The sequence below is a fragment of the Tuber melanosporum genome (genome assembly GCF_000151645.1).
Source record: "Tuber melanosporum whole genome shotgun sequence assembly, scaffold_59, strain Mel28".
In the NCBI taxonomy this organism is placed as follows: domain Eukaryota; kingdom Fungi; phylum Ascomycota; class Pezizomycetes; order Pezizales; family Tuberaceae; genus Tuber; species Tuber melanosporum.
Genome location: NW_003299105.1, coordinates 17,168 through 81,993, shown reverse-complemented (window position 1 = coordinate 81,993; position 64,826 = coordinate 17,168). Strand labels below are relative to the sequence as shown.

At 44.8% G+C, this 64,826-nt stretch overlaps 12 protein-coding genes; 5 read left to right on the top strand and 7 right to left on the bottom strand.

The window, feature by feature from the left end:
- The first annotated feature begins 4,548 nt into the window (after positions 1-4,548).
- GSTUM_00009567001 (uncharacterized protein) lies at positions 4,549-5,730 on the top strand. XM_002840786.2 has 4 exons: positions 4,549-4,687; positions 4,745-5,052; positions 5,114-5,221; positions 5,274-5,730. Exons 1-4 carry the CDS (start codon positions 4,584-4,586, stop codon positions 5,606-5,608), a joined length of 855 nt encoding a protein of 284 aa, XP_002840832.1. The 5' UTR covers positions 4,549-4,583; the 3' UTR covers positions 5,609-5,730.
- Positions 5,731-9,373: 3,643 nt separating this feature from the next.
- GSTUM_00009566001 (uncharacterized protein) lies at positions 9,374-12,450 on the top strand (the record flags this gene model as incomplete). Its single annotated transcript, XM_002840785.1, has 8 exons — positions 9,374-9,683; positions 9,795-10,173; positions 10,224-10,379; positions 10,430-10,853; positions 10,908-11,353; positions 11,402-11,744; positions 11,805-12,094; positions 12,180-12,450. The coding sequence occupies 8 exons, from the start codon at positions 9,374-9,376 to the stop codon at positions 12,448-12,450; spliced, it is 2,619 nt and encodes an 872-aa protein (XP_002840831.1).
- A 520-nt stretch (positions 12,451-12,970) lies between these two features.
- GSTUM_00009565001 (uncharacterized protein) lies at positions 12,971-14,463 on the bottom strand (the record flags this gene model as incomplete). XM_002840784.2 has 2 exons in its annotated part: positions 14,021-14,463; positions 12,971-13,966 (listed from the first exon to the last, which is right to left on the bottom strand). The coding sequence occupies exons 1-2, from the start codon at positions 14,291-14,293 to the stop codon at positions 12,971-12,973; spliced, it is 1,269 nt and encodes a 422-aa protein (XP_002840830.1). The 5' UTR covers positions 14,294-14,463.
- Positions 14,464-15,402: 939 nt separating this feature from the next.
- GSTUM_00009564001 (uncharacterized protein) lies at positions 15,403-17,627 on the bottom strand (the record flags this gene model as incomplete). XM_002840783.2 has 7 exons in its annotated part: positions 15,403-15,683; positions 15,746-16,503; positions 16,560-16,674; positions 16,729-17,119; positions 17,205-17,295; positions 17,379-17,436; positions 17,499-17,627. 7 exons carry the CDS (start codon positions 17,625-17,627, stop codon positions 15,576-15,578), a joined length of 1,650 nt encoding a protein of 549 aa, XP_002840829.1. The 3' UTR covers positions 15,403-15,575.
- A 13,672-nt stretch (positions 17,628-31,299) lies between these two features.
- GSTUM_00009562001 (uncharacterized protein) lies at positions 31,300-35,356 on the bottom strand. XM_002840782.2 has 16 exons: positions 35,079-35,356; positions 34,941-35,023; positions 34,522-34,816; positions 34,155-34,435; positions 33,926-34,075; positions 33,750-33,869; positions 33,414-33,674; positions 33,251-33,284; positions 33,102-33,193; positions 32,997-33,036; positions 32,804-32,882; positions 32,519-32,626; positions 32,093-32,423; positions 31,943-32,012; positions 31,743-31,841; positions 31,300-31,685 (listed from the first exon to the last, which is right to left on the bottom strand). The coding sequence occupies exons 1-16, from the start codon at positions 35,266-35,268 to the stop codon at positions 31,432-31,434; spliced, it is 2,487 nt and encodes an 828-aa protein (XP_002840828.1). The 5' UTR covers positions 35,269-35,356; the 3' UTR covers positions 31,300-31,431.
- A 188-nt stretch (positions 35,357-35,544) lies between these two features.
- On the top strand, positions 35,545-36,626 carry GSTUM_00009561001 (uncharacterized protein). XM_002840781.2 has 3 exons: positions 35,545-35,661; positions 35,724-35,899; positions 35,978-36,626. Exons 1-3 carry the CDS (start codon positions 35,633-35,635, stop codon positions 36,565-36,567), a joined length of 795 nt encoding a protein of 264 aa, XP_002840827.1. The 5' UTR covers positions 35,545-35,632; the 3' UTR covers positions 36,568-36,626.
- A 141-nt stretch (positions 36,627-36,767) lies between these two features.
- On the bottom strand, positions 36,768-39,783 carry GSTUM_00009560001 (uncharacterized protein). XM_002840780.2 has 5 exons: positions 38,441-39,783; positions 38,285-38,364; positions 37,668-38,216; positions 37,431-37,600; positions 36,768-37,372 (listed from the first exon to the last, which is right to left on the bottom strand). The coding sequence occupies exons 1-5, from the start codon at positions 38,690-38,692 to the stop codon at positions 37,323-37,325; spliced, it is 1,101 nt and encodes a 366-aa protein (XP_002840826.1). The 5' UTR covers positions 38,693-39,783; the 3' UTR covers positions 36,768-37,322.
- A 3,670-nt stretch (positions 39,784-43,453) lies between these two features.
- GSTUM_00009559001 (uncharacterized protein) lies at positions 43,454-43,862 on the bottom strand (the record flags this gene model as incomplete). XM_002840779.2 has 1 exon in its annotated part: positions 43,454-43,862. One exon carries the CDS (start codon positions 43,860-43,862, stop codon positions 43,650-43,652), a length of 213 nt encoding a protein of 70 aa, XP_002840825.1. The 3' UTR covers positions 43,454-43,649.
- Positions 43,863-49,067: 5,205 nt separating this feature from the next.
- On the bottom strand, positions 49,068-51,268 carry GSTUM_00009558001 (uncharacterized protein). XM_002840778.2 has 2 exons: positions 50,834-51,268; positions 49,068-50,772 (listed from the first exon to the last, which is right to left on the bottom strand). Exons 1-2 carry the CDS (start codon positions 51,109-51,111, stop codon positions 50,052-50,054), a joined length of 999 nt encoding a protein of 332 aa, XP_002840824.1. The 5' UTR covers positions 51,112-51,268; the 3' UTR covers positions 49,068-50,051.
- A 2,016-nt stretch (positions 51,269-53,284) lies between these two features.
- On the top strand, positions 53,285-54,722 carry GSTUM_00009557001 (uncharacterized protein). XM_002840777.2 has 4 exons: positions 53,285-53,330; positions 53,445-53,683; positions 53,749-53,859; positions 53,941-54,722. The coding sequence occupies exons 3-4, from the start codon at positions 53,755-53,757 to the stop codon at positions 54,130-54,132; spliced, it is 297 nt and encodes a 98-aa protein (XP_002840823.1). The 5' UTR covers positions 53,285-53,330; positions 53,445-53,683; positions 53,749-53,754; the 3' UTR covers positions 54,133-54,722.
- A 3,151-nt stretch (positions 54,723-57,873) lies between these two features.
- GSTUM_00009555001 (uncharacterized protein) lies at positions 57,874-58,425 on the top strand (the record flags this gene model as incomplete). XM_002840776.2 has 1 exon in its annotated part: positions 57,874-58,425. One exon carries the CDS (start codon positions 57,874-57,876, stop codon positions 58,063-58,065), a length of 192 nt encoding a protein of 63 aa, XP_002840822.1. The 3' UTR covers positions 58,066-58,425.
- A 90-nt stretch (positions 58,426-58,515) lies between these two features.
- GSTUM_00009554001 (uncharacterized protein) lies at positions 58,516-60,133 on the bottom strand (the record flags this gene model as incomplete). XM_002840775.2 has 2 exons in its annotated part: positions 59,935-60,133; positions 58,516-59,739 (listed from the first exon to the last, which is right to left on the bottom strand). Exon 2 carries the CDS (start codon positions 59,470-59,472, stop codon positions 58,516-58,518), a length of 957 nt encoding a protein of 318 aa, XP_002840821.1. The 5' UTR covers positions 59,473-59,739; positions 59,935-60,133.
- Between the last annotated feature and the right edge of the window lie 4,693 nt (positions 60,134-64,826).

Below are 64,826 nucleotides of genomic sequence, written 5' to 3'. Positions count from 1 at the left end.
AAGAAGTTGCAAAGGCAGTATCAGCCAATAAGGTAGTATTTTTTAGGTCTTTTTATCCAGAAACTTATTGTAGAGATAACGAGACACAGCAGAATCATGCCAACTTCCTGGTGTATTGAGATTGGTATACATGATAGTTCTATCTGGAGCAAATACAAAGATATTGCTCATATAGTGACTACTGCACTACGCATTATAGAAGGGGTTTTCTACCTCAAGATCTGCAGAACCAGTGATTAGTAAATACAATCCATCAATAAAGCCAGAAGTACCGTGTAGTGATGAATGTCATCTATAGATCAGCCGAGTATACTGATAGACTTCTGAGTGATTAGGCCATGCTATCCTTACTTAGGGCAATGCTCCAAGAAATATGAGAAGAAGCTGAATTCCAAAGAATCAATATAAGTAGCAAATAGCTGGAGTAACTCCAAATATTTGCTCTAGAGAATAATCCGCTATCATTGAATTAAGATAGTATAGAATAAGTCCAAGATTGCCTGCTACATCAAGAAAGTTTTTGACTAACTTTGTCTTTCTCAATAAGGATACATCATGTCTTGCAATTGGTGTATTCTCTCAAAGAGACTTGAAAGCAGTTAAGAGGAACTTAAATAACTGGCAATTAAATCTCATAGCAGTTATGAAGACTCAATTATTGCTACTTCCATATAGGTACATCCAAGCAAAACCACTTGGATCTCATAGATTGGGTATCAAATTACAATGGGTAAGATAGAATCTTAATCGATAACTAGTATCTTGTTGATACTCGTTATAAAGTAATAGGATAAGATCATGAGCTAGCCAATTCCTGCACTCAAGACCCCAGAGGTAGAAAACAAGGAAATGGTAAGATTAATAATCCATGATAATGGTTTATGTCAGTTATCTTGTACAGATATATGAGCAGATATTGTATCTTATAACAAGTTCTTCAAACCGCTACTAGCATTATATTACATATCCGTATTTATAAGGGTGGTACTGAGCTAGTCTCCTTCCAACACTCTATAATCTATTCTATTTTACTGTAATAGAAAATCTAAATAGGAGGGGGGTCAGGCCTCCTCCTTCTATTCAGCGCTTCTATACACCCTCTACTATCTTGCAATATTTGGAAGTTTTAGCTCTATACCAGCACCATAAACTTACGGGAAGTCCTCCAATGTGACCTGCATAAAAGTATGGAGATATTATAGTTAAATTATACTTCTATCATATGAGCCTGTAAAATGAAAAACCTGATTCTCAGGCCTATTTCCTGTGGCTGGGATACTGAGTTGCAACTAAAGCAACCAAGTTTAAATGGTTTTGAGATACAATGAGTTTTATGTCAATAACCTTTTTAAATGATTCCACTCATTCAAACAAAAAATCAAAAAAACAATATTAATCTAAAGCAGGGAAAAATTCAGTTTAGTGTTACCTAGTCAAATTTATGAATTAATATTTTTCAACCAAGTTGCATTTATAATGTTTTACCCAATCTTTTATTATTAAATTTTGCACTAGGTGGAAGGTCATACTTCTTATAGTACAAAGTAGTAATAAAACAGGGAGAACAATTTTCCACAAACTGAAATAGCTCAGCAACTACTTAATGTTTAACTATTATTATTAGTTGAATATGAGTACAAGAGACTAAAGTGATTTTACATGGTAAAAAGTCAAATGTAAGTATTTTGAGTATTTTGCATATAAAAGCTGCTACAGAGGTCATTAGAGCTTCAAAAATATTTTCTGAACTATTAGATATATACTCTATATAACTAGCTAAGTGGTTAGGCAGAAATAAATGTTTTGTGGTCAAGGTTCGAGAGTCAGGTTTTTGCTTGTACAGTAGTGTCCGGAAAGTAATGATACTCCTATAAAGTAACAGCGCGACACAACCCCCCTGCATTCTATCAACTGCTATGGCTCCACTATAAGCCCGGAGAAAAAATAAATATGGGAATCAAGAGATTTATGCCCTGTATAAGCATACAGATATGGGGTATAATAAAATTTCAAAGGCTTTGGGTGTCTAAGGTAACTGTTCAAATATTTATAACTAAAGCTAAAGAAAAAGGTGGAAATACTCACTATACTTTCCAGCCTGACCACCCAACAAAGATTACCAATACCAAAAGAAGAGTAGTAGAGGCTAATATCGATGCCGAGCCTCCTTCAACATTACATGAAATCATCCAAAAAGTGAATATTGGTCTTAGCAAGACTTGTATACATAAAATCTTATCAGATGCTGGTTTTAAACTTGTGATACCAAGGAAAAAGCCGTTTTGGATGAAACAGCAAAAGAAGAAGAGAAAGGAGTTGTTAGGAGAAGGAGGAATTGGAGGAGGACATGGAATTGTATGGTATTTGTTGATGAAGCTACAATTATCTATAATCCAAATCCTACTGGAAGGAAGATCAGGATAAGAGCTGGTAAAGAGTTAGAGGAAAAAAACTTAAAGCCTAACTTTAAGTCAGGAAGGACTAGCATTGGGGTCTATACTGCAATAATGAATGATGGCAGGACTGAGGTAATTCTTTTGAGGAAGAGAACTGAGGAGGAAAGGACTAGTAAAAGGGATAGACTTGGCCTTAATTTCCACCAATATGCAACTGAGATCCACCAGCCTTACCTCATCCCTTTATTGAAGATCTTGATAGACCTTCTAAAGACATCTACCTAGCTGCAGATAATTACTCATGGCATGGTGGTGCAGAAAATCAGAAATTGCACTCAGACTCTGGTTATTAGAAATTGCCTTGGCCATCCAACTCCTCAGATCTCAATCTAATTGAGAATTCTTGTGTACTTCTCAAAAGAGCCCTCAGAGAGCAATTCTCCAGGTTGGAAAGAAGGCCCCACAGTGTTGTGGAATTATTTCTAGCAGCAAAGGAAGAGTGGGATTTAATTGCTCAGAAGACATTGGATGGATAAATAGTTAGGATGCCAGAGAGAATTCAGGCTGTATTGGATGCAGAAGGAGGTCATACAAAGTGGTAGTAGGATTTTTTTGAAAGCCTATTGTATCTACTTTCAGTTTTCTTTTAATTGAGTTTCTACTTTCATTTTTTCTATGGTTGATTTCATCAATGGTGGTGGTTGTGGTTGCGGTAGAGGGGTATCATTACTTTCTGTACCCTTGAGGTGCAACCCCGCAACACCTCATCACCACAACAACCCTCCTCACCATGGCCCCTCCACATAACCTAAGAGCAAGAGAAGACCTGAATAAGGAAATTCATACTCTGTATAAACATACAGATATGGGATATGACAAAATTTCTAAGTCTTTAAGTGTATCCAAGTCAACTGTTCAGTCTGTAGTCAAAAGAGCTAAATTTGGAGATGGAAACACTCACCATGCAAAAAGAGGTAGAAGACCAACCAAGATTACCGACATAAAAAGAAAGATAGTGGAGTCAGTTATCGATGCCGAGCCTCATTTAGCATTACACAATATTACCAAAAAAGTGAATATTGGTCTTGGTAAAACCACTATTGATAAGATCATATCAGAAGCTGGTTTTAAGCTTCTGATACCTAGGAAAAAGCCTTTTTGGAGAAAAGGACAAAAGGAGAAAAGAAGGGCGTTTGCTAGGAGAAGGAGGAACTGGAAAGGGGCATGGAATTGGGTTGTTTTTGTGGATGAAGCTACCATTATTTATGATCCAAATCCAACAGGCAGAACAGTCAGAGTTAGACCTAGTGAAGAGCTGGAAGAAAAAAACTTAAAGCCTAGCTTTAAGTCTGGAAGGACTAGCATTAGAGTATATGCTGCAATGATGAAGGGAGGAAAGACTGAGTTAATTCTTGTGAGAAAGAGAGGAGAGGAGGAAAGGACTAGTAAAAGAGACAGACTTGGTCTAAACTCTCACCAATATGCAACTGAGATCCACCAGCCTTACCTTATTCCTTTTATAGAGGTCTGGATAGACCTTCTGACAATATTTACCTTGCTGCAGACAATGCTTCCTGGCATGGTGGTGAGGAAAATCAAAAATTGGAAGCAGACTGTGGTTACAAAAAACTCCCTTGGCTACCCAACTCACCAGATCTCAATCCTATTGAGAACACATGGGCACTACTCAAAAGAGCCCTTACCAAGCGATTCTCCAGACTGGAAAGAAGGCCTCATAGTGCAACTGAATTGTTTGAGGCAGCAAAGGAAGAGTGGGATTTAATTCCCCAAGAGAAGTTGGATGGATGGATAGATAGGATGACTGAGAGAATGCAAGCTGTACTGGATGCAAATGGAGGCCATACAAAATGGTAATAATGTTTTTTTATTGTCTACTAGCAATACTATCATGTTTTCTTTAATTGAATTCTTTACATTTTTTTTGAAATTTTTATGGTTGGGGGTTGTGGTTGTGTGGTTGCCATGCGAGGGTACGAAAACTTTCCGGACACGACTGTACTTGTACTCGTACAGGCTCATAATATTATCATATTTCGAGCCCATCAAGCGGTGCCAAGAATAAAAAGCCTTGGCGCAGATCATAGCCACATCCAACTCTCTCATCATCGAGGGTGTCCTACTCCTAGCATCCGGAAGAGAAGAACAACAACCCACAACTTCGTCACGATGCGTGCCAACTACAAGATAATACAACTACTCGCGGCATTAGGCTTACCTATCGCCACTGCTTTTCAAGACGCTTCTCCATTTATCTTGTACTCTTCTTCAAAGTCTGCACTTCTGCCCCCCCCCCATATATTGCACGTTCGTCTAACACCCAATTTCAGGTTCGAGAAGCCGAGTGTTTCCCAAATAGCCACAACTGCAGCGGTGTCTTCCATCGCCCAGGATGTTATAAAACTATGCGCATCTGAGGCGTATATTCTTGTTCAGCAGCCCGGAGCCCACACAAGCGATTTCGCCTATTCCAAAGCTGCACCCACACTCTATGCGGCCTTACAAGCCGCAGAAGGAAGCTCGCTTACAGTGGATAACGTTTACGAACGGGATGCAGAGGCGGAGAGTCTTACGGAGATTATGGCGAGGTACGCTGAGGAGGCTTGTGATGCGGAGGTTGAGGAGGTTGATGCGAAGAGTATGCATTTCTTTCAGTGTGGGATGTGTGGAGGTTGTGTGGAGTTAACAGTATGTATTAGCGGGCTCGTTTGGCGGATTTGATGATATGAAGCCGAAGGTTATTCGCGTGGACTTTGCCGAGTTGCCAATGGGGAGAGAGGCTAGGATGAAGGCATTGAGGGAGAATGGTGAGCGCCTGACATATGAGATTTTCGTAGAAGCTGTTCTGACCGTTTACAGACTCTTTCCTACAATCCGTCATCTCGCTTATCCCTACGTCGAAATACACACTTATTTACACAACCACTCCCATTTCTACCCAACTGAAGGTCCAATCAACCCCTTTAGGCGAGCTCAGACGTCGTGACGATCACGAGGGTGCTACACGACCCGCGCTTGATAGCTTGTTCTCACGATATCAGTTCTTTACTCCGGGCATTTTCATGGGCTACCTTGTGGGACTCTTCCTCTTGACTATTCTCTATGTTGGGATCAGCTCAGTCTCCAGCTTGACAATTACCTATGGTGCGTTTGAGAAGGAGATGGGGCCGGCGGCCCAGAAGAAACAGCAGTAGTGGTGAAAATGTGGGATAATTATTTTAAATCCTGTCTTTTTTTTCTTTTTTTTTTGCTGCGTTGCTGCACCGCGCTATGTATCATATCCGTATCTATCGACACAGAATTCGTAACTATTAAATTTTTGCAGTGAGGACTAGAAGTGAGGAATATTAATAATGGCTTGAGGTTGCTGGCACTGGTATTGTACGATAGCACTGATATTCAGGATTAAACCCTATGAGGGTGGATGTGGACTACGAGTAGTCCGGACTATTTGTCCTACCGGGATTGAGGGAGTGGGTCCGATGTTGAAACGAGTATCCCAGGTATGGGTAGATGGCTACCCACAAGGCTGTTCTCGCATCATACTCGGGGGTGTAGGTAAATGATGGGATGGACAGGGGTTGGAGATGTCAAAGCTTTTTGCCCTCTCTGGTATTAGACCTACCAAATTAAATCATTTCTTGCCTCTTACAGTAGCGAGCACGGGGACCTCGAACCCCTGTCCATCCCATCACTAACGCACACCCCCGTGTATGGCTGGTCGGCAGCGTGTTTAGGCTATCATAACTCCCCCGAAAGCGTAGTAATAGCGGTAGTGCCCATGCCGGTACCGGTATTGCTTTGTATCCACATGTGTTTTAATATTATGGCACACGATATGTACGAGTATATTGGAGGGTTACTCGGGTTGTAATATCTATATAGTGCAATCCTATGGCGTCGTGCTCGAGTACTATCCCGTCTATGAAGGCACTTCAAACATTCAAAAGTGGCGGAGTAGACTATCCCTTCGTTCGTATTCACGGACGCGAGCCAGTGAGGGACTTGAGGGAACTAGAGATGCGCTAGACCTCGGAAGGATAGTTACGAGTAGTGCCAAGAGAAAGTGGCCTTTGGTACAGAAAATCTTCACAAAACTTGGTTGACCGGTGATCATCAACCGCTTAACATAACTACCAGCCAACGAATACTGCCTACCAGCCACCATTGCCCAGAATATCCTCCTTTACCTATACAGTAAGTATTATAGTATTGATGTGAGATATTAGAGAAGGTTAAAAGCTAATATAAGTTAGATTACAAATGACCAGTATCCAGAACACTCGAGTCTAGCGATTTTTTATTTCCATCAGTCCAATCTATTACCTGTTTCTCTAGTCAATAGGATGCCTGGTCTGGACGAATCTGAGGAGAACATAGAATTAGATAATGATGAATATGATTAAGAGTGGGCTGAGGATGAAAGCGAAGGTGAAGGTGAAAGTGGAGGAGGTAGTGGAAATACTACAAGGACAGGAGCAGGTTTATTGAATTGGGAATTACCACCTCCACCTGAATTCACTCTGTTCAACCATCATGCTTCCGAGTATGTTCGAAAGATTATGCTACCTTCAGACTTTCCCAAGAGCTTTTTGATGACTGTAAATGAGGATTGAGCTACCTCAGCCAATAGCCTTACTTCTTAGTCTACTGAAGTGGTGGAAGGCCCCATTTAACTAGATCAATATCTCATTCTTGGTTCATTTTTCTTGGTCTTTTTTCCGGTTACTAAGTTTGAAACCTTGGCCAATAATATGAATGCTTACGCAGCCTCAAAGGGTGCAGAGAAGAATTGCTGCCAGTGATATGATACTTCATCTGAAGAGCAGATAATATTTATGGCCTCTTAATATATATGGGAGTTCATAAGTCAATGAGAGTAGGACTGTATTAGGAGAAAAGTGATGAGTTTCCAAGACAAGAAATTACTGAGTATATGTCTAAATTTCGATTCGAGCAACTAAAAAGATCTTTTCAGATCTTTTCCCTACCTCAGCCCAATTCTGATCACCTGAATCTCAGCTAGCTACCCGTATGACAGCATTGGACTCAAAAGCTATAATCATATTTGCTTCTAGTAACTCTCATTGCAAGCAATGAAATAATGGTATGGTTCACAGGACGATCAGTACATACTGTGAGGATGCGAGCAAAGCCTATCCCACAGGGCTTTAAGATGTTAGCTTTGTGTAAGCATGGATACACATATGCTTTCATGTTTACATCTCAGGTAGATAAATTTTCTGATCTACAAAGATGTCTCTATCATGGATCCAGTCAACAGGCTCTCTCTCCCACCTCCTCTTCCACAGTTTTTCAGTTAATGATGTTACTTCCCTATTCAGACTATCAGTTGGTTCTCTATTGTGATAACTACTTTTCAAATATCTTTTTATTTAAAGCTTTACAAGAATATTCCATTGCTGCCTATAGGACTACTAGGCCAAACTCAGCAAAATATCCTCTTGTTCTTAAGTTTAATAAGCATACCTCCCAACTTCCTTGGACTACTCTATCAGGAGTTGTTTCTACCAATGTTCTTACAGTTATTTGGCAAGATAAGAATGTTGTTCACTTTTTCACCACCTACCATGAGTGTACACAGGAGGAAGGAAAGAAATTTCACTACCCAAATATGGAAAAGACCTCACATTACCCCAGCTAATTCAGAACTTATTAGGACTGGATGGGGTAAAGACCATGTCTGACAGCTGCGAATACCACTCTTACTAGTCAATTATAATGACTATATAGGAGGGGTTGAAATTTCAGACCAGTGGCGCAACTACTATTACACTCAACTTCCTACCTGTCGTAACTGGTTTTCTTTATTTTTTTTTTGGCTACTTGACACTTCTATTATAAATTCCTTTCTCCTATCGCAGATTTATTTTTCTACTCTTCTGAGCCATCTCATTTCTTCATCCTCATCCTCAAGTTCCCTTTCTCCTACGGGTACATACTCCTTCCTTAGTCCTAAGAGTAAATCCTGGTCTGCTCATGGGTTTTACCATACTCGACTTGCTTGGAACTTAGTTCTTAAAGGATTTCACTGTTCAAGGATCTTACCTGCCCCTACTGTCCCACTTCCTAATTTGCACTCTTCTTCATCCAGAATTCACCACTGAGGAAACCGAGGAACTGGCTCTTATATTACAAAACACTATGATCTGAATTCACACCGTCTTCTACCTGGTGACCACAGCTTAGAAAAAGTCCCTCGCAAAAGGAACTACTGTCTCTTCTGCTGGTATCTTTCAAAAATGCCTGAATTGACCACTCTATTCCACAATCCCAATGGCCCAAAAGGGCGGGTTTAATATACCAATTTTCAATGCTCATTTTGTAAAGTGCCATTATGTAAAAAAAAAAAAAAAAAACTTTTTGTATGCAAAAGTATCATGACTCTCAAATTTCTTACTAGACGTCTGCAGCGTTTATCTTTCTTCTCTTTATGGTTAGTTTTTCCTTTCACTTAATTTTTTCTTGGTATAGCCTCTCTGCTTAAAATCGTTACCTTGATCCTTGCGCTATCGCGCACTAAAAGTACGTGAAATTCGGCATACGAACGAAGGGATCGCCGCGGCTCTGCCACTGGTCCGGCTTCCTTCTCAAGTCTTGGCTACACCAACAAGCCCAAGCTCTCATGTGGTATTCAAAACTCCCCATCATTTAACTTTAACCTCCGTTCCCAACAATAACAATTCTTCATCACCTAAACAAACAAACAAATTTATACTTCTGGAGCTCATTCCCTCATACTCTCTCGTCATGGCGCCAACTCGACCCCCCAAAGTTGCAAGGTATTCGATGCCCGCAGCGAAAATGGAGCCCGTGAATCCTATGCGGATTGTGCCGTTGAAGGGTACCCCTCGGAAGCCGGCTCTTCCTCTCGGTTTGTCAACTCCTTGAACATTGCCCCCGGAAAAGGAGAAAAGGTGGGGGGGGGGCGGAGGGTAATGCTAATGTTGGATCCGAGGCTAGAAATAATCTCGACAATATTGGAATACCTCCCCGTTCAAGACCTATGCCGGTTTGCCCGAGTATCTAAACAGTTGCAGGAGATGGTGTACGATGATAGCCGGTGGGTGCATAAGCTAAAGCTGATGGGTGTCTGGAACGAAACGGAAGCACGTCGTCGGTTTGAAGACGCAATGCGTCGGAGGAGGACCATGCAAGCAGCAAAAGCAGAGGAGGAGAGAAAGGCTTTACAAAATGGGGCCAAAACTCCGAATCTTGGCCTGGCCACTGGGCCTCCTCCTGGGGTGAGTAGGTCTTTGACACTGTTTGATGCTGGGGAAGAGGAAGATAGGGTTCAGGCTCAACGGGAAGCTTGTTTGCGAAGGGCGGGGTTGGATGCAAAGGGGAGGACTGGTGCAGGCACGATCACAGAGGGTGTTGACCTCATGAACCTTGCCCCGCTGACACCGATTGGTGCACCGAGGCTTAGTATAGTGGACCCAGGCTCACTATTAAAAGTCTTGCCGTCAATAAAGTCCGTTAGAGGGTTCGCGAGGCATGAGTTTGGTAGGATCTATACCGCACTGGGGCCATTATATTTTGACCTAGCCAAGGCGAAGACACATACCGATCCAGTGGTTTTCAGGATATATCGGGATCCCGAACAACAGGCACAGGTACTTGCTCAGTTGAAGGTTTTCGCGCAGTGTGATACTGCACATGGGTGGATGGACAGGCTGGAGAGGCTGAATCTCATGATTGGGATCTTTGAGAATGCAGCCCTGAGAGAATTTGAGGGGTTAGTTTCCTAGACTAACATAGAGAGGGTCATGGGGCTAACTGTCATAGAGGATACGAGACTGGGGATATCGACGGACGCATGAGACGTTATGCTAATGTTCTCATCCTGCTTAACGGCGGCCAGGCGTGCGTCCAATTATTTGTTCAGAAACATCCTGTCATGTTCGAACGTGGTGAACTAGGGAGCCCAATGGATAGCTTCGAGTCAGAACACCTCTTTCTCCTGGAGTGGTATTTTTCTAACAGATTTGCAGTAAATCGATGCCTGGTTCCTTTTCGTTAGAGCCTTCATTACTTTTCTTCACCCGGCTCTCTGCGCTTCTCCATGAGCAAGCAGATGTTATTGACAGGGTATTTCCTGCGACTGTCAATGTCATGATTCCTTTCTTAGAGCGAGTCGCAGAAGACGTTATCAGCGAGTTTGTTACACCCATCCTTGATGAAGCTCATGATCGTGATATTGAGCAGTATCTGGAAGCTGTGGCTGGTATATATCATCGATTGCTTGAATTTGCCAAGACAATCAAGGTAACTAAAGGCTCCGGGGAGAGGTTCGCCGAGGATACGATGAAGATTATGGGTCGAGTTTTTGAGGCGCACGTGGATCTCTACCTACAAGATGAGCTTGACTACTTCCGAAAGAAGTGCGAAACAGAAGTTGACTCTTGGGAAAAGAAGGTCAGTGCATTTTCTGGTGTCTGCTGATTTATAGGCAGCTGACTGGCCCCTAAGATTCTAGAAGAAGACGCTGCCGCCGAATCATTTTTCATGAGCAACATCAACCGAGAAGCAGATAAGCGCGATTTTCTATCGACGTTCAAAAAGGTTATTCTCATGCCCGTTTCGGTTATTCCATCCCCTTTCTCAGCAAAGTCAACTCCTGCTGCCGAGACAAAGCCTGCCGAGACAAGCTCATATGCGAATTCAGACACACTCAGCGTACAGGAGACCCTCAATGCATCTCGTCCTGGCACACCTATGACGCTAGGGCAGGCTACTCCTGGGCCACCGCCAACCACCGAGCTGGCTGCAAAGGCAGCAATCATGAATTCTAGACTAGAAGGGATTCGGTCATTGTTCAGTCTGGAGGTCGCGTTGAACCTCGTGCATTCCGCCAAGTCTAGTCTCGAGAGGGCTGCGTTGTTTGCTACTGCAGGTGGGCAGACTGGAGAAGAAGCGTGGGTAACTCACTCCCCTTGGTCAAATGCAAGACTAACACATGGTAGCCGCGAGCAGTGCGAGCAGATATTCATTGCACTACTTCGAGTGCTAGGCCCACGGCATGTGAAGGCTGGCTTTGACAAAGCCGTTGAACATTTATCGAAATATAACCCCCGAGAAATTACGGAGCACTCTCAGCCTGGAGTAGCACCCCTAGTTACATTTTTAGAGTTAGTCAACGTCGGCGATCTTATCCAACAAATGATAGATGTATTTTATGAGCAAGAGCTCGTAGCAGCGAAGCTTACAGATCCCAACGATTTCTTAAACCCTGCCGCTAAGGAAAAGAAGCGGTTCGAGCAGATGCTCGACGAAAGAGTCGCTGCTGGGTTAAATATGGGGATAGACGTAATACACCTAAGACCACCCAATCCAATCTTATGCATATATTAATTTAATATCTCGTAGGTCCTGATAGATGAGGTAGACCATCTCTTCGCAATAACCCAGCAAACCACAGACTTCAACCCGGGTGCCATCGGTGACGCAAGCCTCCGGGACTTTGATATAGGTCCTACTAAGACTGCAATACGAGTGATAGAGGTCGTATCCTCCCACACAAGGCTCCTCACCGGGAGCACAGACAAGAACGTCCTAGACGTTTTCAATCAAGAAGTCGGGGTGCGACTTTTCGCCTCCCTATGCAAGCATATCAAGCGTCAACGCATCAGTGTCGATGGTGCCATAAAACTGATCAGGTTTTACTCCCCCCCCAAAAAAAGAAAGAAAAAAAGGGAGAAGCGGTTCCTCCATAACCAAAATTCTAACTATAATGGCGTCAAGCGACTTGAACCACTACCATTCCTACATAACAACGTTAAAAATCAAACCGCTTGTGCCATACTTCAATGCCCTCCGCGAACTCTCACAGATATACCTCATCGACCCATCGCACGCAAAGCAAATGGCGACGGTGATCGCAGATCCAAATCGGTTTGGCGGGATATTCAGGGTCGAGGAAGTGTATGAGTATGCTACCCGGCGGGAGGATTGGTACAGGGTTAAGAAGGAGGTTGAGAGGGCTATGTATGGGATTGGGTGCTGTATATCTTGACCCCTCTTTCTGTCCCTTTCTATTCCCTCTCTTTGAGCTTGATTGCCTTTTTTTCTTTCCTTTTTCTTTTTTTGACTATCCGCCGGAACCGAGAAATATGGCGTTAGGGTGGCTTTGGCTTTTAGGTTTGTTTTTGGAACTGCAGTCAGTGGTGGGCGTAATGTGCTATCATAACATTCGGGTGGTTGAGGAGGTATGTCTACAGTATTGGATTGTTACAAAGTCATAGCTCGTCACTCGGGATGAGGAATGGTGAGTATCAATTTTCCTCTACCACTTAGAATGCCCTCGTAGAACTTTAGACCTTGCTTATTTTTTGAGAAGCAGAAACTTGAAGAGCAAAGTGGAACTATGTAAATTTCCAAGTTTTTATTAGTCAAAAAGGCCCACAAACTACTCCTGACTATAGTACAATTCCCCTCCAGCGTTCTCATGTATTGTATCGTGCTATAATGCGTGGAACGGGAGAAAAGGAAAAAGAAAGGAAGAAAGCTCCAAATAATAGCCAAACTCCCATGATCTAAAAAGACCCCGCACCCGCAGTCTTGACATCCGGCAGGCGGGCGCCGAAGACATCCCCTTCACGCTCCGCCTTCTCCCTCTCTAGCCTGCGCTTCTTGGCACGGCGTTCCTCGTCCTCATCGTACCTCCCAATACCATTGCCACTCCCAGTACCACTCTGGCTACCACTCCCATTCCACTCCTCCGCCTTCTTCTTTCCAGCGCTGTCCTGGTCTCTCTTAGTGACACGGTAGAGCTTCTTGTCGATCCTCGTAACTTCCTTGACGAGCGTAGGGTCCACGGACATAGAGAGTGAAGTGGTGATTCCATTCTGAGGCAACTGGAGGAGTAAGCCCTGATAAGGATTTTTCAAGTCCTCAGATAGGCCAGCAGAGAGGTGGTTCTTGGCGATCTCGTCCAGCACGTCCAAGAGCTTCATCTTGGTCTTTCTCCCGGGCACATCGGTTTCGGGAAATTTAATGTCAAGGTAGAAGGTAGCGAGCTCCCTGTCTGCTTCTAGGAAGGCGCCGAAGCTGATCTGCGGGGGGGTGTAGAGGAAGTACACGTCCGTCAGGAGGGCAGTTGTTGTCAGCAGCCTTCTCGCCTCCCCGTGCGCTCGCCCGATCCGGTCCGTGTCCCCCGCCAGGAGCTCCAGCAGTGCAACTTTGGCCTCCGTGGCGGGCAGGACGAGGTGTTCCTTGGGTTTGGGCGGTTGGTAGCGGCCCGATGCTATCGCGTTGAGTTCCAGGAATATGCCCTCCAGGCCGCGGAAGGGGTGCCAGACTTGGAAGGCCCAGCGTAGGCCCATTGCTATTGTGAATTCGGGGTCCAGGAGGTCTTCCTTCGTCACTTTGGGGCCGGCCGTGGCGGCCGTCGCGATGAAGTTTTTTATGGGCGTGTAGTGATTCTCGGTCTTCGTTGCTAGGTATAAGATTGGTAGGAGAAGCTTCTTTGGGTGCAAGGTGAGGGTGGATGTTGTTAGGTAGAGGCGATGGAGGAATGTTAGCGCGGTCGCCTATAGCATCATGTCAATTAGCTCTGCTATAGAGGAAGAGGGGGGGAGGTATACCTTGACGTTGCTGGGAAACTGAAAATGATCCGACAACTGCATACATTTCACGCAATAATATGCAACTAGCTTTAACTCCTCTTCCGCCGTCGGACAATCGATCTCTTCGATCTCCGACTCGACAATCCCCGCTGCGACCGCCCGTCGCTTTATCGACTCTGTGATCTTCTCGATCGCGGCTTTGTTGGTGGCATAGCGTAGGTCCGAGAGCTGCTTTGGCGTGAAGGTGAACAGCCTATGTTGTGTACTTGTCGAGTATATGGTGTCGTCCATACCTCCCTTGCTCTGGCTTTTATTCACTCGTTCGTAGGGTAGATCGGTAGATGGGAAGGTAATCTTGGCTTGAGCAACTCGGTTTAAGAAGGGGGACCGGGGAAGAAAAAAGGCATGAAAAGGGTGGTGAAATCGAACCTTCGATAACCCGCCCCACCGTGTCCGCGAATCTTAACCCACCTTCGAGGTTTCAAGAGGTGCTCAAGTTTCGGGGCGAATTCCTCTTTTCTGCGGATTATTTGGCCGATAATAGAAAGCAGGGTAACCCTCCCTTGACAACTAAAATACTATATAAAGACGGCTCCACCCCCTATGTTGGAAAAAAATTTTCTCTCTCTTCTCTTTAGAAATCTACTGCGTCCGCGAAGACAGTGCAAGTTGCATAGGCCTTGTTTGTTCGGAATTCTTTCGACGGGCGGGGTTTGGTTGTTCTCTTGTGATTTCATGACGCACAGAGAAGTTACCTGATCTCCATTAAGAACTGGCTAGGTGTTTTTTTTTTTTACCGTTGCCTTGAACAGTGTCAGAGGGGACCGACATAGCTGTATTTTTTCGCGCCTGGGATTGGCGGTCCAAAGGGGCTTTGAATGTGCGTTGTGAAATAGATATTTGGGAGAGCGGCTGCTCGATTGTTAATGACGGTTGATCGGTGAAGGAAGGAAGGCGTAAATTTAGACAATTGGTGATATGACACCTTGACTTTGAAACGATGTTTCCCATGAAATATTATGATACCTTGGAAAAAATGTTGCGAGGGGAACCGCAGGAGCGGACAGAAAGCGGTTATGCGATGTTGCCCTGAGGGATTTTTCTCGGTAGTCACTTGCGGTATCAGTAGAGCGAGCTTGGTGGATCTGCCTGGAATTGATGCAGTGCCTAGCGTGCGAAATCTCGGTACGGTGGCATGCCCGAGGCTGGCAATTATTCAAATGGAGAACTGGGGGTAGGCTCGATACCTAAGGCGGACCATAGAGTTTGCCACAGGATCACCTCCTCATCCCCTCATGCTGGGAGTCCCTAGATATTCCGATTCTTTAAAGGAAACACCAACAAAACCTCAATCACTACATTTAAACTCCTACTGTTTGAACGATAGAAAAGCCAAAGCGACAGGCAACGGGAATTCTGATTTTTCGTATCAATTACATCAAAAGTCCTGTTTAAAGAGGAACCTATTGCTTTTCATATGGAACTGTTCTCAATTTCCTCCATTAATGTCGATCGCGCTGTAGGAACTTCCATTAGTCTCCAGAACAACAATGAAGTGAGACGATGTACGGGGTTATACAGCTCTTGGCTTAGCTCTGATAATACTGTCAACCCTCAGCAACATCTCGGTAGCTTCGGAGGCGGAAGAAACAACGGCTCTCTTTAGCTTGTAACTTTCAATCTGTGGGGAAATAGAATTAGTTTCGAATCGGATCTCCTTCCAGCGCAGGATAATTATATTACCACTCCAAGCTCCCTCATGTCGCTAATACGGCCCCCAGGGTGGTATAAATCCAGTCCAGAACTAGACATTCCACTGTGTATAGCAGCCCTAAGTTTGGAAACAAGTTCACTGCTATCAAATCCAGCGTTGTCTGCGAGAATGGTGGGGAGCTGTCGGAGCGCTCTAGCGAAAGCTTCAATAGCAAGGGCCTTTTTGCCGGGGGTGTTGTGTGCGGCATTCTCAACAGCCTTGGACATGAGCATCTCGGAACACCCACCGCCAAGGACGGTCCTGGTCTCAATGACAGTCTGGGATAAGACGGAAAGAGCATCGTGAAGAGATCTATCTGCCTCGTCCAGAAGTTGTTCAGTTGCCCCTCTCAGAACAACTGTGCATGCTTCGCCTGCCGCAACTCCTGAAAATTTGATAAGGGTGTCCTCGCCAATGATAACCTCTTCGATCAAACCGCATTGGCCAAGCTTAACAGCATCTGGGTGGTCGAAGGTAGAGGTGATCTCACCGCCGGTTACGAGAGCCAAACGTTCGATGCCGTCAAAGTCTGCATGTTCAATTGACATTATGCCAGCGTCGGCGAACAGCTGCTCGGGCCAGTTGTAAATGAGTTGACGATTTACGAAGCAGTTGATACCATGAGCCTTGATCCTCTCAACTTTTGACCTCATCTTGTCACGTTCTGCTTTCTCGAGTTCGGCAAGCTTTCCCGTAGAATCCACCTTAACCCTCGCACCAAAGATCTTGACCTTATCGGTATCCATAGCTATATTGACGTGTTAGACGTTTTTCAGGAGCATTACCGGGCAGATCCGAGCTCACCAGTATTCGCCACGAGGATCTTCGCATTCTCAAGTCTCTTCGGCTGGTTGATGCCAATATTCTTATCCAGGATAAACCCCTCGTCAAGGTAGGAGTCGCTGAGCTTTCCACCGGCCTTCTTGATAATCTGGATATTATTCAAGTTGGTACTTCCCTTCAGCCTCAACACCGCATCTACCGCCAACTCTGCGAAGTGCTCCTTATCCTGGCTCAGGACCTTGGAGCTCAAGGTCGTCCGAGCAATGCTTAGAAGGTCTTCCCGAAACTTCTCCGTGTTGGCCCTGTTGTCCACAGCACTTCTCTTCAATGCCTCGAGAGCGGAAGCTGACGCAATCCTATACCCATCAATGATAGTCTGCGGGTGGATCTTCTGGTCAACGAGCTTCTCCGCCTCGTGAAGTAGTTCTGCGGCCAAAACAGTAACAGAGGTGGTCCCGTCTCCAACTTCATCATCTTGAACCTTGGAAATGTTGACAAGCACCTTCGCTGCGGCATTATCTAACGCTATAGACTTCAAGATTGTAGCGCCATCATTCGTAACCATGATTTCTCCGGTGGAACTATACCTCTCTCATCAGCAAACCATCCGGAAAAGGGAGGGAATATTTTCAGGTTTTCTGACGGCTAGAAGGCCTGTATACCCACGCTGATTGTAATATTTTATCCATCCCTTTAGGACCCAGAGTAGTCTTCACCAAATCCCCCACAGCAATAGCGCCAACAAAGGCCGAAAGCCCTATCACTCTCGTCAAATACCCGCCCCCCTATAACGCCATTGCGCCGATCAAACTCTCGATGGTGGGGTAGAGTATGACTTACGAGCATTTTCTCCTCTCTCCTCCGTTACATCCTCACCGAAGATTTGTGTCGGATTGCTCTGTTTTTCACATTAGCAGACGTTCTAATTAGGACTCAATCTGAGGTGTAGTCTAGACTCACCATGGCGAAATTATAAAGAGAAAATAAAACAAGGGTGGTAGTTGCTGATGGTGGGGTATGATATGATATCAGCGTTTTCTGGATGATGGTGTGTGGGGAAAACCATGAATTTTGGTGCTGACTCAGCATGCGGTGTCAGAAGGCTCCGCGGCAGTGTTTGTGCCCAGTAGGGGTCATGGATCAGCACTCGGGGAACGATAAAGCTTGGTGTCGTCGGTCAAGGCCAATAACCTGAAATGAGGAACCAAAGAGATGTAAAGACTTGTAGGAACAGAGAGCTGTGGAAAGGTAGAAGAAATTGGTCAGGAAAGCAACGGTTTTTCGTGTCCATTCCTTTGTGCCTATGACCGTAGTACTTATATCATACCGAGGAGAGATATCTATATACAGTAATCTGAGTACCAGTCTGCTGTGTTCAACATACTCCGGTCGCGTTGGGGCAATGTCTTCAACACGTGGTCGGCAGTGCTGCCGAGAATATCACACTATAGGTCCCAGTTCATTATTGGAAATTTTCGTTATGCTGAAACTCCTATTCTATGTCTGCAGACGGGACTTCCACACTAGGTCAGACATTATGGCACAATTGATTACTAAGTCCAAACTCTCCTCTATCCAAATCCGGCAAAACCCTCTTGATATCTACAAGGGCCAGAGTGCCGGCCTCTCCTCACAATATGTAAAAGGATTCACCTAGCTAACCTAGCAATAGTTTAATACTTTGAAAGCTGTTCAAGAGATGCCACCTGTGCCTGTGATCTGAGAAAACCTAAGATGAATCACTAAAACCAGTAGCTATAGCTCAATTAAGAGATTTTAGCAGGCCCAGGGCAGGGTTTGCTAGGCCAAGATGGCCTCTATAAAGAGTTGACGGAGGATACTGGAAGATTGTCCCTCCCCACATATCCAGTTATATAATTACCTAGAAATTGTCTTGTCTCTGAATGCATCTTAGGTGATAATAAGAGCTTGTAGGATGAAATTTTAAAGTGGAGTTTGGAGCACAAATTCTTAGGTAATTATTAAAAAATAGGTGAGGTTCAGTGAAAAAAGTAAAAATTTATTTTCCGGTAAAGGTCTCATATGCCATTAATGTTTTCAAAAATCCCCTCAAATGCCACAGTACCCTCAGATGCCACAGTACTCTCAGATGCTATGGGAATATATTATGTAAGTTTTGCTTCTATGTAAATTAAATACAAATTAGGTTTCTTGATATAAATTATTTACTTAGTCTTGGCACTGGTAAAGGAGAATTCCTATTATACAGGAACAGGTATCTTCTACCTCACCATTCTTTTTTCTCTCTAACTCAACTTTGTTTTTTCCCTCATACTTTCTCCCCTTTCACTACTTCCTCTTCTCAGCCAATCTACTTCTCCCCTTCTTTCTCACTCTTCCTCCTACCATAAAATCTCTTGCAATCTACCATCTTTGGCAGCACCTACTCTTTGTATTCTAAGTTAAAAGTTTTTAAAAAGAATTAGTGTTTTCCTGACACAGTATAGCCTGAGTTACTAGTTTATGTTAGATCGTATTAACTTCGTAATTAAAATCTATCTTAAATGAAAGTTACCAGTTATGGGAATATTTGTGACAAACTGGAGATAGTAGATTTCTAGAGATTTTACAGTATTCTAGAAACTCTTGCTCTCTATCCTTGCTCTATTCTCTCTTCGCTTTACTCATTACTCCTTACTCTGTACTCTCCACTCATCTCTCTCAGATCTTTGCTTCTTGCTCTGCACTCTTCTACTTCTCTCTACTTGTCACTGCTTGCATGACTAGTAAATCCCCTATTCAAGCTTCAAGACTACTGTTACCAAGATAGAGTCTACCAAGTAGTAAGCATAGAGATCTTAAGTGTATATAACTCTGAATACCTATTGGAGTTACGTAGTCTCATCATGGTCAAGCTGTCTAGGAGGCCAGATAATAGAAAGTTTTCAATTGTAGACATTGGCACTATTATGGTAATAGCCTACCTAATCTCAGATGTTGACCAGTAGTGGCTCATTAACAGTCAAATCAATTTAAGAATATTCAAACAGATAAAGCAACTAGACAAAAGTATTGGTGATGCTAAGTAAGTAATGGCAAAGCAATGTTGTGATAATATTATTATGACAGCTCCATATATATTTTCAGAGTATACTATAGAATGTTATACACATCCATCTCGAAGAGAAGGCTGTTTTCCACTAGGATCCATATTCATATGTGATGTACAAAGTGTACCAGGTGTATCCACTATATGGGAGGTGGCATGGTCAAAGAGAAAAGGTACCTGAACATTAGGGAATGTAGCTTCAAAGATTGGAATCGCGATATTGAGGACCTGGTCTATTAGGTTATCCCCATTCTACCAAGATCCTTTACCAACTTTGATGTATTTAGTTACCTGTCAGTGATTGATTTGAAGTCTTAGAATTGGTTCAAGGTCGTGAGATTGTAGTGCTATTGGTAATGGATTAGAGAAGAGCATTTCCAGCTGATTGCAGAAAAGAATAAAGTCAGAAACCATTAGACCTTGTCCTTTGTACTTTTGCAAATTAGGTGCTTATCCTTGTGAATCTAACGATAGTATACACCATCAATTGAATGGAAAGTACACTCATCATGGGTACAAGGAATCAGCATGCACTCTCCAGGTGGTAATGATGTTCGATCCAAAGCTCCAGATGGCAGCCATTTAGGCATATGCTTCTTGAGCTCCTTCCATTGAGGAAGAAAGTACTGCTGATGGTAAAAGACGATATTGGGCTTCTCATGCTCATCAATATATACTCCTTTACGAACTTATTTCTATTCAATGCCTAGCTTTTTTAGCCAGCCAATGGCGGTCAATGCAGTAATACTCATTTTTTCCTGAGTATGCTTTTCAATTAGAGCATCATAGATACAGGAAATATGAAGTCCAGCATCAGCCTAGCTAGTTCGTGTAGTCCAATACTCTATTACTGCTTTGGCAAGACCATATCCAGATATATCTATAATTTCATTTCATCCTATATTAGTTTCAAGTTCAACGAGTTAAAGAGATTAAAAAATATAGCATACTTTCACCTGCTCCTTCTAAGTACTCACATACTGCAATCAATATTCCCTCATCATTAAGTATACTTTGCAACTTTGCATGCTTGCCACACTGACTGGATATAATAGTTCTCATTTTAATCTAGCTCTTCTCTCAATGAATAATATTTTCAGCTATCTGCTTGCTTTGTCCCCATCCAGTTGCTGTATTTTGTGCTGCTGTCTTGCATGGCATATCCGGATACTTTATTTGCCAATTCATAAGCTGGAAGACTTAGAAGTAGCAGTCAAAATCATGGACATTGTGGGAGGTTTTTTTCTTCCGGTATAGAACCTTACCACTATCAAAAAACAGCTATATATTATTATTATTGAATTTAGTAAAAACTTCTTTTACAGTAATATGATCAATTCATATTCCAGGAAAATAATCATACCTTTCTTGAGAACTGTTGTTCTCATCTCTTTTGTAACCATTGGCTACTTTTCTCCAACTTACATTTCTATATCCTCCCAATACTCAAGTTCATGCTCCTCTCTGTGCTCCTCCAGCTGTCTTACTCTCTCCTTCTCCTTACATTCCCTTCGCCATAATGTTGTTCTAGATGATCTCTTCTCAGTGTTCAACCTCAGAGCATTTGTTCTGTAAGGCTGAATAGGCGAATATGTCTCTGTTTGGGATTAGACAGATTCTTCTACTTCCTGGATAGAGTCTTCCTGCTGGCGGGACTCGGTCTCTGATATTGGACTTGGATCACCACTGCAGTGGATTCCAGTTAGTAATTCTGAGGTGCTGCATACTTTTTTAGGATGTCCCCTTTGGGCTCCTACTTTGCATCAGCATTTCCGTTTATTATTTAAGAGAGGCATACTGATGGTATTGTTGTGTGGAATGTGTAATTATTCATTACTCATACTCTATACTGTTATCATAACTTGATATCTATTAATTATTTTTACAACTTAGTCATCTTAGCTCCTGAGTATTTTTTAGTCTGCTCCTATGTACATTCTATCACATGTTTCACTCTTACTAAAATTTGCACTTTTTAAACTTGAACTCCTTTTTCTAATAAAACTTTATTACAAAAAAAAATCATCAGGCCTCTTCTCCTCTTGAATGTCTTCCTCAATGATGTTTTTTTTTTTTTTTTATTCCTTGATGTAGTTGACTAGTTCAATTTTAGGTTTGCCAGTTTTGCGGACTATGATTGAGTTGCTTTGCACTATAATTGTCACGAACGTGGCTTGGCATGGAAAAGGTTTTCATGTGACACATGGTTATGAGTCACAGGTATGTTGTTGTTTTACGCATATAACTCATTCGGGTTTTATGATTTGTTATGTGTGGGATTTGTGATGCTTTCGCACATGGCTCAAGTATGAGTCATGGGATGTGCGCTTGGCGAGTATGCCTTGCGAGTGTGCCTCGCAGGTAAGCCTTGCCCATATGATTTATGTTTCGCACATGACTTCATTATGAGGTCATGGGTTTCGCACATATGACTCAGTCAAGTCATATAACTTGTTTATTATTATGATTTGGTTTCGTACAGGTGACCACTTTAGGTCACATGACTACGAGCGGGAAGAATACTATATAAGGAGGCCAAGGCGGCCGAAGAAGATAGGTTGTTCACGCTTTGTTCTAAGTACTTTTCCTACTTATTACTTTAACGAATATAAAAGACCTTTACAATCTTTATCTTTATTGCAATGTTATCGTTACGCCAAGGAAAGGTCTTTGTCAAGATGAGTTAGAGAAAGCTTATGATAGGCATTCCTGATAGAAGACAAAGGTCTTGTACTATGAGTAGTGTAGGCAGAGGCCTAAGGTTATTGTAAGACAAAGAAAGAAGAAGACTCAAGCGAGAAGTGTCATTCCCCGTCGCTAAGAACTAACTGTCCAAAGAGGGATCGTTACATTACAAAGCGTCACCTAAGTGCGACGCAAAACGATACAAGACGGCATCCTTCAATCCAGACAGGGAAGGAGATATCGACATTGACAATCAAAACCTTAACCTAGGAGGATTCAGCGACACCTTAGATCACGTCTCAGCAGAGCCCTCAAGAGCAGCAAGCGGAGTAACCCCAGAGAAAGGATCACCAGTCGATAGCCCTCCTGCAGGAACTCCACGACCCGAGAGAATATCAGGATCCGCAGTACCTGGGCCACCGGCCCCAGCCGCTCCGCCACCAAGAACCAGCATACTTGGAATGACTGAAAATCTGTTTCAGGCATTTCTTGCAGCCACACGAAATACAGGGCAAGGAAATATCCAAAGACCGAAAGTAAAGGAGCCTGATACATACGAAGGAGCTGAAGACAAGCTACGAATATTCTTAGCGCAATGTGAAGGATATTTTGCTCTTAAGGGATATGGAGATCACCATGACGAGATCAAGATTCCATACATGGAATCTCTACTCAGGGGACTTGCGGGACAATGGATCATGCCTTTCTAAGATGGAAGGAAGCAGAGGGAATGGGTCACATACGAAGAGTTCAAGGCGATACTCTTCGAACAATTTGGAGATCCTAACGCCAAAGAAACAGCAAGACGAAAGCTAGAAAAACTCCAACAAGGAAAACAAACATTCTCGGCATACTGGAATGAATGCCGACTATTGGAATACGAAGTTGAGTTTGATGACGCTACTCTCTACATCATCCTCCTGAGAAACTGCAGCGAGAGACTCCGAGAGGCATGGGAAATCTCCAACCTGCACTATACGATAGCCAAACGATTTGCAAGATGGGCAATCAATAAAGAAAGCAAATTAAACATGGTTCGGAGCAACTCAGAAAACACTATAGCTCATAGGGTGGTCCAATCATCCAGGAAGGTAGACGGGACCTTCAAACCACAAGCAACTCGAGGAGAAAGTCGAAAATTACCACCAGGCGAGCTAATGGAGTTAGACAAATCAAGAGCAGGACCTGCTCTGAACCTGTCTAAGGAAGAATACGCCAGAAGAATGAACGGGAAACTCTGCCTGAGGTGGAGAAAAGCAGGACATCGGATACGAGAATGCAGAAGCCGACCCGACAACGGATACCAAGGAAACAGAGCTGCTGGAAATAATTGTTTCTAAAATCAAAAAAGGAGCAACATCCACGAAATGATAGCAGAGGATTCACCGGTGGAAAACGATGAGGGTCTCCAGTAAATGGTGGTCTGGGAGATCTACGATGTGGACCTGGAAAACCGATCAAGTTAGCGAACTACTACGCGGCACTACACACACAAAGAAGAGAAGAAGATGGAGATCATGTGATGATCAAAACAAAGATATACAACAAAGAAAATAAAGAAACAACAAGGTACGCAATGCTCAACTCTGGGGCCACCAAAGACTTCATCGACAAAGAAATATGCGACAAATACGGCCTCCACACCAAACAAGTGAAGAAAGCGAGACAAGTCTACTTAGCGGATAGGAAGCCAAGCACTATGGGTCCTATAACCCATACGGCGACAGTACCTATAGACATTGACAGCTATAGGGAAAAGGCAACCTTTCAAGTAGCAGATCTAAAAAACCATGAGATAGTCCTAGGGATGCCATGGTTACAAAAGTATAATCCGACGATCGATTGGAACAAGAACAAGATGACCTTTACAAGCGAACTATGTCCGACACGATGTCTCAACAGGTCGCCTGTAGTCTACTCAACACCGATACGAGAAGCGGAACAAGAAACTTTACATGCAAAGTTGGCCGAGATGGGGCAAGATACGAGAGTCTGGATACAAAGACTGGACCAAGAGGCAAGAGTGCCTACCAAAGGTTCCAAAGGAGTAGCAGGATATGACCTATATGCCAATGAAGGAATCGAGATACCTGCCAATGGGCAGGCAACAATAGCGATGGGAATAGCCACTGGACTTCTAGAGAGCACCTATGGACGAATAGCACCCCGCAGTGGTCTAGCGGTTAAACATCAGCTCATAACCATGGCAGGGGTGATCGATGTCGACTATACAGGTGAAATCAAAGTGGTCCTGGCCAACCTAACTCAAGAGGACTACCAAGTCCAGAAAGGCGATCGAATCGCACAGTTGATAATCGAAAAAATCAACAAAGAAGATCTGCATGAAGTAGATCAACTGGAAGAAACCACAAGAGGAAGCAAGGGATTTGGAAGTACAGACCAAAACCAGCTCGATACAACAAAAAGGGTTGAGATCAAGGAGATCACAGCACAAGCCTTTGGATGGTACTATCGAAGAGGAGATACAACAGGAATTCTCAAATGGACATAAGAAGATGAAAAAGCAGTTCTAGCAAAAATCAACATCAGCACATTCTAGCAATCCAGGACAAGAAATACCAAAGCAAAAAGAGATGGAAAGAATTGGTTCCAAAAGAATATCACCCATTCACGAATCTATTTCAAGAAGAGGAAGCTACGGAGCTACCACCTCGAAGACCAGGAATCAATCATGAAATTCAGCTGGACAAAGATGAAAAAACGGGAAAGACAAAAGAGATTCCCTACAAGAAGTTATACCAACTAGGAGAAGGAGAGCTAGAAGAACTTAGGAAGTACATCCAGCAAAACTTAAAGCGGGGATGGATCAGGAACTCTTTCGCGTCAGGAGGATCCCCAATACTATTCGTCAAAAAGAAAGACGGGAAAATGAGACTCTGCGTGGACTACAGAGCCCTCAATTCGGTTACCAAGAAAGACCGATATCCACTACCCTTGATTGGAGAAGCACTGGACAGACTGCGATCAGCAAAATGCTTCACCAAACTCGACATCAAGGACGTATACCACAATATACGCATCAAGACAGGAGACGAATGGAAGACTACATTCGCCTCAAGATACAGAATGTTCGAATACTTGGTTATGCCCTTCGGGCTAACCAACGCACCGGCTTCATTCCAGAAATGGATCAACAAAGTACTTAATAAGTACCTCGACATAAGTTACATCATATATTTGGACAATGTACTCATATACTCGGAAAACATACAACAACACCAGAAGGATATCTGTAATATCATGGCCGCAATACAAGGATCGGGAACAAAGATCAAACCAACAAAATGCGAATTCCATAAGGAACAGAATACCTGGGATTTATCATCAATTGAAGTGGGGTCAAGGTCGACCCTGTCAAACCAGCAGCCAGATGGGATTGGGCCAAAACAAACAATAAGACAGATGTTCAATGCTTTATGGGATTCTGCAACTTTTATCGAAGGTTCATAGAGGGATTTAGCAGGCTGGCAAAACTACTGTATAACCTAACAAAGAAAAACAAGAAATGGAAATGGGGAGAAACCGAACAAAAAGCATATGATGCAATATGGACGCACCTAACATCAGTACCCATACTGGCTCATTTCAACCCAAACCGAAGGACAATGATGGAAACAGATGCCTCAAAATATGTTTGCTCGGGCATACTATCCCAACAATGCGATAATGGAAAATAGAGGCCAGTGTCTTACCGATCCAAGACAGTGACCCCCGCAGAGTGCAACTACGATGTTGCAAACAAAGAACTATTAGTGATAGTTCAAGCATTAAAAGAATGGAGGAGATACGTTTTGAACAACGACTATCCAGTCCGAGTTCTTACCAACCACAAGAACTTGGTCCCGTGCATGACTACGAAAGAACTGAATGAGGGCCAGATAAGATGGATGGAACACCTCAGCAAATAGAACTTCAAAATCGAATACCGACCAGGCAAAGAGAGTGGAAAGCCAGATGCTCTCACAAGGATCGTAAGCAACAAACCACAAACGAAAGAAGACGAAAGAATCAAACAAAAAATAAGAACACTATTACCAAAAACCTACTTCGAGGCAATGGAGGTTATCTAATTCACATCAACAGAGGAAAGAGGAATTGAAAACGCAAACGAGAAAGACAGAACAATTCAGGCAATAAGAGAAGCCTTAGAGGAAGGGAAAAAGGAGATGAAAGGAATTACTCTGGGTTTATGCCAATGGAAGGACAGAAATATGTGGTACGATGGAAAACAATGAATTCCGGAAGAAGAGAGGATAAGGACAGACATCATACGACAACACCATGATATCCAAACGGCAGGACACGGAGGAATAGCTAAAACTATGGAATTCATCACGAGGTCATTCTATTGGCCAGGACTGTGCGAAGATGTCAAAAGATATGTCAAAAACTGCGACATATGCCAAAGGACGAAAACTGCTAAACACGCACCATATGGGTTACTCAAATCAAACGAAGTTCCTGAACAATCATGGGAAACAATTACTATGGATTTCATCATGGACCTACCAGCATCGGGAAATTGCAATAGCATCCTGGTCGTGGTGGATCGTCTGACCAAAATGAGTCAGTTCATTCCAGTTAGAAAAGATATCAACACGAGAGATTTTATACAAACATTCTTCAGAGAGGTCTTTCGACTTCACGGCCTCCCAAAGAATATCATTACCAATCGAGGAACACTATTCACGTCGGGACTATGGAAGAAAGTAACCAGAGAAATGGGAATACAAAACACAATGAGCACAGCATTCCACCCACAAACTGATGAACAAACGAAATGGGTAAATGCGATACTCGAACAATATTTAAGGACTTACGTCAATTATCAACAAGATGATTGGTACAAGCTGCTATCTATGGCCGAATTTGCATACAACAATGGAAAGCAAGAGACAATCGGCACGACACCCTTCTTCGGAAATTACGGACAACATCCACAAAGTCAGACCACATATCATACGATTAATGATGTGATACCGGACAAAACCGATATGGGAAAACTACACGAAACATTACAATACAAAATGAGTCAAGCACAACAATGACAGAAGGAACAATACGATAAGCACCGAAGACCAGATCTGAACATACAACCAGGAAATATGGTATGGCTAATACTACGCAATTTCTATACAACGCGACCATCAAAGAAATTGAATTACAAGAAAATAGGACCATTCCAGATACTGGAAAAAGTGGGCAGTTGAGCTTATAAACTCGACCTTCCCCCCTCAATGTGAATACACAACACATTTCACATCTCACTCCTCGAATTATACAACGACAATAAGTTTCCTTTACAAGCACTTATTCCTCCCCCTTCGATCGAACTCGACAGAGAACCAGAATACGAGCTCGACGAAATAGTCGATTCCCTCTTCTTCCAGGGTCACCTCCAATACCGAGCCAAGTGGACAGCATATTCTCCCAAACACGATAAAACTTGGTTCTTTGCACACAACTTCGAAAATGCACAAGATGCCATCTCAACCTTCCACCAGCGATACCCAGGCAAGCTCTGTCCAGGTGACAATCACGTTCAACCTAGACAAAGGCGAGGGAAAGACTCCTGCGCCGTTACAGCAACACGAAGGCTAAGGTGATAGCCCCCGCCAAACCACATCCACTAGCCCCGAATACTCATTCATGGGGCCAACCGACAAAGAACTTAAGGAGAGGGAACAACAAGCACAGCATAATGCCATATCATGGACGGTATGCTACGATGACGGTTGCCAAACACACTTTGGTGACAAAGAAGGCTTGGGATGTTTTCCGAGAGAATGTCAAAAGCGTGGCCCACGCCCGGACCACATTCTGAAACATTGACAACAATGCTTCAGAAATGGGTACAGGATGCACAGGGCACAGAAAATCTCGGCGGGATTCTACCCGCAGAAGGATGGAAGCAGGAAAGTGTTGGAAGGAGAGGATGCCAGAAAGGCATGGGCCGCGAGGACACGGTCCAGGGAGGGAGGGGCCCAAAACTCCTCAGCAGATACGGAACCGGACGTTAGCACCCTACACAGGCAGATACGGGGACTCCAAGAACAACTTGGCCAAGCCGAGGCCACAATTTCAGCAAACGACAAAACGATCGTGGTACTAAGACAGCTGAACGATAATCAGCAGCACACGATCGAGATGGCAAATCTGACCCTAGAATCAGTAAGGGTCAGATGGAGGATGGCAGACAAAGAGTTCTACAAGCTGAGAAGGACCATGCGTTCGGCAGGACGGGAACTATTGTAACTGGGAGAAAAAGCCTGATAGGACTCAGGATTAGGAGGAGGGGAGCTAATGTCACGAAGGTAGCTTGGCATGGAAAAGGTTTTCACATGACACATGATTATAAGTCACAGGTATGTTGTTGTTTTGCGCATATAACTCATTCGGGTTATGCATGATTTGTTATGTGTGGGATTTGTGATGCTTTCGCACATGGCTCAAGTATGAGTCATGGGACGTGCGCTTGGCGAGTGTGCCTTGCGAGTGTGCCTCGCGGGTAAGCCTTGCGCATATGAATTATGTTTCGCACATGACCTCATTATGAGGTCATGGGCTTCACACATATGACTTAGTCGAGTCATATAACTTGTTTATTGTTATGATTTGGTTTCACACATGTGACCACTTTAGGTCACATGACTACGAGCGGGAAGAATACTATATAAGGAGGCCAAGTGTCACGAACATGGCTTAACGAGGAAAGGGTTTTCACGTGACGCATAGTTATGAGTCACAGGTATGTTATTGTTTCGCGCATAAGACCTATTCGGGTTATATGATTTATTATGTGTGGGATTTGTGATGCTTTCGCACATGGCTCAAGTATGAGTCATGGGACATGCGCTTGATGAGTATGCCTTACGAGTGTGCCTTACGGGTAAGCCTTGCGCATATGATTTATGTTTCGTACATGACCTCATTATGAAGTCATGGGTTTCACGCATATGACTCAGTCAAGTCATATGACTTGTTTATTGCGTTATGATTGGTTTATGAGTTTTGTACATGACCTCACTATGAGGTCATGGGTTTTGAGCATGTGATCACTTTAGTCATATGATTAGTTTGTTATGATTTAGTTTCGCACATGTGACCACTTTAGGTCACATGACTAAAGGCGGGAAGAACACTATATAAGGAGGCTGATGTGGCCGAGGAAGATAGGTTCTTCATGCTTTGTTCTAAGTACTTTTCCTACTTATTACTTTAACGAATATAAAACACCTTTACGATCTTTATCCTTATTGCAACGTTATCGTTATGCCAAGGAAGGCGCTTTACGAAGAAGAGGTAGAGAAAGCTTACAATAGGCGTTCCCGGTAGAAGACAAGGGTCTTGTACTATCGGTAACGTAGGCAGAGGCCTAGAGCTATCATAAGACAAAGGAAGAAGAAGACAGAAAGAGAAGTATCGTTCCCCATCGCCAAGCACTAACTATCCAGAGAGGGATCGTTACACCAAGGCGGTCGAAGAAGATAAGTTCTTCACGCTTTGTTCTAAGTACTTTTCCTACTTATTACTTTAACCAATATAAAAGACCTTTACAATCTTTATCTTTATTGCAATGTTATCGTTACGCTAAGGAAGGGTCTTTATGAAGACGAGTTAGAGAAAGCTTATGATAGGCGTTCCTGATAGAAGACAAAGGTCTTGTACTATCAGTAGCGTAGGCAGAGGCCTAAGGCTATTATAAGACAAAGAAAGAAGAAGACTCAACCGAGAAGTATCATTCCCCGTCACCAAGAACTAACTGTCCAAAGAGGGATCATTACAATAATATAAACAAATCATATGACTCAAGTGAGTCATATGTGTAAAACCCATAACTCATAATTGAGTCATGTGTAAAACATAATAAATTATAATATAATCAAATCATATAACTTAAGTGAGTCATATGCGCAAGTCTTATGACTCATAATCAAGTCATGTGCCAAATCCTGTCACATCTATGACATATATACTCATTCCAGTTCTACTAGATAATATTAATAATAATAATAAGTAGTATTTAGTATTTTCTTATAGAGACTCTTTAATAGCCTCTATATTTAAAAACCTGTAATAAACTGAAACCACATAAAGTATTTAGTAAAACTAACAGCAATACTAATAAAACAACAAAAAATATAAAGTGTAATATATGTTATTTAAAATCTGTATTCATAACATAATCTTTAAATTTCTATACTCTCCATAACTATTAAAGATATTTAGAAATATAAATCAAATATGAAAAATACATATAAGAACTTCTTCTCATAGGAGTTTTTTTCTTTTTTTGTACTGGTTGCATAGTTGTGATGGTTTTATAATTTTATAAATCATATTACAAGTTTATATTTTAAACACACAATATCATAAAAGCTTTCTTAAAGTGGAAGATATGTTCTCTAATATTACTTTAAGAGGAAAACAGAGTAGTATTAATTTAATAATAGTATACTATTATAATATTCAGTTATGACTAACAAATTATATTGCATCATAATACAATTTTCAAATTCTGATTTGAGTAAATGTGTCTACCTATTTACCACTCCATTTGATACTTGCATATACTCTTTATAATATTACCACCTGCTAGACTTTAAATCCTTAATAGGTCTAGTATTTGGTGCGCTCCTCAGAACTCCGGAACTATGTGGTATAACTGTACTCGTACATCATATGTACTGAGCAGTCGCGCCAAGGAGTGATATCTGATCTCATCAAAGGCCGCGATCTGATCATCTGATATGCCGTGCTCACCCGTACCCCCGTAGTATTTGCCATCACAACAGGATTTTGCTTGTGCGACTATCCATATCTTCTCCCTCAGACTTTCAACATTCACAACGCGCTCGAGCGTAGATCGAGGGGATACTAGTGAGATCAGGGTAAGATAGTTAGACGCCGCAAATGCCGAAAATAACCATGATCGAGTGATATCATGTGACATGAAAGTACAAAGTTTTTTTTTCCCTCCCATAATATGATAATAGCTCTCTTATCCTATTATAGCTAATGGTCTTATGACTTGAGCCAAGCGTCCCTCACTCAAAAGCCAGCCCAACTACAATCGCCTATCAGCGTAATATCACATCACGCATAGAAAAAAACTAGCTAGTAACAATCATCCGTCTGGTCAATATCGATTTCACCTTCGTCACTATCAATTTCTATAATGTCCCTCATTTGTTTGCCCCCCGGATCAGCCTTCTCCGAACCTTCGCCGTTTTCGGCAGTAGCCATAGGTGCATGCATATCCTCAGCATCCCAAGCCGCCATCCTGTTGACGAATTCATCCTGAAGCCTGTTCAACCACGGTTGGAGAGCATCTTCTTCCATGTTTCCGTCCCGGGCACGGATTAATGTTTCTTTAAGGGTAAGCACAAGATTTCTTCTTCTAGCGAGATTGGTGGCTTTTGATTTACGCATATTCTTCTCGTGCCTTCCAACGAGTACTTCCGATACGGCCGCGGCCCGATCCAGCACGCTCTGCGGTAACCCAACTAGTCTCGCCAAGGTTAAACCTAACACCAGCCATGTGAGCGCAATCCACAAAATGACTCGATATGATACAATACAAGGTGAAAGCGGGGAGGGGGCAAGATCGGGGCGATCATGTGCGGACCATAATTTTTATCCTCAACCGCCCCGTCAGTAACCTTGTAGAGCATCGTCATGGTATTCTCGTCTTCCATCTAATTTCGACAGAGTGAGCGATCCCCAGCATTTGGCAACCTTGATTGCGCGAGGGCCTCTTTATTTAATATCATCTTACCTGAACTCTCAAATGCAAATTAACTACACCCGCTCTTCTCGCAAGTATCCTCGCTAGATCCTTAAAATGTGTGGCGAACCACACCAAGGCCCTGCTTTCGATTAATGCTTCGCAAACAGCAACTGCAAGTGCCAAACCGTCTCGTGTGCTGGTCCCGCGCCCAAGCTCATCCATGATTACCAGGCTTCCCCTCTCAACATTGCCAAGGATGAAAGCGGTCTCCCGCATCTCCGACGCAAAAGTAGAAGCATTAGCCTCAATTCCGTCGTCCATCGAGACACGAGCGAAGAGACGCCGAGTTATAGGGAATGAGGCATACTGTGCCGGGACACTTGATATCACAGAATGAGCCACCAATCACCATCGCCGGCCACCCCCACCCCGAAGCCTCAAGCTTCCCCGAGAACAGCAACCAGAGGCACTTACAATGACCCTATTTGCGCAATAACCGCGGTGAGAGCAATTGACCGAAGATAGGTCGACTGAGCGGTCAGCGCCGCCAAAACCTGCCGTGCAAATGAAACTAGAGCATACCTTCCCCGCCATATTGCATCCTAGCAAATCAGACATTAGATACATTAGATCCCCGAGCCGTTAATTGCTCTGTGTAATACGGGTGGCCCAACAGAACTAACCAGTGATTATCTGAAACCTGTCATCGGCTTCCCGTCAGTCTAGTATGAAATCAGTTCCTTCCCAGAAGATTTTTACCTAGATTGTTGACTTGCATACACGTCATTGGGGAAAAATTGATCCTTGTGTATCTTTTCATGAATGGGGTGACGTCCAGCTTTCAGAGCTAGTGTATCAGCGAACTCTGGGCGAACTATAACACCATTAGATGTCCCCCACGCGTTGCTTTCCAGGGAGAGCTGAACTGCCGGTCAGCATTAGGCAACATTACCGTAGTCTTGAATAGTGCAGAGTTGGGCAAAGGACAGAATCTGCGCAAATGATCATCAGTTTCAGTGCGGCGGGGTCACCTTCGCCCACCATAACCAATACACACCATGTCGAGAACAGCAATTCCCTCCGCCACCCTGTAAAGTGCCGGTACCTCCTTTCTAATGTCCTCGACCAATTTCTGAACGGAGTTGTCGCCTAGAGACAGAATTTTAGAATCTCTGACTGAGCGATTTCAGAGGAAAGTGAGTCTACTCATAAGCACTACTTCCGCCAAAGAATCACTGATCTATTGTCGTAGTTAGACCTTAATAACCGAATACGAAGCACATGCACAACGCGAGGCGTTTCTAACCCAATTCCTCCTGCTCGCATTGAGGAAGATGTAGTCATTTTTTTCAGTAGGGATGGTATTTACCTTCGCGTTGCACTTTAGCATCTCCAGCGCACTAAACTCCACAATTTTTTTTCTCTTTACCACGTTCACAAAGACTGGGGGAAGTGGTTTATCCTCAATTTCGGACGCGGGGAGGCGCAAATAGTAGCCTCTCCCAGTCTCGAATTTCAGCTCTAGAGGCAGATCATACTCTTTAGATATGTCTTCGACCAATTGGTGCATGTCCTCGGTGACTTCCTTGTAAACCTGCCTAGCAACATCAAGTAATCCGTTCACACCACTCTTTCCCAGACCCCCAAACAAAGTTAGCAGTTGCCGATAACATACTGGCAATCCAATGCGTCAAACACGACAGACCTTTACCGCATAGCATCTCTGGTTACGAAGGTCCAATGGACTCTTGGAAAAGACCACATCTTCGTTTATAATACTGCTGATCAGGTTCTGGACCGGTTCGATCTGGTCTGAATCACAAAGCTGGAGAGGTATTTGTCAACACAGCTGTCATGTAGTGTCCGGAAGACATAATATACATTACGAATGGAAACTAGCAGCCAGCTTCTGGCAGAGCCAAGGCTATCGTAGACCGGCGCAATGGACGATAGCGATTGCTTCAGTATGATGATATTGTTGATCGCCTGCTCAGAGTGTTTCAAACTAGGTTTGACCGGCATGGTGATAAGCTGTGATGGTCAGTTCACGTACTGGTGATCCGAAGCCCGAAAGGGAAAAGGAAGGGAAAAAAATCCTGCCAAGCAATACCGCAGTGAGAAGTCTGTCCATGTCAAGAAATGGTTTCAATGCCTGTCTTGCTTGGGAAAACATCTCCTCGTGTTGGGTAAACTCCTCTACGGCATCAAGCCTTGCATTTAGTGTGGAGAGGTCGGTCAGAGGCTGCAGAATGCTGGCCCGAAGCAGCCGCGCTCCCATGGCTGTGAGGGTATTATCCAATAGCCCGAAAAGGCACTCAGTAGACTTTGGGTCCTGGATATTCTGTATGAGCTCAAGACTGTGGACCGTACTGAAATCAATCAGCATCGAGCCTACCAATCATAGTCAGCCGGACAAAACATGCCTCGGAAACCAAAGATCAAATAATAATGCAAATATCAGTACAACAAAGACAAACCTTCACTTCCTTGGTATTTGATTCTCAGGGAATGCAAGGCGAATCTTATGTAAGAAACCTCGATATGTTTCAATGCCGCCGCCGCAGCAGATATAGCATAGAACTTCCCAGAAATGGCAACCTTGATGCCGGTGACCTCATCTGGGAAAGCCAATTGCTGGATATAATCATGACCACTCCGTTCATTGAAGTATCTCCTGGGAACTTCCGTGATCGTCGCACCAGGAACATAATCCTCAATAATAGACAAAAGAGTCGATTTTGGAGGCGCAACAGCAGCGGGAGAAACAAGAATCTAAACATGATGTAATCATAGTAAACGACATTATACATGATAGAAGCTGGACAGTGAAAAGTGGAAAACATAATACAATAAACGGCTGGTGCCACGATAAATATGGTGCGTTCTTTCAACTTACCTCAGTCGGGTCAAACACAGTCAATTTCTGCATTGTCCTGACATATGTTTGTGTATCACAGATCTCACTCAATACGCATTCACCTATCAATAGTTAGCAAGAACACAAAATGTTTTCCTAACTTTATCATTAATTCACCAGTAGCAGTATTCACAAAGCACAACCCGATGGTAGCCGATACTCCACGAGACTCCGTAACAGCACAAACAACCTGCTGAGCTCCCCCTCCAGCTGCAGAGGTAGCAGTCCTTGGTCGCGAAGTTCTAGGACGACTGGTTGACGTAGGAGGGCAAGAGGTTCCCGAAGAACTCGTTGAGGGTCTAGGCATTTTGTTTGAAGAAGAGGGGGAGAAAAAAATAGTGGAATTGAAGGTTGAAAATTGCTTTGGCTTTCCCAATTTGGGTTTTGAGGGTTCTCGAGGGTTTTCAATTTTCTGGGCTTCTGGCATATGACGCGGCTAGACAAGCATTTGCCCGGAGATCTTTCTCGGCAATTTATCTTATCTCTTGGCATTGGTATTATCATAGTATGATTCGACAGATCTCTTTGGGTTTGTTTTCCATTCTACCGTAAGCCTCGCTTAATGTCACAACGCAACATCAAACATCCACCAAGCTTCACCAACGCTATTCTCATCGTCACCTCCACTTTAGCATACCCACAACCACAATCACAGCTACACAGTCCTCGCCATGTCTGAGCGAAAGGTCCTTCAGAAATAGTGAGTCCCTGTTCAATAGCACAACACATTGCCACACAAGTTTACTAACACCTCCAAATCAGCTATCCCCCAGACTTCGATCCCTCAAAGATCGTCCGCCACAAGGGCCCAAAGCCAACAGGGCCAAAGCAACAAACTGTCCGCCTGATGGCACCTTTCAGCATGAAATGTCTAAACTGTGGAGAGTTCATCTACAAGGGCCGTAAATTCAACGCCCGGAAGGAGCACTCTGGAGAGAGTAAGTCAGACAACGATGTGTAATATCAACATATTGTTACCAGTAGCAGAGGAATGGCTGACTAGTCAATGATGACAGAATACTACAACATCTCCATCTTCCGGTTCTACATCCGCTGCACCAGATGCTCGTCAGAAATCACCTTCAAGACGGACCCGAAGAACATGGACTACACATGCGAGAAAGGTGCCATCCGTAACTTCGAGCCGTGGAGGGACACCCGGGAGAAAGACGAGACGGAAGAAGAACGTTTAAACCGACTAGAAGAGGAGGAGAACGAGAGCGCCATGGCGAAGCTAGAGACCAAGACTCTTGACTCGAAGCGTGAAATGCAGATTGCCGATGCCTTGGACGAGATCAGGACAAGGAATGCCCGGAACGAGCGATTCGACTCGGCAGATGTACTGGACACGCTACTAGAGGTTCCGGATCCGGCGGAATTAGAGTTGATGAGGCAGGAGGAGGAGGATGCCGAGCTTGCTAGGAAGGCGTTCAGGACGGAGGAGGACAAGTTTGTTCGGAGGGTGGTGGATGACGGTGCGGATGGGACGGACCCCCCAAAAGAGGGAGTCAAGGCTGACATCCCGTCTTTCAAAAAGACCGTCAAGAGGAGACGGGACATGGGCACTGCGCTGGGCATAAAGAAGAAGCTCAAGCCACTTGTATAACATATTGAAAGCACATAGTTAATTTGCATTGTATGATACTCCCAATCTTACCCCAATACACCACTTCATCCATAAACTTGGGCACCTATCCGTATCCCTTGTCTCGTGTCCCCAAACCCCACTAATCCGATGGCCCAAATTAGACCCTAGGTAGACTACACTGGAGTACTCGTAGCCCTAAACAAACGACAATTAAATATTTTATGATGTGATAATTGTGATTATACCATAACCAATGTGCTAGAAAGCATATGATAAGATGACTGGATAATCTTCGACCCTTATCTCCCGGGAAGAGATTGAAGATAAAGATATAAGGAGAAAAAAATCCAGGGGATATATATAAGCGGGAGAAGAGGGATATAAAAGCTACCGTACTAGAAACATGCAATGGATAGTGTGGACCAAACGTGGGAGGGGGAAATGAAAAAACGGACTATCGGCAAACAAAAAACCTAATGACATGAAATAGGTGGAAATGGAAACAAACAGAGGGGAAAAAACGAGAAAAAAATGGTAAAACATAGGAAAAAACGGTCGGTATCATGGAACACGACGAATTAAGAAAAAGTAAAGGCAACAAAAAGCCATACATCATCCAATTAAAATATAAACCCTCCGAAAACTCACTCACTCCGGGAACAGATGCCCAAATCCAAATATCCTTTTCAAAGAGATACTGTTTTTTTTCTTCTTCTCCTTTCCAGACTCAACTCTCCACTTTCTTAAATCTCAATTCGAGCCTCAGCTTTGGCTCAAACTTCAGGGCCATCACCTTTATCACGGCGTATCGGGATTTTGATACCTAACCATCCGATGTTAGCAAATGGGAACAAAGGCCCCTAAAATAAAATAAGTTTTACCTTGGGTCGCAAAACACTTGCTGAGACCTGTGCTCTCAATTACACCAGGAAACTTTTTCGCGCTGAAGACATGGAAAACGTCTGAGAAAGCGCTTGCTAGAACGGGAGCCGAACCAGTGTTGAGCCCACCACCATCCACTCGCCCTACGTTAACAAAATTCATCTTCAATCTATGCATGTTTTAGTGTAAATCCTAAAACCACCGGGTGGTGAAACCATTGCGGGCAGAAATCTTACCTGAACGCGCCTTCGGTTCTGACGGATAGATCCTGTAAAATGAACCACACACCAATCTTATTGTCCGGGTCAGTTAGTTTAAATGCGCTGGCACTCAAACTCCCGATCAGGTTTCTCGTGAACATGCCTGAGGGCGTCTGCTGGGGGGGCTGCTGTTGTGGCGGTGGAGGGCCATGCATGCCCTGATAGTAGCCCTGGGCACCGGGGGGTTGATAGTAATTTTGCTGTTGGGGGGGTGGTGGTGGTGCGTGCGAAGGCACAGGATGATAGCCCGGATACGGGCCGGGTGCCTGCTGATGTTGCAATTGTTGCGGAGGTGGAGGAGGGTAGCCTTGGTGCTGCAGCTGCTGTTGGTGAGCGGGAATGTGGTGCACATGGGCCGGGGGATGGGGATGAAGCGGTGGGGTAGGGGGCGGCGGGGGATATGATGAAGAAGTCGCAGCCGAGATCGAGGGGGAGGTGGCAGAATGTCGGACGAGATTGACCTCGCGGGATGCATCCGCAGACCACAGATCTACTGTCAAGACGTAGAAGGAAGTGTCTACCTCACTAATTTACCACAGACGTTTAGTCGGGAAGTTGCATAATGGGGGAAGAAACGGCATCTATTAACTTACTTGATATCAACCTCCTTGCCGGTAGTCGCGTCTTTCACTACTAGTCTCACGCAAGGTGGAGGAGTAATTGGCCGTCGGTCCTGCGGAAACCCGTCAGCACGTGGTGTTTCTAACGTCACGAGAGAAATGGAATCCTTTAGGAATTATATATCGCACCTTATCACCAAAGCCACACATCCTTGCTCTGATGGGCTGCTGCTTGACTTCTAAGCTGTAGATACGATTTCCATCGCCTCTGCATGATTGGGAGGGAGGTTGCTGAAGACTTTGAATTAGTCCATTGTTTGCTGGCGGGGCTGACTGCGAGGAGGATGAGGACGATGGCGCCCGGGCCATTGGCAGAGCTGGGGGGATAGCATGGCGTTCGTGAATTGGTTGATTCGAGTGATTTGGTTGTGCGAGGTACATCGTGTTCATAGACACCGCGTAGGGGAAGGGGGCTCTCAAAGGGTAGAAGATCAAAGGTCGAGGAAGGCCGGAGGTATTTGAGCTCTTAAAAACCCCAGCCACACCAGAAGAACCAGGAGGATGGGGGGAGCACTGGCACTGCAGGCAGTGAAAGTGGTGTAGGATGCTAGGGTTTAGAAAGCCGAGACTGAAACCAAAGTTTGGCTTCCTCTCCTCTGTACCTATCGTCTATGGACGGGGGGGGGGGGGGGGGGTGGATAGCTGATGAATTATTATATTTTTATTTATTTTTTTCCTTTTCGCTTTTCTTCTTCTTCCTTTCCCTTTCCGTTTTTTCCTTTTCAACGTGCTATCCGTCTGTGTTGGAACTTGGAAGCCCGGATCTTTTATAAAGTTGCCGCTGGGGAGATCTCTGTGCTAAAGCACCCCTTTTTGTACTACTCGGATTTTCTCGGTCTGCTGACTGGCGGCAGATGGTGAACTTGCAAGATAACCACAACCACTAGCTAGCTAGAGAGCAAGACGCTAGGCGCAGGAGAGACCAGAAAAGTGAGAAGAGTGGGGCCAGTACTGTTGTGGTTTTAAAAAAGAAGCAAAGCCAAATGACTGTATTAGTAGTTTTTTTGCTAACGGTAATTATGATGATAGGCTATGATGGTGGTTATGTAGAGTGGGTTATGAAGGTGGAGAGGTGATTAAGGTACTGCTGATTGACTGGGATGGAAGGTGAGGGACGATATGCGAGAAGGCAGAATTGGAATTGGAAGGAGGATCTATGAGCGGGAGGAGCAAATAACTGCTAGTGGAAGTAGCGGGAGTGGGGCAGGAAGCAGGATGATGGTGATGATGATGATGGAATCACAACCACAGCACAACGCATGGAGGGGGTCCGATTGAGGACTGGGAGGGAGGAAGAACTGAGGGTGGAAGAGTCAAGCGGGCATGTGGATGTTGAGGAGAACTTACAAGCAGACAACCCGAATCTTCTGCATATGCAATTTAGCGGCCTAAACAGCACCAAGCGGATTGACACGTTTGACACGGAGGGACTATTAAGTATCATACCTTGGGTCGATGATGTTTGACAGATCGGTATCGATTTGGTTGGATATCGACAAAGAAAGGAAAGAAAAAAAAGTAAAAAAAAAGGGTAAGGGGGAACGGAATTGGAAGGCAGAGTTTTTTTAGAAAAATAGAAAAAAGGAATAAGGCTGCACAGCGACTCTTTGCACCACACCGTATTGTTGGGCCACGAGGGAAGACAACAATAAATTATTACTATTATTATTATTATTATTATTATTATTATTATTATTATAGTGGGGCGGGGAGGGGTGGGAGAGTGGCGGCGATTAAAGTTGACACAAAAGAAAAGAAAAGAGGTGCTTCCGGGGGCCAGGATCAGTTTCTAGGAAACAGATCCACTAGACTAGATGGAACCTCGGGGTGGATCGTCTGCTCTTTGCATACATTACTCCTAATGCACGTCCATGATACCTGCGCGGACAACCCAAATAGATAAATGACAACCCCACCCGATTGCAAAACTCAATTCCCGAGGAAGGAGAGGGCAAAAACGCTCACCATAAATGAGATTCCCGGCACGAGTGGTACAACAACCCAAGCCGCAAACCCTGTGGGCAGATATATGGTGCATAGGATAATGTAAGTGCCATGATACTATACCTATACCATACGGTGGGAACTTTTTCCAACTATCCTACATAATCCACATCCGGCACATGAGGGAGTCGCCGATAGCGGTTGGTTCAGGAGCAAGGAAGAGAAGAGGACCAAAGGAAGAAGGGGGAGAGAGGAAATAAAAAAGAGCGAATATTGACACTTGTATCATACAATATCATCCAAGCGCTACGTAGGGTACAGTGGTACGTTTCGTGCACGATACCGTAGCATGCGTGCTGTACTAGTACTGTGCAACAGGCAGTTTTTGGAGATAAGGTAAGTGTATATGGAAATCAGTCAAAGGTGGGAAAACCATTCCGACTCCAATCGAGTTGAACCTCACCATCTTTTCCCTCTTCCCATGCGAGGACAACGGCACTCGGCCAAAATCAGACATCCTTCAATTGCACATGCCGCGGAAGTGGCAATCAGACAAAAAAAAAAGGAAAAAGGAAAAAAGGCTAAATTTCTAAATTAGAGATAAAAATAAGTGAAAAATCCCCCAGCGCGTATTGAAGTGGGGTAGTGAACAAGTGAAAGGAAGTAGTGACCTCTACGGTAGTTAGATATGTACAGTGCGTAGAGCAGGTAAGGCATCAACCGGTTTCTTTGATATACCCACCTAGCAATAAGCTAGATAACTACTACTACTACACGGGTGAGCCTTAGAACCTACTTGTCCCGTGTAAGGAGTGCCTGAAAACAGGAATTAAAGAAATGCGACGTTATAGTATCATAAAAAAATAAAAAATAAAAAGTGCTTATCTGGGCGCCAATTCAAAAATTTTAACCCCCCAGGTTTCCGGGTACTTCTCGCCAGGAACGAGTGCCACAAGAGGGTCCTTCGTCTGTTCAAGTTTCACACACCCTTAAGTTAGCACATAGTCTACTCGAGTGAATGATGCTCTCAGCAAGCAGAAGCTAGACCCACGAGGGTATCAATCCAGCACTCTAATGGTGACCTAAGCAATTGAAGCAGTACGATAGCAACGAAGGAAGTGAGCTATGGTTTAGGAAGTAGGGTACTGTACTTAGTCCTTAACGGGTATGGATGCGAGCGCTTGAAAAGGTAAAAAAAAAGGGATGGAGTTCATAGAGCGAATCCGAACAGCTCTTCAGTGGAATGTGAAGCCACTAGTAGCAAATCCACACCTGCCCCACATCACAGCTACGGTAGTCCATGAGTAGCGTTAAACATCAACGCGAATATTAGGCAGTTACTGCCCAAAAAGCGCTTGTAACCCTAACTAGAGAGCAACACAGCTGCAACCACATATCTGGGACATTTTTGACTAACCCACCTTCGACGCCTCGACCACTACTACTCGTATACTGATAGTACAGTACAGTACTTGTGCGTGTACAGGTACTGTACCATTGCACTGTGCGGACACCCTTACTCGTGCACCGCACTCCACCAACCTAGCGCTACAAGCATCCCCCCCTCTTCCCTCCCAATAATCGGCGGGGGTATTTTTTTTATTTTTTACCCGCAAGCTCCGCTTGCTTTAGAGAGTAGTTCGCTTAACCGTCACCATGTGAGGTGCCAATTGCCCCCATTGCCTAACAAACCTACCCATCAGTCGTGGGCCGGGTAGGCCGAATGGAAGCGGAAATGAAAAACGAAAAATGAAAAAAATGCGGAGATTGATAGGTCGTGACTGAGCATTAAATTTACGGTACGGCAGTCTTATCGAGAAAAAGACAAGCGGAATGACGGGGCATGATCAACCTACCAGCAAAATTGACCATACTCAAGCGCCCTTCGCAACACTTCTGAGAAGAGTAGATTCCGAGCATCTGAAAACCCCCAGAAGCAGCAAATCGTCCCAACCCCCGAACGGCGGATCGGCCGATGTGGGTTGTTGAATGTCTTCACCCGGACTCCAAGAGCTAGAGGGGGGGTGCCTTACGAGTACCATACCGGTACTCGAGCACTTTACTATCTTCTTTGATGAGAGGGAAAGAAAGGGTGGGTAAGTTGGTGGTATGGCATAATGGTTGAAACGAGTGGGAAAGTATCATACTGTGTGTGTGTGCTGAGAGACGTTCTCTTGTCCCTAGAGCTTACAAGAGTTCAGCCGGAGTTCAGACATGGGTGGGATATTTGTTGATGTGGTACAGTTTGCCAGACCAAAGAAAGAAACCCATTACCGGTATGGTATCCAACCTTCAAGGCAACTAACAATCAGGGACGCTCTCTTCTGAGCTTCACCGGAATAACGTTTATTCTTTATGGGTTCTATCATAACATCCATCCCCCCCCTGCTCCCCAGCTGAAACAGTGTTGATAATATTATTTCCCTAAAAAAAAAACCGCGCAGCAAATCTCAAGTGACAAATACTATGATATCGCATCCTCATCCCCCTCCACACATCTTTCCAATTCCTCCTTTAGCATGATTGTCTGAGCTCGATCCCTGGGATTTCCGAGTTTCCCTCTCGTGGAGCGCCCGCACGCTCAGAGGCCAATCAGGGAAATTTCGTTTCGTTTCCTAAGCTCTGGTTCCCACCCGAAGCGCCGCTGGTATCAAGGCCCAATTTCCGCTCCACCGCTGATAAAAAGGAAAGCGCATGCGGAAAAACGAGGGGGGTTTATTCGTTTCTTTTCAAGCTCCACCACCCCCAATGGCGGGTCGTTTTTAAATGTTTGTTTTCCTGTCTTGCAGTGTGACCCGTGAGGGAGCAGTCTTCGTAGAGACAGAAAGCGAGGAACTGAATTGTGCAAGTCAACTCAATCTAAGGTCAAGGTATAACTCTAAATAACTTACCGTGCCCCCTGGCATATTCCACCCATCGTTTATAGAATTTCCTTACTACAAGAGGTGCAGCACAACTTCTTGCATCATCCTGGAATAGTCTACTCGTACCGTACCGGTACAGACGCCCACCTTTCAAGGCCGGTCCCCTCTCCCCACAAATCAGCTTTGGGTGAAAGAGAATAGAAAAAAGCCTCAACCTCTCTGTTGCCCCGCCGCTTTTTCAATGGCACCTCCCCTACATAATAATACAAGTATTATTATATTACCCACAGAACAAAACCTGTTCCTGCTCTCAGCGGCAAAATACTATTCTTCCATCAATAACTCTCATAACGCCACAGTAAAGTACCTACGAGTAGTCTACTCAAGCTACAGATGCTGGTAGCCCAAATATCTTACGATACAGTATCCCTCCCTCCCTCAACCTCATCACTCTCGGGTAAATTAAGCGCAACAGCCTGCAATACTCGTACCGTATTGGGAATTGCAATCTCGTAACGAAGTCACGTGAGTTATTTGTTTTCACAAGATGAATTTTGGTGTGGTGTTCGGAAACAGCACCACCGAAAGAAGAGGGCTGGATTTACTCGAGTACGGCACCCCCGATGACATTCGGTGGGGCGGGGGGGGGGAGTGAAGTCGGTTCCCGGGTTTTCGGTCGGTACGGAAGGTCGGTCCAAGCGAGAATCGCCTAAGGCGGCTTTTCGTGGGTGGACATACGTCATTTGCTAAAGCCACGATAAGGGTGATAAATTATGGAGCCGGAAACATCGTCCCGACAGAGCGGCTGGGTGGGTGGGTATACTGTAGGTGTGATGCAGGTCTGTGCGAGTTACTACACTTAGCTGGATGGTGGGGGCAAGGTGGTGGTAGTGGTGGTGGAAATGGCGGAAGTGCTTATGTAGCGGTGGGGGGAATCAATCCCCGGGGATTGGGAACGGGGACGGTTCCGGGTGTGGTGTGGTCGACCGGAACGTGTGGTGGTGTGGGCGATTTAGAGTGGTGGGAAATGGAAATAAGCACGAGTGATAGTTTGTGCTGTGTGTGAGATTTAAGGTTCGTAGCCCCACTCATAGGCGATGGGAGTTGGGTGGAGGAGAGCAACTCCGTGGAATACGATGGCTTGGAGGTGACCCAGTTCCATTACACCGGTTTAGCGGTCGTTCCTTCGACCTGCTAACCCCCCAGCCTCATTGATGCGCGTCTGCTCGGGTGGTTTTGTGATAGGGTAGGATTGAGCGCATCTCTAAGCTGGGTGTGCGTGCGCACGTCCAACGCCCGTTCCAGAATCATGGGCCCGCAGGCACCGAGGACCTCTGCTGTCAGTCCCAACACCCTTCATCCGTAGACGAAGATTTGCATCAAGAGAACAATTACGCCGTGTTTTTTTTGGGCCCAGCTGGTGGAAAAGGGGCCCACAATGGCGCTGGTGATTGGAAGTGGTCCGTGTCCCGAAATTCTTCAACGAATTAGATGATCCACACGGTCCTCGTACTTGCAGTAGTTACAAGGAACTAGTAGTTACAAGGAACATGGCTGCCGTTGGGTTGAGTTCAATCCTACTTGTATTTACCAGACGATAGTGTGGAAGCATTAGACATTATTGCTGCCAGTCCGGGCACAGCACCGTGGTCGAACTTGGGGGAAACCCCTAATTCCTGGCCATTATGCTGGCATCGGCCATTCCCAACCTCCCGGTGTCGGGAGGTGTCAAGATAGAAGGTATCATATATACTCGAGTACATAGGAGCACTATTAGGATGAGTGGGTGTTTGGTAACTAAGCGCATGCGGTGTTGCAGTTTGCATCGTAGAAATGATTCCCGAACAACGAATGTCCTTGCAATACGGCCAGAAGACATGTGATACCCTCGTCAGCACATTTTTTCCGCTCCTGTTTGTCCATTGGTACATGTACTCGAGTGCTAGCACGAATCGAGAACCCCTTGCTCACTGACGGAATCTTCCATTCTACAGAAACCCGCCTACACCAGGCATCATGACACCTGCCAACTCTATCCTCCGTTTCTTTCGCATCGGGGAATTCTCGTATTCTTGTTCAGGATAACAGAGCTAAGTCAACTATGGCTTGGACTCATATCATACAGTACTAGTACTTGTGTCATTCTACTCGTACTGTAGAGTGCCACTTCATGCGGGTCCATACTGATTGTCTTTTTCACCTCCAAGAGGGTACACGCACCCTTGCTGGGCATATGATAGGAGTGTGGAGCTGTATCGCTAATTACTCGAGTTCAAGTTACCGGCAAGTAGAACCTGAACATTTGTGTCTGAAGCTCCGGGTAGTATGGGCGCTCAGATACGCACAGACAATTTCCCATACAAGTACTCGTACCGTACTCGAGTACAAAATTTTGATCCCTGTGTCCAGGTCCTCCTTGCCGGTAGCCTACAGAACCAGTTATACAAAGCACCGGGGATTTATTCCATCATACAAACTCGCTCATGCAATCGTTGAGGAATATGTGGCTGCATGCAAGAACACCGCACTGGGCACTATGGGTAGAGTTTAATATATCTAGGCGATGCCTTCTCTTGGTGCCTTGGACAGCTGAAGCGCGCCGGGCGATGAGGGGCTTGATGGTGCAAGAGTTGGTTTGCCACTGGCCTCTCGTATCGCGCACCTACTCGGGTATTATTATCATTTTTTATATTTATCATATATTCATTGTTACACCTACTCGAATATCATACTTGAGTAAGTTATGATAGCTGCTCCACCTCACCTCGAGAAAACCTTTTCAGTACCAGCGGATCTCAGACCGCCCCTACGAGTATCACCATCCAACTTTTTGGTGCCAACGAATACCGGTACTTAGTGTCCCCGTGAACAAACCCCAATAGGTTAGAACGGGCTGGGATTATAGAAAACCAAGGGCCGAAATAAGTAGAGGACGAATACGGTACTCGTGGCGAGTGTGACTGTGCCACAGCAAACCAGTTACCAAAACTTAATGGCCAGATTCTAGACTACCTGCACATATTTACACCCAGAATCATACAATCACATCAGTGGGGAGGCGGTGGAGAGTGCACAGCGTGTGAGCAGATATTAAGACCGACGCGGGGGGTCTCCCAGAATGTATGACGTCTGGCCTGACTCGTGTGAAACCCCGCGGAAAGCCTTGGGAAATGCCATACAGTGTTCTCCGCGAGTACCTTCAGAAGAGGGCACACCATTTCCCTCTCTCTCTGCTCGCTACCTGTGACTGTGACTACGGTACTTGTACTGAAGACTGCTCGACTCCCGGTAGAGCTGTAGGAAACCTCACTATGGATATATATACCTGCCCGTTCGCATGCCCGTTCACACCTCTCTCGCAGAGTATTTCTGCGTTATGCCGGACACCATCACCAACGCAAAGAGATAACAAAATATACTTCTCGCTGTTGCTATTATTGCTAGCTATTGCTATTATTGCTAGTGTCGTTAGGAATCCTTAAGCTTGTAAAGCTGATGTCTGTGGGGCTTACGAATACGCTCACTCTCCCACAGGATATCCGTTCTCGTTCAGACCTTATTACTACCCTTTGGACAAACAGTGCCCGGGTACAGAGGTCCACACTGGTGTTGGATCGTTAACCCTTCTCTATCCTTCCATCTATTTCTCACCGTATGATACTCCACTTTCCTTCCCTTTGTTGCTTACTCCCCAACTCACTAGCTCATGATACTCTCTACTTCACCTCCTCCTATCCCTGTCGGTTTGTAGCAGGCAACTCGGTATAAATGGCGAAGTATCGAAGCTCGTGCCAACGTCCTCGCAGGGGTTCCGTGCCGAGTAAAGGGGATATCTAGATAAAGTAGTAGGAATGGGACCATGCAGGGTGGTTAGCTTGTATGATTTCGATCTGTTGACGGAGTTTAGGTTTCTGCTAGCCTAGTGTGTTGTTTATATTCAAGTTATGGGCGAGTTGGGTCCCGGCCTGGTGAGAGTTAGGCGTAGGGGTGTACTGGTACTCCTTACAGTTATAACTGATAGAGTGCGGTATGAATTGTAGTGGTTTCGCATATGGGGGCGGGGAACAAATAGACCTAGAATTGCAATATATGCACATAAGATAGAACCCACCCGCTAGTTCTGTCCCGGATTCCTGGTCTTTTTCATCAAGCACTTTCAACCTCCCCTCATTTCAAAAAGCAGCCTGCCAGATGTTGGACCATCCATCATAGCTGAAAACCATCGAGAATTCCTTATATGATACTGTAAAGCTGACAACCGGGGAAACCCAAATTTCGAGGAAAGGTTGGCTGCCACAGATGAGTGCCCTTAATGAAAGGGGGAGGGAGATGGGTTTGGACTATCGTGGTGAGATACGGTAGTGAAATGAAGAAGTGATTGCTTTTGTGGTATTAACCGACCGTGTCATTTCTCCTCAGGATAAAAAGGCGACAATAATTGGGCATTTTTCAGGTATCTTGTGGATTGATATCACCCTATCATACTCGACAGCACTTTCTTCGTTTTCTAGAAAAGGTGCTTCACGGTATCGCACTCGGAAAGAGTTCGGGTAAAAGTCGGGGAAGCTAATCGACTCGTGAGACCCCACTTTAAAATCAAGCACAATGCCCTGAACAGGGTTAGACTACCGGTATCGACAAGTCGGGGATATTGAGCACTCCTCCGTCACACACCTACCGTACTCGTACAGTACGAGTATTATCCATGTTGATCTGCCTGGCTAAAGGGCCATTGGACCTGCATGTGAAATCAATGACCTGCTTCTAAACCACGTGCCGTGCAACATCTTTCAGCTACCCATATTCCTGTTGTGAATATTTGTTTGAAGACGTGGAGATCTGGCTATTGGCAGTTGGTGGTGGTCTGTGTCTATGATTTATCCTCTCTCTTGATGATAACTTTTTTCCTCCAACCCGCCAAACATGATACCCAAACAATATATCATAGTCCCGTCCTCTTCAGGCTCCCAGGTTCACTTCCCTCGTGGACAATACAAAATTCCCGGAGGGAGGCCAAGCTCAGTGAGGACGGGGGGGTAGAGGGTTGATGACGGAGGGGGAACCATTGCCTGGCCCAGGGGGTCAGGCTTAGATCCCGGTCCGCCCTCACCTCGCTTGCCCTGCCTTGCCCTCCTTGCAGACATGTGGCAGCCTTGAAGAAGGGCGTAGCGTGGAGACACGTGAACCCTTTTTGGCCTGCAGTCGTTGACAACATTTTGAAAATGCATGGTGTGGTAGCGTATGGAGAATATTCTTTTTTGGCCTCGATCAACCTAGCTAATATGTCGAATTTCTGGCACGATAGGCGTCAGGCGTGCCTAAACAAGGTGTCTTGGGGAGTTATGGGACATGAGAATCATCACACTCAGAAAAATCACACTTATCGGTGTACGAGTATCCGACAATATCCGGCCGTCCACCGCAGCCATACATGAACCCTTTGGGTTCCTTCCCCCTACATAGCCTAATACACAATTTCCCTTGTCATTGACATTCGTACTCCCCGTACCTCTCTCCAAACATGGAAGAGCGTGTGGACACCAAGCTGTTTTTGATGTGTGGCATTTCTTGAGTGGGGTTATACTCCCTCATGTCGACATTGTTGGCTCCCTTATTGCGCAGCCTCCGGCCCTCCCTCACTCGCTGAAGGGTATAGAGCACCGCAATAACAAAGAGCCAAAGTAAACTCTACAGTACAGCTAACTTTGTAAAACGGGTTAATCCTGTGATAGTGCCCCCCCGAGAAGGCAGTATGTGCGAACAGGCCCACTAGCACTGTACGAGTACACGTGCCCCCCGAGCAACCTCACTCCCATCGGATCGAGGGTCCCGACACCAGATTATATCCCACGCTACTGTAAATAGAGTTATCATTTCCCTTGTCCGTCTATCCATCCCACATCCTTTCTTCCTCTCAAGAAAGTAGCAACTTATACCACCACTCAAATCGCCAACAGATACCCATTTCACCCATCCCATTGAGAATATGTGGAGGCCAATGACCCCGGGTGTTAACCGCCATGTATGATATGATACATATCAACAAGTGATGCTAGCGCCATATTATACCTCGAGGGCCACCGTCAGCGGCTACACAAAGGTATCTTGTGGAATGCCGGCGTATAAAAATCGAAAAGAAAACCCTCAGTGCAGGGCAAGTGAAGCGCTCCTCAGAATTTTGGGGGATGTCGCGAGATTTTGATTATTGGGGGATAAGGTATGTTGACCTCGGCAGCTACCTTCCTGCTCTGACTCTATCGTGCCCGGTTCATCTGGGAAGTGATTAATTTTTCCTAAGATATCAAGACTTGTGCTTTATGCTATTAGGAAGTTGCCTTTTTTTTTCTCTTTTTCTCTTCTCCCCCCCTCGTTGCGCTGGGTGGTGATTATTCAGCAATGATAACCCACGATGCGTGACGGTAGTTTGGCATTGCGATGGGGAAGTGATACCTAGAAGGCCAGAGATGGAGTGAGTATGCGTCAGATGGATTTCGCTGGGTTACGGGGCGCAGATTGAGGATCTGGCGCGCGTGTGTGCCAATAAGTGCACTATATGGTAGTACTTCCGAAAGAGCGCTGTACCGCATGTAGTCCTTCCACCTCGCGGTTAACTCCCTCGGGGAGCCGGGGCAGACTTGCTGAAGTTCTATTTTTGTTGCGGAGATGTCCCTCGAGTGATGATTTGTGTAAATGGCTACGGTATTTAATGATCATAATGTTAAAGCACAAGGTACCGGTACAATACAATCTAAAACTTCTAGAAATAGGATAAGTAAACAGATGAATAAGGAGGGAGAGGAAAGGGAGGAATAAAAACAAAAAAGCAACTCCTCATATTCACGTCTAGCTTCGTTCCACAGTATACACTTCTCTTCCGTTGGTCTGATGACTGCCTCTCAAGTTAAGCCTCCCCACCCTTCCCTTTAGACCAACTATACCTCCCTCCCCCTCGTCTCCCCCTCCCCCTCATTGCCACCATCCGCCTCACCACCTTCAGCTTCGACAAACCCACTCTTCTTCCTAACAGCGCGATCAACCGCCCCCCGTCTAAGCGGGGGCATAGAACTTGCCCTGCTCTCCCTGAAATCCTCCACATCTCTATACAACCCCCTCTCGCGGATGTACTCAATCACGACATTCGGCAAAAGATACTGCACGCTCATCCCCTGCCTAAGAAATTGCCTGATGCGTGTGGAGCTGATATCATTGGCAATCAACTGGCGAACAACATGTATGTTCTCCATCCAGTTCTTTCCCATGGCATCGCTCCACTCCTTCAGCGGGGCGAGGGCGTCGGAAACGTCGCTGCCGGATCGCTCAATTATGAAGAGACCGTGAGTGGTGAGGATGTGGTTGAGGTCAGACTGCGACCAAACACCCGGTTGCGACATTGTCTGTAGGAGGTCGGATCCCCCGAGGAGCATTACTCGGGCGGGTTTACGTAGAGTGGTAGTGGTAGGGGGCACAGCTAGGTGGTTGGTGGATAGGGGTGGGGGTGTAGGGTAGGGAATGCCGCCGAGGTTGTGGTTTATTTCGTGAGAGATGTGGTCGAGGACTACCGCTGTGGGTTGGTACTCTGGTTGTACGGCTTCCCAAGGGTCAACCATTAGCCAGTCAGAGGTCTCGTCGCAAGCTAGTTCGCACATTCGTACTCTGGTCAATTCCCCTCCATTAGCGAACATTCCTGCCAGAAGGATGGAGGAGCGGCGCTCACCGATGAGCCGCACTCGCCAAACCAGCCTTATTATATCGATCACTGACAGGACTCAAGTACCCGCCCACAACCTCAAACTCGTTCATCCCTTGCTTGACGTGATCCACCGCCATCTCGAACATACGCAAATGCATGTGCGTTATTGGCGAGAAGCTCCCGCACGCTACCAGGACCAAGGGCGTCTTGGTTCTGTCTTGTAGCGCTCGTAATCGATGCGACGGGAACGTGTATTCCGAGGATGAAGGGTTTGGGGTAGAGACGTTGGAGGAGGAGACCATCGTTTTCCCGCGAAAGGAGGGGGGGGGAAGAATCGTACAATAATGGAATTAGGAAAGAGTTAGAGATCTGGTATTTTTACTATTATTAACTTATGTAGAGACTCGGGGTAAGGGCGTTGGGTTGGGGGGAGAGCGACACCAGCAGATCGAGGGGCGATGACGATGTTTACTTCGTTTTGAGGGTTTACGATCATCCCGGTAGTATACTTGTGCTTCCAGACGGTACCGTAGGTACTGTATACCAGCGTAGTTTTGCGGGGCGGCCTGGGGAATTTGTTTATCAGAGTATTATTCGTACCAGCGCTCATCCTGGAAGCAAACTTTCACGGAGGTGGAGAAGAATTGCGCCCGTTTGCAGTATAGTATTCAATATAATTTATTTATCCTTGTATAGTAGACTACCGGTATCCTATTGCTATTACCAAGGGGGTGCAACCTGCATTAGCAAAACTGCGAAAGTTGTGATGCTCTTCCTTATCGATCAACATAAATCCACCTGGCTTTTTCCCTTTCACCTCGTCCTTCATCACCCTCCCTCTTTCACCTCTTTGTTTTCTCCTCGCTCTCCCTCAAAGCCCCTAGCACCCATCTCCCACCCGTGCAGCTGGCAACAGCTTAACCTATAAAATCGTATCTCCTCGGAGCCGTACGAGTACAGCACAGTGCGGTATTCTAATCTGATCGACAACGGCCCGTGTCAAATTATGTGCTTGAATATGATACCTTACCGTACCGGTCCTCGAGCACGGTACTTTCGTAATGCCATGTTAAGCCCTGTCTAATCGTCCTCCATACCGCACCATATCACATCGAACCCTTCTCCCATACCGGTACTCGAGTACTCGTACACACACATGGCTTCTTTTCTTTTTCGGTCGCTTCCTGGGTACCTGGTTCGGATATGTCCGACGGGGGAAGGAAAGGCAGGAAGGTATCACAGGGAAGAATGAAAGGAGGGAAGGTTTGAAGCAGGGCAGCGCAGGTCGGAACATCAAGGGAGGAACGAGAATTGAAAAGAAAGGAAAAGAAGGATGTGTTTTAAAAAGCAAATATTCACATTCTACAAGTAACCTCGAATTGAATTGTTGAAATTCACTTCACTCTCCAAGGCGGAGTTCTTCACTACGGTATGCGACACGATATTCCCACCGGCGTATAATTTATACACTCTGTGCCATGGTACAGTGCCAGTACCAATAGTTAGGCGGTTACTGTATTGGTAGTCCAACCAACCAATCACACACATCTGCAAGGACCACAGAACTCAGCAACCTTCCGCAATAGCCCTACCGGTATGCCTTCCTCAGTTGTAACACAACAATCGCAGATAAATTACCTAAACTTTTTTTCAATCAGAAATGCACGAAAGGCGTGCTTGCGTGTGGTAGGCAGGCTCCCCCTCTCTCCCTCCAGTAGGGGGGGGGGGGTACAGTAGTGCTTCTATATGATAGTTCAGCTGTATTCTAGGATTGGGTCAAGAAAATGCACATTCCTGGATAGATTGCTTACTTTGCCGCACTCTTTTTCGCCATTCCATTAGATTTTTAACTTCCTTTGTACTGTGTTCTAGCTGTTTTGGTGCCGAGAGCGTATGAAAGCTACTTGTGTGCGGTGCGAATTGGACGATGTGAAAAGAGCTGACGGGGCGGTTGTGGCTCAGTGGGGCGGCCCAGTAAGGAGCAACAATATAAATTGAGTCAAGTCCAAGTTATATTCTGATTAGTTCTTTGCAGGGAAAGGGAGAGGGAAAATAACGGTGAAATCAACCCCTTTCATCCATCAGGACATCGAACCTTCAGTTTAGGTGTGTTGAGCCGAGCATCATATCATACAGAGTAGTTACAGTATCGATATCGTGTTGTGCAAAACACTGTGTCGTGCTCAAGACCTCTGAAGCCCTACCGGTAGCTATCATCCATCCCACTTACTGCATCGTAGAGTAGAGGACCGCCTCTACCCCCGTCTCTGCCTTCCCGATCCCCTTGCCTTTCTTCCTATCATACCTTTTCTCTTTCCTGTTTTGCCCTCTTTTGTTTCTTTTTCTTTCTTCACTTTTCCGCAAGTACAGCGGAAAAAAAAAAAAAAAAAAAAAGCAAACCAAGGATTTTCTTTTCTTCTTTCACAAAACATAAACCTCAGCTTTTACCACTCGAGATTCAATGGCTACTCCTACAATCCCTCGCCGGTCCTTGGACGGTCGTAATCACCTCACTCAAGTTGTGAGTTTTTTTTCCCCACCCATCCGTCTACTTGTCCCCAATTCGTTCATTTAAAACCTTCATGAGCAAACAAACAATCTAACGACCATTCTAACACCAATTCTTCACCTCTAGACCAGCCACGGTTAGTAGTTGGCAGTTAGCAATCGAATACCCCCCCTTCCTCTTACGGAATCTACTGGACGAGAAAAAGGAGAAGAAAAGTATTAATTGTGATTTTTTTTCCTTCTCTTAAAGGACGCGGAGGAGCCGGAAACATCGGCGTAGACGAACATCCCCACGAAGCATCCCCTGAAGACATCCGCATCCCGACCTTGAAAAGCCCAGTATATACCACCGGCCGCGGCGGAACAGTAAAAATCTCTCTCTGTCCCTATCTATCTCCCTACAAAGCTAACTTCTTACCTATGACAACCAGGGCAACATGGCCGTTAACGACCCCGCCCATCCAGAACTCGCACGCGCAGCACAAGACGTCGAAGAACCTAGGCGTCCTAGTAGCTCTGACTCCTTCCATGGCGGTCGCGGAGTACGCTCCTCCCTCCCTCCCTCCCTCTCTGCACCACCTGGAGGCGTTGAAGCTGACTGTGATATCTTGCATGGTGAATAGGGTGCAGGTAACATCGTCCACCCTACCGATTCAGACCTCGTGAAGCTCCGCCTTGAAGAGGAGGAGCGACAGCGCCTTGCGGCCGAGATGGCAAAACCGAGGCCCATCGATCATACTAAGATTGACTATAGAGGCTGGGCAGATAAAGGGAAGGACTACTTGCGAAGGGTTGCGAAGAAGGGGGGAATGTAAACAGACAGAATACGGTGTTATACCTGGGGATTTGTTGGGAGATATTGTTATGGATGGGATGGTGGCAGTTCCCACACGTCATGATATCTACAGTACTTGCGTTGTTATCATTCACGCATATAGACACCGCTTGGGATAAAACAAAACTCTTTCTGTCTCTCTTTTCTTCGTTTCTACTTTTCACTTTCCTCTTGTTGATCATCCATGCCGGTATTCGCAGGCCAGTAGGAGGATCAGGGGCCTATCTTCACTTTGTTTTTTTTTCTCAATTAGCGTTTTTCTTTTTCTTTTCATGCTTTCTTGTTTCCTGCCTCTCCCCTCACTACTATTTCGCTTTGATAGCTCATCCACGGACGTCGATTGGAGTTGCATCATGACTTACTACATTATAACCGGGTGCGGGATAATTGTTTGCCGGTAGCTTGGATGGGGTTTTCGTGAGTGAGTGAGTGGATGAACCGATAGGACAAGGAAAGGGAGGAGTCGGGGTCAGGCCGGGGGTGGTGAATGGCGAGGCAGGGTAGGGTTTGGTTCCGGCCCGGCGGCACCTGTATCATACCAGCAAAACTAAAACCTTTGTTTGGTTCGGTCGGTAGGTTATTGCCAAGTTAGGTAAAGGGCGGGTGAAGTAAAAGCGGGTGTCGAGCTCGTGCTCGTGAGCCGTCTCCTTTGGCCGATCTGAAACAGTAAAATTTGTTGCCCAACACGTTAAGCCTGTTTTGGTACGGTCTAAGTTCTGTGAATATTTAAGCTGACTCTACGCGCTGAGTCATTTGAGCGCCAAAAGGACAGATAAATCCGGTACTTGGACTAGTACGGACTGGTAAATTTACATACAGCTAACTACTCCCCAATCTGGCATTAGCACGCCTATCTACGGATAAAATTTATTTGATTGACATGAATTTGACTGTTTCAGAGAGAGAAATGGCGTACTTAGGGTACATCTGGCATACAAAATACGGTAGCGGTATCATATGATACCCACAAAAGAGAGTCGAACAAAGGGAAAAAATAGTACCGGTACTTGTACAAGTACCATTCCAACCTAGTGCGCTGCGGATTGGCTGCCTATTCACCACTAGTATCGTAATAACCCCTCATGGAAGCTGGAAATGCCCGCATCCCGCCGGCCCATTGTAACCGGACAGTCCGACAGGCCCGGGGGTACGGATTACACAAGGTTAACCATGAGCAAGCTCCAATTTACACTGTTCCCTTTTTTTGAGAAACATCGGAAGTGATAGTAGAGATGACGGTAATGATAAAGGGGCTGTGCGAAGAAAAGGAAGAAAATAGGATTAGATAAAATCTAATGTCGCCTGACCGGAAGTTGTGATAGTATTTCATATGACCGAGTGAGCACGGATGACCAGTATTTGATTCGTGCTTGAGCGCTTGTGAGGATGAGGATCCTTCACAAGGCGAAGACCGGAGATGCAGTAGTTGAGCTGCTGTATCACACGTAGCAATTTTCTCTGCCATTGTCTGACTAGAGCCACCCACTCAGTTACTGAACGAAAGACAGGGATTTTGCCCAGCCCGGTCCAGAAACACCGTGATCACCGTGCGCGTTCCGGGCAGCCCAGGAAAACGCTGTTCGACCATTACTGTCTCTCGAGCTGGGGTTGACGTCGGCATGTTCTAGTAGCATCTTCACCACTTTCTTGCGCCTAAGCATAGCCGTCTATTGAGGGGCGTTTCGCCCTTGTCGTGTATCAGGTCCAAATTGACACTAGCCCCAAGAGCGTCACCGCTGCCATGGTTATGAACCCTTCCCCCATAACCCGGGAGAGCGATGTTCAACCGTCATGGTCTGTTAGGCTGAGGACGATATCAGGTTGGTTGAGGAGCATCTTCACTAGGCTTTCGTTCGTTGCTCTGGCAGCCCAATAGAGCACTGTCCGGCGCATGGTGTCTATCGGGGATATGTTAACATCAGTTCGGCGGAGCAACATCTTCACGACTTCCTTCGTCACGGTTCCAGCCGCCCAGAAGAGCGGGTGTTCGGCCCACGTTATCTGACCAATCAGGTTCGACATCTGGTTGGTCCGTCCAGAAGTGTCTTCGCCACCGCTTCCTTAGGGTAGCTGAGCTGAGTAATGTGTTGCCGAATATGTCTACCGGGTTGGATTGACATCAGCGTAACCCAGGAGCATTTTCAACACTCCTTTGCAGCCGCAATTGGCGGCCCAGGAGAGCGCTGTCCGGCCCAAGGTGTCTGCCAAGGCGAGGGTCAACATCAGCCCGATTCAATTACATCTTCACTACTTCTTCGTAGCCATACATAGCAGCCCCAGCGAGGGGTGCCAGGCACGCCCGGAAAGCTTCGGCGGCTGCTTCCTCGGGGATCTCCGGTAGGTCACCATAAGTCTTCCCCGCTCCAGGGCTTCCACGACGGAACAGCGCCTTTTCAACCGAGTCCCCGCTTTCACTGTCTCGCAGTTCTAGAGGTTCGGCGGTCTCCAAAACCCATCCCCCACACCTCCGAACCGCCCTGGCGTCTCTTCCAAGCTTCCGGCTGTGATATCCACACCAGAATCTGCGGTTCTTCCCTGATAAATATCTTTGCTTTGCCTTTTTGTTTCTCCCGTGACGGTAATGCTGTGGCTATTGACGGGGATGTTAAAACTGTTGCTACTACCACTCTGGCTCAAGCCCCCGCTCCATATTTCCTGGCCTCTCCGGGTGGGGGGATTTCAGAGAGATTCATCGAAAAGTCACCTTGAAATCGATAGAGATTGGGTGATAGGGGAGTTGACAAAGTCTCCACCAACACCAACTTGACCAACTGGGTCTTAGCAGTAGTTGTGGGAACGGTACGGTGCAGTATCACACCTAGGAAGAGAGAGAAAAGGTATCAGGATGCGCATACGGGAAGTTTAGGGATCTTTGCCTCGGGGGGCTGTTACAAGACATGCAAAAAACTTTTGCTAAGTCACCCGGAAACTTACTTCCATCCCAGGAAGGATGGTTTGAGGGATTGCAATAGTGATGGGTGATGGGCTGTGATTGGAGCACATCGTATGATACGAGTATGCCCGACACCCTCCACTCTTGTAACGGCTGGTATGATGTCATACAAAATCCACAACAAATAAATGTTAAGCTAACTACAGTCGAGTGCACGGCCACCATGAACCACAGTGCTACGATAGGTTTCCAAGCTGACACTTGGGCCTGATCTTCAAATCACAGGCATGAAGGCTCAATCCCCCACCACGTAGAATATTATACCCACGGGTGCGATGAAACAAACCCACAAACCCAATAACACTACAGAGCCCACGAAACTACACATGACCTACCCAACAAATCACTTCATGCTTGATAAAATTGCCGCAGCAAACTGCAAACGACTGTGGGAAAAAAAGAGGGTGGGGGGGGAAATCCCTCCATCGATACCTTCCCACCCATGAGACGACGCAACGCTCCATTGAAAGCTGGCACATCCGCTTTACAAAAGCCGTCCATGGGTGGTGTAATTTGTCTAAAACTCTATTAGCCCCACTCTCTTCCTCTCCTCTCGGGATTGTCCTAGCCGTACGACCTCACAAGCAAATCTATCAGAATAGAGCGTTAGTAACTGGGCCATCAGTCTACCTAACCAAATATCCTACAAACGCCCCCATGAGTGAGTGACCAGGTATATAGCCGGGACTCCCGATCCAATGCCAGATGAGCACCATCTAAATCCAATGCGCTGTTGGATGCGCAGACCGGGTGATTGCTTAGGATCTGATGGGCCAAGTGATACAGGTGCGATTGTGGATGGAGTTGTATGATTTGTGTACGAAGTGCCGCTCGAGGATTACTGCTGCGGCTTGCCTCGCGGTGGTGTGCTCATACTGTGGTTATCATATGATTCACCGACGGATAGTGCACGTTATTGTAAGGATGCCACTGCTCTCATCCTTCCATCGGGTCAGGTAAAGAATAATTTACTGCCCAACCATTACACCTGCATCCATATTCCTCACGCAAGGTCGTATGATTGACAAACCCAACTTAGGAATGGACAATCTAAATATCTGGTAGACTACAATAAAAATGATAACATACATGACGTGACATCACTATAGTACATTTCTCCATCAATATCCTGCCGCCACCTCCAGCCATTCACTATTCACCAATAGTCCCAAGCGAGCAAAGGAAAAAAAGAATCACACAAATGACAAGTGTAACCTTATCCTACAGAACGAACGTTTCACGACCACCACCAATGTTCAGTGGGGGATGCAAGAGCAATCCGAAACGCCCCTCCTTCCGATGCATTCTCCAGATCTGCACAGGAAAGGAAAGCAAGGAAAATTAAGAAAAAGTAGGAAAGAAAAAAAATTAAATGAGAAAAGAATAGAACGTGGAGCCTGCAGGGAGATCTCAAAGCGTCTTATATTCCATCCACTCCGTAACCGGAACATCAAATCTAAACCCTCTACGCACCCACCAATCTCTCGCCTCCTTTCCGCCACCGATGGCGTCCTCAAGCGCAGCTTCTATATCGCATACGCAATATTCGACTCTAAGGCCAGAACTGCTCCACCATTGAAGGACATCAGGACGGTTGAACTTTGTGGCATCAACAAGAACCTCTTTGTCGTAAACTAGTCTGAGGCCGCTCTTCTTCCACCATTCTAGGACTTCGACTTCACCTCGGTAGGAAGCTCCCTTGAGCGCGTGAAGGTAGTTTAGCGTGAGACCGCTGTTTTTCCACCATTCAAGAACAGCGAGGTGGCCAAAAGAGGAGGCGACGTCCATTACTAGACCGTAGCGGAGAGGAAGGCCTGAAGATTTCCACCATTGGAGAACGTGGATGTGACCTTCCCTTGATGCATCGTTAAGGGGTTCCTCATCATATTCTCTCGGAAACGAGTTGGGGAGGTCAGGGGATGAGGCTTCGAGCCACCAGGTGAGGACCTTTGGCTGGCCGTAGTGAGATGCGAGAGTAGGAATTTTGAGGGACGGCTCGGAGTAGACTCTTAGAAAGTCGTGGCGGTAGTTTGTCCAGAAAAAGGTGAGGAGATCAGTGTATGCGAAGCGTAACATACATTTTGCCCCAAACTTTGTAAACTTCTCAGCCGGGTAGACCTCTAGAAAGCGGGTGACGTGTTCCACCGACCCAGAGAGAATTGTATAATCCAATCTCCTCCCGTTCACAGCCCAATCAACGCTTCGCCGAAGCTTCGTACGGATTCCTAATGCAGTAGACAATTCCCAATCGTTCAATGTTTCGAATATATCCGCCCACAGCTCGGGCGGGAGCACAGGAAGATTAGTATTTCGTGGAGAAGGGGTATCAATGTGCAGCGAGATATTGCTAGGCTTGTGGGCGTCCATATCAACGTCACGATCGCCATTGCTACTGTTATCAGTATTGTTGATCTGGTTAGGGTGTTCGGAGAAGGAGGATGAGGTCGAGAGCGGGGGTGTAAAGCGGGGGGTATGGTGTCGTTGTAAAGAGAGGTCAGTGCGGTGGGATAGCTCGTGCACTGCTAGTCTGAATGCGAGCTCGACGAGTTCGCCGCATGTTGGAAGGGAGCGTAGCGAGAGGAGGAGACAGAGTTCGTCCCGAGACATACGGCGATAAGCCGCTGCGATCGTTTCCTGCTCGGCCACTCGCCGAGCTTTAGTGTCTGGCCACATTCACGCAAAACGATGGGTAGGTGGAAGGGGGGACAGAGTGGGGATCGAGTTACTCGTGAAGGTGGATGGCAATGGGGGTAGTAGGAAAAGTCACTTTTATGCAGGGTGCAAGAGGAAACAAAGTGATAGAAGAAGGGTAAGTAGAAAGATACCCACATGGAGATCGTGTTCGCCCGTGAGGGCATGACCAAACCCATCATCCTCACCTCCAAACTTTCTAGCACCTACATGGCACCGTTCCCCGCTGTTACCCATGGAAAACATCATATCCACCACCATCTCAGCAAGCGGGGAAGCTAAACGACCGATCAAAGAATGGAAAAAGAGGTATCAATTTATAGTCGTTGAAGAAAATGTGTCGGGCGAGGAGAGGGAGAAGAAGGGTGAAGGCCAAGGACGAAGGAAGGGTGAAAGGAACCCTATCAGACGAATGTCAGACAAAAAGTCTTGGATTACCGGTACAGGTATCAGCACATTTGGGTAAGAGCACCCACAGATTTTTTTCCCGCTCCTTAGGTGGGGGAAAGCTGGCAATACCGGTAGAGTCTAGTAAGTTTCATAACATCCGCTTCGCACAAAGTTCAGCTCACCGATTCCCTATGATTTCACGGCGCCACAAAGCTAGACGATATACTATGGTGCTGGTAGGTGGGAACGCTCTGTAAAGAGTTTAGGGAGGCTACTCATCCGGGCCGTTATACCCACCTAGAAAAAAAGTCCCTGCCCTTCGAATGCTTCTCAGAAGACAACAAAGGGTCCTGAAGTAAATATTCAAAGTGGAATATAAAGTCAAAGGCCTAGGCTATCTATCAAAGTAGGGTTGGAAAAAAAAAGGGTGCAGTTTTCATGCCATGGGAAGGAAGAAAGGGAGGTCGAATGTGTTTTTTTTGCAGCGCGAATGGGGGGGATCTTTGGTTGCTGCCGGTATGATAAATCCTGTAGCAAGGTGGGGCTGGGACTTGGAAACCATTGCACTTTCGTAGCCTTAGCGACGCGTGCCGAACCAGCTATCATCTTATAGATCTACTAGTGTACTCATAAAGTATCCGGACACTTGGCACCAAGACAGGCGTCCAGAGTGCCAAGGTGTCTGGATACTTTATGAATCGGCTAGTACAGGAGTCTACTCATCAGATAAGAAATCTTGCTCTGTATTCTCTTGGTAAAGGAAAATATAAAAGAAATAATATAAGAACTGGTTTCGTGGATCAAAATTTATTTCCTATTTGTGAAGACCTCAACACTAAAGACTGTTTTTTATCATTAAATTTTTTCATGTCTGGTCCCTCACCAAAGGGGGGAAACTAGGCTATCACTTCTCATCCTTCTTAATGTCTACCCTCTTGAGGTCTTCTCACTTCTTGCAACATCTTACAATGTTGGCTTTCATTTGTACCCTCAGGCTGCTTTTACTAGAGTCTCTCTTAGCATCAACAAGGTCAGGTTTTCTTATTCTTAAAACTAATAGTTGGGAATACAGTTTGCAGTACATGATTAATCAAAAGCCTTCCATCCTCTAGTAAGACTCTCTCCTCCTCTGTATCAATTTCTTTCATAACTGTTTCTAATATCTCTTATTTAAATTAGTAATTTGTATAAAAATTAGAGATTTTTAAAGCTTCTAACTTCGTAAGATTCTTGAATCATAAGAGTGAACTTGTACTAAGACTATGCTTCTACTTCAGGATAAGTCTTGATTTAAGTACAAGTATACTTCCAGAATTTATACTAATATCTAAGATTTTAGATATACTTGTAATTTGCTAACGTTTGCAAACAAAACTGCTATTACATATGGGCAAAAAATAGTCTGAAGCTGTAATATTTTAGTGTTATATAATAGCTGGTACATTTGCAAACATTAGAAGATTACGAGTACACACACTCCACTACTCCAAATGGTGAAAACTAAGGGAATTTGTCTGGTACTAGGAGTGATCTGGAACAACAGATCAGGCTTGTTGTTAGGTGGAGATATTCAATGTAGACTCAGAATCAGCTGAGTCAATTGAGATTCGTTTTGTAGAGGGAAATTTGTCTAAGAAGGCTCAAAGGGTTACTTATTTTATTTATAACTACTAAGAGTATGGTAAAGTAGAATAGAATTGTAAAGACAATATTATATTGTTAAGGTCTCATCTCTTTTACTTGATGATATCTAAAAGCTAGGGAGGCACTTTGATATTTATATTCTGTGTCTGAGTGTTCACGGACTACATCTATCTCTAATATAAATTATGTACCTCATTAACTATAACTCGCAATGTTAGGTATTCTTCTGAAGTGCAAACAATAGGAAAACCTGAAAACAATCACATCCTCTTTGGTAATTACAATTTTGCCAATTGGGAACTGTATTATTTTCAATAGTAATTATTCAATTTTCAGAGTCATTAAACTTATAACCTTGTTCTCAAGTCGAACTGTGTTAGCCCCAATTTTTATTCTCTATTAATGAAATAATCAGTTACATCTGCGAATTGTATTTGCAGAAGTAGTTGTAGATGTAACCTTCCTAGGTGCCAACTTTAAACTTTCATAACTCCTAATCCAACTAAGAGATATTCTCCATATAACTTCCAATTAATTTGTGGGAAGTCAGTCAGCAACTCTTGATTACTTTAGGTAATAGTGCTTTAGTTACTGTTTGGTATTAGTGATTATTTACTTAACTAAACTACAACCCTGGACCTAGTTATAATACTCTACAAAGTCTATTAGCTTCTTTGATAGTATTCCTTAGGGTTCTGGACTCTTCTAATTATTGTAAGGTGGATGAGAATATGTTGGCTTCTTATAGAGATCCTTTAATATTCAATATTATTTCTTTACGCAAAAACGTCATGTTACTTACTGCTTATACCGAAGATATTGTATCTTTGAAGCTTAGTAACTCTTTAGGTAGTTAACAGATTTACTCCGTTCCACTTCTCAGACCTAACAGAACGTTCCCTTACATATACCCTATGACTGTATCCAGTTGGACAGACGGCTATGATGCATATAGTATTATTCTTACATCTTCAAATTTGTAGCATTATAGTCACTGGACACCATTAAGATAGATATGTATAATGATATGAGGATATTATAAGAGGGTCAGAGGGGAATGTTAGAGACCAGAGATTCTGATTCCAAGTGGGGTTACCCTACTTAGGGTAGTTCCTAGGTATCAGATCCTGGTACTCCTACTATTTTGGAAAAAAAAAAAAGTACAGAATTCCTCCAGGTTTTATAGAAAACAGCAAAGTATTCAGTTCTGAATAAAATAATATTGCCTGAGATAAGTATATACTCTACTCCTATTATCACTTATCATGTTAAACCAAATACCTCACAGTCCCATCTGAAACTCAGGTTAATTCTGAATTACTTTACACTAAAACCTCACCTGTTGTTCTGAAATACTCACTATAAGGGAGAAATTTATCATATTTGCTAGTTTAAGATAGCAGAGAGTAAGTGTATCTGCTCTTTTGATTTGAGAATCTCAAAACATTGTATAGGAAAGCAAGTTTTTTATTCTTTTTTACTTACCATTACAATATTCTTAAAGGAATAGTTTACTGATACATTTAGGGGTTGGTATTAGAAATACCAGAATCTGATACTTAGGAACTACCTTAAGTAGGGTAATCCTACTTGGAATTGGAATCTCTGGTCTCCAACGCCCTCCTCCAGTCCCCTTACACGACCTGCATGTCATTATACATATATATATTAGTTATGTCCTGTAAATATAATGCTACAGAATTGAAGATATAAGACTAACATCATATATGTTGCTGCTGTCCATCCAACTGGATGCTGTTTGCAGGGTATATAAGAGGAGACTATCAGTTAAGTCTTGGAAGTGGAACAGAGTAAATCCATCAACTACCTAGAGATATACTAGGCTTTAAAGATGTGATATCTTTGATAAGAACTATAGGTAATAGGATCTTTTCATACAAAGATATGGTATCAAATGTTGAAGGATCTCTATGAGAGACTAAGACATTAACACTCATCCTATAATAAATAGAAGAGTCCAGAACTCTGAGAAACACTACCACAAAGGTCAATAGACTTTACTGAGTGTTACAATTAGACTTAAGAGTGTGTTGAAGTTGTGGGAATAATTCCTAATATTAGAACAACAATCAAAACTCTATTACCGAAAGCAATCAAGAGTTACCGACCATGGAATTATCTGCAAATCCAGTAGAATGTCTTCCTGCAAATTAGAGAGCAGTCATCTGGAAGATATCTGTCAGTTAGATCCAAAGTTATAGAAGTTAAAAGTCAGATGACCTAGAAAGATTGAAATTGCAACTACCTCTACAGATACAACCTGTAGATGAAACTGATCATTTTATCAATAAGGGAGACTATTAGAACCAACTCAGTTCAACTTGAGAACTAGGTTATAAGTCTAATAACTCTAAAGATCAGATAATTACTATTAGAAACAGTATAGTTCATGGTTAGCAATATTATAATTACTGAAGAGGGTGTGGTGGTGTTCAGAGTTTCTAAGTATTCGCATCTTTGAAGAATACTCGACATTGTAAGTTACAATCAGAGAGATACATAGTTTGTATTATAAATAGATGTAGTCTGTGAACACTCAGACACAAAATATAAATATCGAAGTGTTTCCCCAGCTTTTAGACACCATCAAGCAACAGAGAAGAGACTTTAACAATATAATATTGTTTTTACAATTCTATTCTACTTTACCTACTTCTCTTTATACTTAGTAGTCATAAACAAAATGAGTATACATTTCGAGCCTTCCTAGATAATTTCCATGTAAAGAAATAAATCTTGGTTGGCATAAACAACTCTGAGTCTTTACAGGTTGTCTTTGCCTAACAGTTGGACTATCCCAGTATATCTACCCAACATTATACTTAGTGTGATATTGTTTGCTTGAAGAGTATTGAGAATCTTGTCAGTTTTGTGTCCCCCAAAATGATCATAACAAGGAGCATTGGCTAACAATTAAGTATATGAAGAAGCTGCTATTCAAGCCACACTACCATATTAGTAGAGTTAGCATATGT

Bases quoted from the DNA above. Each gene is read 5' to 3' on its own strand.
- GSTUM_00009567001 (XM_002840786.2), top strand. From the start codon at position 4,584: ATGCGTGCCAACTACAAGATAATACAACTACTCGCGGCATTAGGCTTA. The intron at 4,688-4,744 runs GTCTGCACTTCT...ACCCAATTTCAG, and splicing joins ATCTTGTACTCTTCTTCAAA to GTTCGAGAAGCCGAGTGTTT. The intron at 5,053-5,113 runs GTATGCATTTCT...AGTATGTATTAG, and splicing joins TGAGGAGGTTGATGCGAAGA to CGGGCTCGTTTGGCGGATTT.
- GSTUM_00009558001 (XM_002840778.2), bottom strand. From the start codon at position 51,111: ATGGTCTCCTCCTCCAACGTCTCTACCCCAAACCCTTCATCCTCGGAA. The intron at 50,773-50,833 runs GTGAGCGCCGCT...GGAATTGACCAG, and splicing joins TTGGCGAGTGCGGCTCATCG to AGTACGAATGTGCGAACTAG.
- GSTUM_00009562001 (XM_002840782.2), bottom strand. From the start codon at position 35,268: ATGCCTAGACCCTCAACGAGTTCTTCGGGAACCTCTTGCCCTCCTACG. The intron at 33,870-33,925 runs GTATATTATGTC...ATACCTCTCCAG, and splicing joins TGCTAGTTTCCATTCGTAAT to CTTTGTGATTCAGACCAGAT. The intron at 33,675-33,749 runs GTCTGTCGTGTT...GGTCTGGGAAAG, and splicing joins AGAGATGCTATGCGGTAAAG to AGTGGTGTGAACGGATTACT.
- GSTUM_00009557001 (XM_002840777.2), top strand. From the start codon at position 53,755: ATGGCCGTTAACGACCCCGCCCATCCAGAACTCGCACGCGCAGCACAA. The intron at 53,860-53,940 runs GTACGCTCCTCC...CATGGTGAATAG, and splicing joins CCTTCCATGGCGGTCGCGGA to GGTGCAGGTAACATCGTCCA.
- GSTUM_00009561001 (XM_002840781.2), top strand. From the start codon at position 35,633: ATGTCTGAGCGAAAGGTCCTTCAGAAATA. The intron at 35,662-35,723 runs GTGAGTCCCTGT...CCTCCAAATCAG, and splicing joins CGAAAGGTCCTTCAGAAATA to CTATCCCCCAGACTTCGATC. The intron at 35,900-35,977 runs GTAAGTCAGACA...CAATGATGACAG, and splicing joins GAAGGAGCACTCTGGAGAGA to AATACTACAACATCTCCATC.
- GSTUM_00009560001 (XM_002840780.2), bottom strand. From the start codon at position 38,692: ATGTACCTCGCACAACCAAATCACTCGAATCAACCAATTCACGAACGC. The intron at 38,365-38,440 runs GTGCGATATATA...GGGTTTCCGCAG, and splicing joins TGTGTGGCTTTGGTGATAAG to GACCGACGGCCAATTACTCC. The intron at 37,601-37,667 runs GTAAGATTTCTG...AAACATGCATAG, and splicing joins AGAACCGAAGGCGCGTTCAG to ATTGAAGATGAATTTTGTTA.